At 43.5% G+C, this 72,089-nt stretch overlaps 1 protein-coding gene and 2 long non-coding RNA genes across 4 annotated transcripts; 1 reads left to right on the forward strand and 2 right to left on the reverse strand.

The window, feature by feature from the left end:
• Window positions 1–16,808: 16,808 nt before the first annotated feature.
• Window positions 16,809–19,381, reverse strand: LOC127300075 (cysteine-rich receptor-like protein kinase 25). The gene is made up of 4 exons (XM_051330153.1): window positions 18,902–19,381; window positions 18,335–18,730; window positions 17,652–18,147; window positions 16,809–17,556 (listed from the first exon to the last, which is right to left on the reverse strand). Exons 1-4 carry the CDS (start codon window positions 19,335–19,337, stop codon window positions 16,983–16,985), a joined length of 1,902 nt encoding a protein of 633 aa, XP_051186113.1. The 5' UTR covers window positions 19,338–19,381; the 3' UTR covers window positions 16,809–16,982.
• Window positions 19,382–41,763: 22,382 nt separating this feature from the next.
• On the forward strand, window positions 41,764–59,411 carry LOC127300077 (uncharacterized). Of its 2 annotated transcripts, none has more exons than XR_011745043.1 (3): window positions 41,764–41,988; window positions 42,523–43,396; window positions 58,893–59,411. It is a non-coding gene; the product is annotated as an uncharacterized lncRNA (long non-coding RNA). The 2 variants fall into 2 exon arrangements; XR_011745042.1 differs by lacking the exon at window positions 58,893–59,411 and adding an exon at window positions 52,339–52,404.
• An 8,506-nt stretch (window positions 59,412–67,917) lies between these two features.
• Window positions 67,918–69,259, reverse strand: LOC127304837 (uncharacterized). The gene is made up of 3 exons (XR_007853553.2): window positions 68,827–69,259; window positions 68,384–68,479; window positions 67,918–68,280 (listed from the first exon to the last, which is right to left on the reverse strand). It is a non-coding gene; the product is annotated as an uncharacterized lncRNA (long non-coding RNA).
• Between the last annotated feature and the right edge of the window lie 2,830 nt (window positions 69,260–72,089).

Raw genomic sequence — 72,089 nt, forward strand, 5'->3', positions numbered from 1 at the left:
ACTATGCCATTTGTGTCCACCATACCTACCTACTACATGGTATTTCTCCGCCATTCCAAAGTAAATTGCTTGAGTGCTACCTTTAAATTTCCATTCTTCACCTTTGCAATATATAGCTCATGGGGCAAATAGCTTAAAAACTATTGTGGTATTGAATATGTACTTATGCACTTTATCTCTTATTAAGTTGCTCGTTGTGCGATAACCATGTTCCTGGGGACGCCATCAACTACTCTTTGTTGAATATCATGTGAGTTGCTATGCATGTTCGTCTTGTCTGAAGTAAGGGAGATCTACCACCTTATGGTTAGAGCGTGCATATTGTTAGAGAAGAACATTGGGCCGCTAACTAAAGCCATGATCCATGGTGGAAGTTTCAGTTTTGGACATATATCCTCAATCTCAAATGAGAAAATTAATTGTTGCTACATGCTTATGCATAAAAGAGGAGTCCATTATCTGTTGTCTATGTTGTCCCGGTATGGATGTCTAAGTTGAGAATAATCAATAGCGAGAAATCCGATGCGAGCTTTCTCCTTAGACCTTTGTACAGGCGGCATAGAGGTACCCCTTTGTGACACTTGGTTAAAACATGTGCATTGCGATAATCCCGGTAAGCCGAGCTAATTAGGACAAGGTGCGGGCACTATTAGTATACTATGCATGAGGCTTGCAACTTGTAAGAAATAACTTACATGATACATATGCTTTATTACTACCGTTGACAAAATTGTTTCTTGTTTTCAAAATCAAGGCTCTAGCACAAATATAGCAATCGATGCTTTCCTCTTTGAAGGACCATTCTTTTACTTTTATTGTTGAGTCAGTTCACCTATTTCTCTCCATCTCAAGAAGCAAACACTTGTGTGAACTGTGCATTGATTCCTACATATTTGCATATTGCACTTATTATATTACTCTATGTTGACAATATCCATGAGATATACATGTTACAAGTTGAAAGCAACCGCTGAAACTTAAATCTTCCTTTGTGTTGCTTCAATGCTTTTGCTATGAATTATTGCTTTATGAGTTAACTCTTATGCAAGACTTATTGATGCTTGTCTTGAAGTACTATTCATGAAAAGTCTTTGCTATATGATTCAGTTGTTTACTCATGTCATTTACATTGTTTTGATTGCTGCATTCACTACATATGCTTTACAATAGTATGATCAAAGTTATGATGGCATGTCACTCCAGAAATTATCTTTGTTATCGTTTACCTGCTCGGGACGAGCAGGAACTAAGCTTGGGGATGCTGATACGTCTCCGACGTATCGATAATTTCTTATGTTCCATGCAACATTATTGATGATATCTACATGTTTTATGCACACTTTATGTCATATTCGTGCATTTTCTGGAACTAACCTATTAACAAGATGCCGAAGTGCCGATTCTTTGTTTTCTGCTGTTTTTGGTTTCAGAAATCCTAGTAAGGAAATATTCTCGGAATTGGACGAAATCAACGCCCAGGGTCCTATTTTGCCACAAAGCTTCCAGAAGACCGAAGAGGAGACGAAGTGGGGCCAAGAGGTGGCCAAACCACAGGGCGGCGCGGCCCAAGCCCTGGCCGCGCCGACCTATAGTGTGGGCCCCTCGTGACGCCCCTCGACCTGCCCTTCCGCCTACAAATAGCCTTCATCGCGAAACCCCCTGTACCGAGAGCCACGATACGGAAAACCTTCCAGAGACGCCGCCGCCGCCAATCCCATCTCGGGGGATTCAGGAGATCGCCTCCGGCACCCTGCCGGAGAGGGGAATCATCTCCCGGAGGACTCTACGCCGCCATGGTCGCCCCCGGAGTGATGTGTGAGTAGTCTACCCCTGGACTATGGGTCCATAGCAGTAGCTAGATGGTTGTATTCTCCTCATTGTGCTTAATTGTCGGGTCTTGTGAGCTGCCGAACATGATCAAGATCATCTATCTGTAATTCTATATGTTGTGTTTGTTGGGATCCGATGAATAGAGAATACTTGTTATGTTGATTATCAAATTTATATCTATGTGTTGTTTATGATCTTGCATGCTCTCCGTTACTAGTAGATGCTCTGGCCAAGTAGATGCTTGTAACTCCAAGAGGGAGTATTTATGCTCGATAGTGGGTTCATGTCTCCGTGAATCTGGGGGAGTGACAGAAACCTCTAAGATTATGGATGTGCTGTTGCCACTAGGGATAAAACATTGGTGCTATGTTCGAGGATGTAGTTACTGATTACATTACGCGCAATACTTAATGCAATTGTCTGTTGTTAGCAACTTAATACTGGAGGGGGTTCGGATGATAACTTTGAAGGTGGACTTTAGGCATAGATGCATCTTTGGATAGCGGTCTATGTACTTTGTCGTAATGCCCAATTAAATCTCACTATACTCATCATAATATGTATGTGCATGGTCATGCCCTCTTTATTTGTCAATTGCCCAACTGTAATTTGTTCACCCAACATGCTGTTTATCTTATGGGAGAGACACCTCTAGTGAACTGTGGACCCCGGTCCAATTCTCTTTACTGAAATACAATCTCTTGCAATCTTTGTTCTCTTGTTTTACGCAAACAATCATCATCCACACTATACATCTAATCCTTTGTTACATCAAGCCAGTGAGATTGACAACCTCGCTGTTTCGTTGGGGCAAAGTACTTGGTTTGTGTTGTGCAGGTTCCACGTTGGCGCCGGAATCCCTGGTGTTGCGCCGCACTACATCTCGCCGCCATCAACCTTCAACGTGCTTCTTGACTCCTACTGGTTCGATAAACCTTGGTTTCTACTGAGGGAAACTTGCCGTTGTGCGCATCACACCTTCCTCTTGGGGTTCCCAACGGACGCGTGTCGAACTAAAAGACAATACGTCAACCACGCGCATCAGATGTGCATGAAATTCAATTTCATATCTATATGCACATAGAATTGTGAAGTTTGTCCTATATGTTGTAGTGTCTAACTACTTTGGACCCAATTAGTTTGGGGACCATTTTGTACTTACCTTTGTGTTAGGTACAATGGATATGCATTGATTGCTTGTCTCACTCTTGGAAAGAAGTGGTGACTCAATGGTAACTTGAGGCAAGCTAGGATGGTCAACGAACACATATCTACAACATCCACACCAATGCTATCTTGGTAACAAGTATCTTCTCATGCATACTTTTCTTGTATCCAACCTTATGGTTGCATCTTGGCATGAATCTCTTGATTTGCAAATGTTGTGCTTCTTGCAAAAGTCTTAATGAAACCTCTTTATTGTGAATGTGAGTAATTTGAGATGAGTGCATTTGTTGGGAAGTATTTTAAATCATGCTCATGATTCATCCATCCCAACTATGCCTATCTAGCAATTTTATTGCATATCAATTCCTCAAGGCTCTCACATGTGCAATATAGATGAAAGTGCAAATTTAGTTACTTCTTTTGGTATCCTCGTTTGTGATACTTGTTGCCTTTCTCAAATGCATCCCAACTATCTTCTATCCCTTGTTGATTTTTGTGATGTATTTTAGTTGTTTGTGGTTGAAGTTCATGAATGTACAATAAGATAAAATTGAGCCTTTGGCCATGCTATTAAGCAAAAATTCTTATTGGTATATTGCATGACTTCGTCTTGGATATCATGCTATATTTGTTGCGTATCTATTTTGTGTGTGCATGTTTCTTTGTGGATAAATATCTTTGTGATATTGCCCACTTAGAGAAACTTATACACATAAGAAATGATACATCTCCTTTTGATATCTTATTTATTTATTGCATGTTGATTGGTCATGCTAAGCAATATAATTCATTGAAGACTATGATGATGCTTTTTGCTCATCCTTGTAATAATCTTATAATATGCTTTATCATGCCTTTCACATATCCTCCTGGTTGAGCCTTTTTATTATGGTGCCTCTTACTTGTTGCTCAACTATTTGTTTGTTGCAAGTGTTAAGCTTATTTTTCTATCTATGATCTATTGCAAATGTTTGTGTTTTAAATGGTAATGAGGAAGTGAGGATTCCATGTTATGCATATTATATTCAACTACAACATTTTAATTTATGCATGTACCTTGGGGAGCTTCCTCATTTGATTTAGAGCACTATCTTTTGGTGATCATTAGAGTTTGATTCACTTGGTATCTTTTATTTTTTTAATGATATTATGGGAGTGATGATTCCATGTTTGTGCACTTTATACTCCAATACAAGTTGTCCAGTTTTGTGCACAAACCTTGGGGAGCTTCCTCATATTATTTAGAGCAATCTTCTTGATCTTATCATAATATCTATCTTTCTTTTGGTATCTTCTTTGTGGTTCATTTGGTTGCTTGCTTCATTTGTTGAAGCTTCTAGACTTTGTTATCTTTTAGCAATCTTTGATCCTATCTATAGTGTGATTCCTTCCGAATATTCGTCATTGGATACGTGCATTTGATTCCACTCAAATTATGAGAAATGCACACGCAATGGAGGAACTCTCACTATATTGGCCTTCTAAATTTTTCACCCATTTCGGCAATTGGTGCCAATGGGGGAGAAGTTTGGAGGGTTTAAGGGAATTTGGTTATGTCTTTGCTTTGTGCTTAAGCATGTGCCTTTATTGCATTGCATCTTGTTGCTTTGCATAGTTGAATAGTTAGAGGAAACTCCACTAGGCTTTGAATGCCAATATATCCAATGAAAGTCAAGATCATTCACACACGCATATATTATGGCGGAGTTTGCTCTATATATTCAACTTGTTTGTTACTTTAATTCCTTATATAAACCCTCTCAAAGAGATTGTCATCAATTACCAAAATGGGGGAGATTGAAAGTGCATGGAACCCCCATGTGTGGTTTTGGTAATTAATGACAATCCCTATGGACTAATGTTTGCATTGAGTTATATTTGTAGGAGTTGTCCATAGGCAATTCTTGAACCATATGTTGGCTTCAAGGTTGCAAGAAGAAGAAATTGATGAAGGATATCAAGTGTCAAGTATGTCTTGAAGATGAAGATGAAGTGACCCCTCAAGTTACTTCAAGACATCAACATGATGAAGAATGAAGAAAAGAAGTGCAAGTTCAAGATGAGCCAACTCGAAGAGTTCATAAGCTTGAAGCTTGCCATGGAGAAATGAAGTGCAAGTTCAAGATGAGCCATCTCGAAGAGATCCTTTGCTTGAGTCTTGCCATCCATATGGTGATCATGGATATGTGAAGATGTGCTGAAGAAGAAGCTCTCCCATGGTGGATTATGGGGGAGCAATCCACATGGTGGTCATGGTTATGTGAAGATGCGCCGAAGAAGAAGCTCTCCCATGGTGGATTATGGGGGAGCAATCCACAAGACTTCGTCAAGCAAGCACAAGCAAGAAAGGCGTTCCATCTTGTTGAGGTCAAGATCGTCGTCATCGAGCTCAAGTGGAATGCGCAAGTATAAGGTTTGCTCTTGATAGGGTTTCTTTCTCACCGGTCTCATAGTGTAGTTGAAGACCGGTTTATAGTTTAGTTGCCGTACTATCAAGAGGGCTCTCGAGTGAGTAACTTGATCGTATCGTTCGGAGAGAGCTCAAACCTTTGCATCCTTGCATCATCTTTCTTGGTTGTTATTTGGACCTTATCCATGTGATGTTTTAGAGCTTGTGCTTATTCTCATGACAAGCTCTAGTTCATCGAAAACGGATTTCGCATAGATCATTTGTTGCGTTTTCGAGTTAGGTTCATCATCTTTCTTGGTTTTATTTGGATCTTATCCATGTTATGTTTTAGAGCTTGTTCTTATTCTCATGACAAGCTCTAGTTCATCAAGAATGGTTTTTGCACGGGCAACTTGTTGCATTTTCGAGATTGGAGGTTTTACCGGTGTGTCTTTTTTAGATAGGTCAAACCTTTCATCATTTGTTTCTATCCTCCCTGGTTGGACTATGATGGTTTCCTGCATGATCTTGTAGAGCTTGTTCCTAGCTTCAAAACAAGCCCAAGATCATCAAAATCGGAGTCCGGATGCTAAAGTTATGCCCGTTTTAGTTTTGGTGTTTCTGCAGTTTTCTGTGGGGGGGGGGGGGGGCGGATAATCCGGCCCGAATGACCAAAAATGGGCAAAAATCCGGCCAAATATCCGGCCCAGTCCAGGGGCGATTTTCGGGGGGCGGATAATCCGGCCCGGGGCCGGATTTTCCGGCCTGGGAGGTCCCAAACGGTCATATTTCGTTGGGAGGGGGTATATAAGACCCCCTTCTTACTCCTTGGGCTGGTTGGTTCACTTTCTCTCTCTCCCCTCCATTGTTGTACTTCAAAGCTTGCCCTAGTTCTTGATTCCTCCCATGATTCTTGCATATTCTTGAGGGAAAAGAGAGAGGAGATCTAGATCTACATTTCTACCAATCAAATCCATCTCTTTGTGAGTGGAACTCTCTAGATCTTGATCTTGGTGTTCTTTGTGAATTCCTTTGTTCTTCCTCTCTTATTCCCCCAATAGCTTTTGTAGCTTTGTTGGAATTTGAGAGAGAAGGACTTGAGCATCTTTGTGGTGTTCTTGCCATTGCATTTGGTGCATCGGTTTGAGTTCTCCACGGTGATTCCTGGAGGTGAAAGCAAGAAAGTTGTTACTCTTGGGTTCTTGGAACCCTAGACGGATTCTAGGCCTTTGTGGCATCTTTGTGGTGTTCTTGGGGACTCCAATTAAGTTGTGGAGAATCTTCAAGGGCAAGGCCTTTGTGGCATCTTAGTGGTGTTCTTGGGGACTCCAATTAAGTTGTGGAGATTCTTCAAGGGCAAGGCCTTTGTGGCAATTTGTTGGGAGCCTCCAATTAAGTTGTGGAGATAGCCCCAAGCTTTGTGCGGGTTCGGTAACCTCCCTAAGGTTACATAGTGGTTCGAGGACATCCCTCTTGGTGCGAATTCTCGAGGAGAATACGGTGGCCCTCGTGCTTTTGGAGTGACTTGTCCTCCACACCGCTCCAACGGAGAGTAGCACTCGCAAGAGTGTGAACTTCGGGCTACATCGTCGTCTCCCGCGTGCCTCGGTTATCTCTATACCCGAGCTCCTTACTTATGCACTTTACTTTGTGATAGCCATCGTGCTTGAAGTTATATATCTTGCTATCACATAAGTTGCTTGTATTGCTTAGCATAAGTTGTTGGTGCACATAGGTGAACCATAGTATATAGGCTTTGGGCTTGACAAAGTAAACGCTAGTTTTATTCCGCATTTGTTAAGCCCATCTCGTAAAAGTTTTAAACCGCCTATTCACCCCCCCTCTAGGCGACATCCGTGTCCTTTCAAAGGTGAGCTGGCCACTGATGCAGAACGATACTCCCTTACTGAGTTGCAGAAAGAAACAACAAGTTTAAACTGTAAGTATCTTCTTACTCCTTAGTTTCTTGAGCACGACCAGGTATATTCTGATGATGCCACCTCTCTCATTATTTCTTGTAGTCATAGCCTTGAACTTGTCGCAGGAAAACCAGCATGTTCATGAACGCGTAATTGCGTTGACTCATCTTTCATCTTTTGATGAAGTTTTTTTTTTGGAGAAACCAATCGAAAGCTGCTATTGTCGCAAAGTTTCAAGATCGGGTGTAACATGTGCACCGATTTTAAGTTCTATACTGGTTTGAGGGTGATATGGAAGATAATGTTTCCTTTGAATGAAGTCCCTCCTACGTTACTGACTTTGATGTCAAAGTTCAGTAATACCAAGAAGATCCGGGGCTTGATTCATGCACAACTTATTAATGGAGCTAAAGCTGCCTTTGCCCTTGTACTTTTGATACATCCTTCTGCAAACTTGATGGCCATTGCCAATGCCGATGGTGACGTACGACATCTTTTTCTCGAGGTAGAGATTCCTGCCACCATTGTAATTGACAGACTCAAAGATAGCTCAAAGGCAGTCGAAGAAGCGGAGATTCCAGAAGAAAAGTCCTGAGATTGTTTATGCTCCTGTGTAAGTACTTTGATGCTTGTGGCAGCCGATTGTTCAGATGCGTTTATTAAGTGAATTTGTCGGAAGGTGTTTATATGTACCTCCTCTTTATTCCTCAATTTTGTCGAATGTCGTTGGAAAGTTTCAGTATGAACGGAGCAAATCTTAATTGCTCGTTAGACATCTGTATTATGATGTTTATATATGTAAGTCTATCGGCAGAAAATTACTTGAGTGATCAGCTCATGTTGCAGGTTTGCGAAACCCGTTGTAAGTGCAACTTTCCTTTTTAACCGACGATGTATGTTTTGGCGGCATCCCCCGAACGAGTCGATGGAACTAAGCTTGGCGATGACTCCGTCGCTTTTTAGTACTTCTGTAGTTTAAAGTACCGGTCATGGGTCTTTTTTACCCTTGCTATCTGCAGCACTCGCGTAATCTTGAGGCTTTTAGCAAAGGATAAAAGTAAGGTACCCGTTGATTTTGCCTAATAGCACTCGTATTTTCAGATGCTTTAGATGGCAATCTCAGGTATTATTTCAAGTAATTACCAATGTTCGCTATAGTATACGAAAAAGGTTATAATGGACTTGCTTGGGTGCCCCAAATTACTGCGGCACTTCAAATAAAACGAAACTTCAGTCTTTATTAATAAAGTAAGCTAAAAACCGGAGTGGCTAAAAAAGCCTTATTGAAAGAGAGGAAAATAGATATGCATAATGCTGCCCATCTTCTTTAAACAAGAGGATGTTTTTTTCTTATCTTCAATCTTGTCTAGGGAGCTGGTGGCTTTGGAGGCGTCGATGATTTCATCAGAAGTACTTGCAGCAAACGCTAGAGTTTTACTGTCTTCGGCAGAGGCATTGCTATCGGCTGCCAAAGGCCCAGCTGCTGAAACTTTCAGAACAGGGTTATCCGGTTTCTTTTTCAATTTCTTGATGCTCTCATCCTATTTATCTTTAAGTGCCAATGATTTAGGAGGGAAGCCTACATTTTCTTGCTTAATTCCGAACTTGGCAGCAATCCTCTGAAACTCGCGGTCACAGTTATCTGAGCGTGGAAAACTTCCATAGACTGTGATGTTGGTTCCATTGTTGTCTGTCATCTTGAGCTTCTGATACGCATAATGTGGCACAACCATGAACTTGGCATAAGCTGGTCTCCCGAGTATAGCATGCTACTGAGATTCCCAATCTACTACCTCGAATTCTATCTTTTCCTTCCTGAAATTATCAGGTTTCCCAAAGACAACATTCAAGTAAACTTTTCCAAAAGAGTACGCTGATAAAGTGGGGAGGATGCCATGAAAACATGTATCAGATTCTTCCAACATCCTCATTGTAATTCCCATATTCTTGACTGTGTTCGTGAATATAAAATTTAATTCGCTTCCACCATCCATGAAGACCTTACTCATATTGTATCCTCCTATTTGCGCCTCAACTACCAAGGCAACATGTCCTGGCTTTGGGATTGTCATCGGGTGGTCCGCTCTGCTGAACAGGATACTCTGAGACGAACAATCGATATATTCTGGAATATTTGCCATGGTGATTTATTGAGTGAGCTTCTTCATCTCCCTTCTCGAAACACCGGTTTTGTGGATCATGCTCATCTATCCCCGTGGTGGAGGGAAAGACTCGTTAGAGTTACGCGGCTGCACTTGCTGAACTTGGTGCTGAGGTGGTGGTGGCGAAGGGTTCGGCTGCTACTGATGTTGAATAAACTTCTGCATCTCGATAAACTGTCGACAGTTCCTGAGCAGATGGCTCGACTTCTTCTTATCATCCTTAGAATCAATATATGCATGCAGGTAAATGTAGGGAGCGTTTAACTGCTCAACAAAAGGTAGTTCTGGGATCCTTGAGGGTGGTGGTTTGTAGTTGCCACGATTCCCTGAATTATTGCGATTGTTGTCCTGTTGATCATCTCGCCTATCATCGTACCGATCATCTCGGCGATCAGAATATCCTGCAGCTATCATGTTGGTATCATCGTATCCACGCTCTTTTCTTCTCTTACGACGATCTCTTCGACTGCCTGAGTCATATCTCGGCTGGTCGTCGTCTTCATCGTGACTGCGTGGTCGAGGCTTTCGTACGTTATCCTCGCCATCAGCCCAACTATTGGTGATTTCCATTATCTTGGTTATGGTCTTCGACTTCTTTCGTCCGAGTTCCTAACGGAGACATCTTCAGCAGCGTTCAAGAGTTTAGTGAACCTCTCGATGTACGTGCGCATCGACTCTTTTAACTTTTGTTGACAATGACGTAACTCCTCGATTCCAACAGGCCTTTTATACGTTGCCTGGAAACTTTTGACGAAGGCATCGACCAGATCCTCCCATGATTTGATGGAACCCTTCGACAGACCTCTCAACCAAGCTCTTGCCGAATCCTTTAAGTAAAGCTGCAAACCAGGACCTCGGCTCTTTCGGCTTCTGTAGGTAATCGTCTAACCAGGACCTCGGCTCTTACTGCCCGTCGTACTTTGCAGCATCATTGGGAGTAGGTTTGAACCTTTTAGGCGAAACCATCTCCCGGATTTTGTAGCTTAAACAATCGACTCCTCTTAATTCACCGTCGTATTCCTGACTTTCTTCAGAATCATCACTATCATATTCTTCCCTCGCTGCTCGCCGTCGCCGAGCTTTGTCGATCCTGTTCTGGGTAATATCATCTCGAGCGTCTCTCGAACGATGCCTGGAGCCACTAGCTTGGTGTGTAGATTTCTCCTTCCGTGGAACAAGTTTGTCTCCGAGGATCGCGAGGCTTTCCAGAGCATCTCGATGAGCTTGTGCCATAGGACCTTCAGGTGCTGGTTGTTGATTGATCAAGTAAACCGCGAGGTTAGCGGTTGCCCCTTCAACTGTCTTTGGTCTCAACATACCCGCAGTGTTCGTAGTCATAAAAGATTTGGACACGTTTGATATTATTTCTCTTGCATCATCCTCTGAGAGTCTAGATAACCTTCAACGATGCCTCCCTGCACCTTGACTGCTTCGAGATGCGCTTGCATGTGAAGCCCTCCGACGCTTGCCAGATTGTTCTGCTGCCAGTAAACGTTGATTGAGATGGGCCTGCTCGTTTAACAACCGTTCTCGATTCCTATCCAAGATAGAACGATACGCATTAAGCGTCCCAACCGAAGTTCCGGCGGGGAGTGGTGTATTGTCGGTTATGGTGGCCTGAGCTGCTTCCAACTCTTCCTCCGTGATAGTGTAATCACTATCGTCATTACTGCCGCTGTTTTCTGAACCACGTCGTCTGCTAGCGCGCGAAGTGTGATCTCCTTCTTCTCTTCCTCCGTTCGCTGCGTTCCCTGCGTTGAGGATAGCATAGATCTGGTGGTGCGCCATCCTCCAGGTGGCTGTCCTGGCAGCGCTATCGATGCTTTCTTCTCCTGGCGAATATCCAGCACTGCAGACGAATGGAGTATCGTTTGATCCCAATCCATGCCTGGTATCACAGTTTAAGAAGTAGTACGAGGTCAAAATCGGATGACTCAGAGTCATCGGATCCGACCGACATAGACGATATCGACCGATGAACAGAGGGCGGATAAGAGTTCGTCGATGCTATCAATCCAACCGACAGATCGATTGACGACGACGCGGTCGATCTTGCAGTTGGTGAAGATGACTTCCTTGCTGATTTGGAGACGAACGGTTCATGCAGCCGAAGGATTCCTTCCATGTTGATATTGTAGTGGAAACTTCCAAACGTCATGCCCAAACCTCCTTGTAGATCCGAAAAGGCCGAGCGAGACGATTCGTTATGCGGGGTAAATTCGAAAGACCCGAATCGAATCGAATTCCCCGAGCTTGGTGACGAAGAAGCCGGCGGAGACGTCGGCGGTGTTGACGAAGCTGCCGATGCTGGGTCTTGTGCCAACAGGTTTCCGACAGACGGCGCCAATTGTCGAGGGTACTCCATGGAAATGCCCTCCGTTTGGGGCTTAGGGTAGATGGAATCCTGTAGGCTAACACGAGACATCAGTTATCAAACAAGCGGGGAGAGCGATTTACCCAGGTTTGGGACCCCCGATGAGGTACAACCTTTACGTCCTGCTTGTCTGATCTTGATTAATGAAAATATCGGGTTACAATGGGGTGCCGAAATGGTCTCGTCGAGAGGCTAAGTTCTACGATGACCTAGCTCACGACTTGCGGTGGCTATGATTACTATGATTGTGTCCCTCGAGAGGCCCTCTCCTGGCCCTTATATTGGGAGCCAGGTCTCGAGAGGCTTGTTCGAGTACGACTAGGTTACAAAGAGTCCTATGTCTAATCTTTCCTTGATTTCTTCATCTTCTTACCATGCTTTCCAAGACTCCTCTTTTGAAATCAACGTGTCGGCCCACCATGGTCGATGGATATCCTTCATGGGCCCCTGGTTGGGCAGTAAGCGGTAGTATAAGACTAGTTACCCGAAGGGTAATGCCCACATCACCGCCTCCATGAGCGACTCGTAGTCCTTGAAATTGAGCTGCTGGCGGGGGCCCCCAAGGCGCCATGCCGCCTCGTCATAGGCGCACGCCGCCTGCTTCATGGTGTCGAACGTGCCGAGGGTGAGGCGAGCGCCGCCGACTCATATCTCCGCGTAGAAGGTGTCGCTCGGGCGGGTGCGCACGCCGATGAAACCGGACGAGTTGCTGTGGGGGGCATGGCGGCGGCGCGGTGTCGGTGTCGGTGGTGCGCGCGGCAGGCGTGAGGCCGCGTGGGCGCGGCATGCGAGATTTCAGCGGTGTTTGACGACGCGTCGCGCGTGCCATTTCATACCGCGCACAGCAAAAAATATAGCGCATGCAATATTTTGACGCGTTTGTTGGAGCAAATTATTTCGGCACCATCACGCTAAACTTGCGGGTTTTCTACCGCGCGGATGGTCTTTTGGCGCGGCTGATGGAGATGCTTTTAGAGGGGGTGCTGGTCAATGTGAAAAGAAGCCATGCCACTTACCAAAACCAGTGGTTACAAGGCGTCGCTGTGATATCCGACGCAGCGAGCGCCAAATAGCAATCATCTAGTAGAACGTGCTACTAGTTAACTTCTACCAATATGCTTATTCTGGTAGTGAGCATATGGCCCAGGTTTTTGGGGCCCTAAAATTTCAAGTTGCAGCAACATTCCATCAGGAAAAAAAATGAAGAGCTGGGCTAGTCTAATCTAGGACATGGAGGTTCAAGCAGCGACTTGAGACCCTCCAAACTGGGCGCTAGAGCGTTTCCTATTTGATTTTTTTTTTTTTTGAGAAAAAAGCGTTTCCTATTTGATGGTCAGCAGAGAGTGCCTACGCTTACCCCTCCCATTGCTGATCGTCCGAAGCGGGCCGGCCTAGCAGGATTTTGGTGTAAAAAATTACTTCCGGTATTAGGGAAGTTCTAGAAACTTTTGGCCCAGTTATTTTATGCTTATTCCGGTTTCGGTTCTATCTCGCCGGGTCGATTTTTTCAGGTTTTATTGTGATTGCGGAACGTTTTTTCTGTTTCTTATAGATTGTTGAGTGTATGTTTTTGGTTTCTTTTTTTTTTTAACAATCAATACCACATATATTCATAGCAACAAATAGTACCTGGTAGAGATACATGAACTGACTCCAACGATTACACAATAAAGTCTATAAGATAGTAACAAAAATTCGAGGTTTTCAATTTTTTTCTTCTTCCATAACACAATCTTGTACTCTTCTGAAGACAACCAAAGATAGATAACGAAACACAGATACCGACGGAAGTTCTCCCATAATTTTTTGAGCCGCAATGCCAAGGCTGCGTGCACGCACGCAACCACTAAAGCAGTCATACAACATCGGCAAGAGTACCAACACCAGTATGTCAGGGAATAATAATCGACTAGCTTTGTCGTCGTCGATGGAGAGCCGAGAGTACGAATCACCATTGTCGAGGACGTAGCAACCGGGACAAAAACTGCGAGGATAATCCTCCTCGCGGCAACAACGACAAAAGATCCAAAATCGATCCGGCGAAGCAAGATCCGAAGACCCATACCTAGAAAATTGTGATAGTTGAACACCACCATTGACACCGGGAAGAAGATCTCGTCGACGAACGAAAGACCGAAGATCACTTATTGCAGACGATGCCATCTCCATTGAGAGGAAACCAACAAGAAGGCGGCTACCAAAATCCTAACATAATCCAATAAAAACAATACTTTTATTCAAAACTACATCGACAACGCCGCCATCGACTCCGATCTGCGCGTCGTCCACGCCATGGCACATGTAGCGCCGCCGTTGGTCTGATCAACCGACCCCGCGCACATCTACGCCAAGCAAGTCCCCGAGCATGCGCCTACCACCGATCGAGCAATGGGTTGCCGCTGCGTCGCCCCTTCGGGCCGCAGCGTCGCCGCCTTTGGTCCACGCCGCTAGCCGCTGCCGCGCCGGCTGCACCGGCTGCCGCGCCGGCCTCCTCGGTCGCTAGGCCGGCTGCACCGCCTGCCGCGCCGGCTGCCTCGATCGCTCGGTCGGCTGCACCGCGACCCGGTCGCTAGGGCCGGCTGCTCGGCTGCCGCGCCGGCTGACCCGGTCGCTAGGCCGGCTGCTCCGGCTGCCGCACCGGCTGCCCCTCCACGACCTCGTCCTCGACCCCTGCCGCACCCTCTGCTGCGGCCACAGCTACGCCGCCCCCTCGGGCCGTGCCATTGCTGCACGCGGTCGCCTTCGCCGTCCCCTGCGCGTCGATGTCCGAGGCCACCACAGCGCCGCCCCTTCGGCGCGGGTCGCCTCCGTCCGTGCATGGTCTTCGTCACGCCGCTGGGTCTTCCTCGCCTACTTCGTGTACCGCCGCCGCGCCCCCACCCCAGGTCGCCGCTGGGCTCGCCAACCATTTCAGGTCGCGCTGGGCTCGCCGACCACCGCAACGCCCGTCTAGGCGTCCAGCATGACCACTCCTGGTCACCACTGGGTTAGCCGCCTTCTACGTCTCCAACCGTCTCGACTTCGTCGCCCGTTCCATCGCCTCATCCCCGTCTACACCACCTGCTACTCTACTCTGAGAATCGCGGGCAGCGTCGGCATCTCTCCGTCGATCTGCGACCGCGACGCTTCCGGAGGCCTCCTCTGCTAGTCCCTCTGACACGGCGATAATTTCATGATGGTCCCTGCCCCTCGCATGCCCGGTACTGGCAACACCGGAAGTGCCTTCGTCCCCGACACGTTCCCGAGTCTGGCAAACTCGCGCCGGACGTCTCGTCTTCATCGGCTTCGACAACGTCTTCTTCGGCATCGCCTCTACGACTGCCTCGACCGCGTCACCGACTTCTTCTATGTGTACTCGGTTCTGGCAAAACCGAAGTATGCCTTCGTCCCCGACGTGCGCCTGGTTTTGGCAAAACTAGGGCAGCACCTCGTCCTCGACGGCTCGGACTGCATCGACTTCGGCATCGACAAACTCCACGACTGCCTCGATGCGTCTCCGTCACTCTCCTCGCGCACTACGCGCTTGCGGCTACATTGACACCGGCACCCGCCCACGACATCGACCACGGCAATCCCTCGCGCGGCTCCCTCGACCAAGGTTGCAGCACCCACGCTCTCGGCTACCTCGACATCGGCATACAGGGCTACCACCTCGCCTGCGCCTGACCAGCATCCGCGACGCAACTCCGTCCACAACGCTCCCGCTGTGACTGCGGGGGAGTGTCAGCCTTCTGGGGTCCACTTCGGTTTATCTCCAGTCTGACCATCCGCGACGCTACTGTTGTTCACGTCACTACCGCTACGACTGCAGGGGAGTGTTAGAGATATATTTGGTATACGTACGGTTAGGGATAGATTAGGTAGGGACAGATTTGTTTTCTTGTCCTCTACTCCAAGTCGGTCCCTTGTACTCCTATATATACTCGCCCATGAGGCTCAATACAACATCCAACATATTCCGCATATCCCTCTCTATCCTTCTACATCCTCTACCGGCACTCCAACGATCGAAGTCCCATACCATCTAGCTCATCTTTTTCAAACATTCAAATTAAAGGTATCACATTGTTAGTTAGTTTAAGGTCTAGGTTTTACCTATATGGAGCCTGAGGGTACGTTAGTGGATCCAAGCGACCAGATCTTCCATGCCATGGATCTCCTAAGCTTCACTGCGTCTCACTGGTGGCAGGTGTAGGTGCAAGTGGGAACAAGGAGGTCATGCATTCTTCCAAGTAAGGTTTGCAAGTGAAGTTTGGAGCTAGGTTTCTTGGGCCAGGCCCGGTGCTGTCGGTTCTTCTTTGCCTACCGGCGGTTCTCCCATGGAGGGAGAAGAAGGCGGCAATGGCGAAGGCTCCGAGTAACTCCTTCAGTAAGGTCACGATTCGTTCGCCATGCGGGCTCATCTTCGCTGGCCAAGGCTCCAAGCTCCTCCACTCTCGTCATGGTGATGTTGAGGTTAGGAAGTTTCTCATCTTTGGCTACTTGACGGTGGGTCAGTGCCAGGGGAGCTATGAAGTTTCGTTTGGGAGGGCATCCGCGGAAGCCTTATCTTGACCGCGTCCTTTGATGGTCGAAGGGCGACCCCCTGCATTGCCTGTCACTGTTGAAGCACCCACGTGCATAATGGCCGGATCAGAGAGTACCTATAGCATGGTGATGCTCCCATTTCGAAAAAAAACCTATAGCATGGTGACCACAAAATAAGTAGCAATACATCTCCTGTGAAGCGGATTACCTCCGATTCAGTTTTGGATTGTAGTAAAGTGTCTTTTTTCCGGAGAGACATAGGTTTTATTGAACGAGGAAATGAATTTTCTTGGAAAGGTGATTTCTTCATGTTCTTGTTATTTTTATCTTGTAGAGTTTTTGTTCCCCAGACTAGCACGCGATTGTGTTTTATGGCTGAGTTAAAAAAATGGAGAGAAAGATGGAAGTTGGAGGTTTTACATGTAGTTGTGCACACACAATTGGATACAAAAATTATTCATAAGCTCGATTAAGTTACATGTATAACACATACATGCAGTTGTGTAAACAGAATTTGATATAGCAGCCATAGGGAAGGGAGAAGGTTTCACATGTGCTTAATACAGCGTAGACCCCTCCAGCGAGGGCCGAAACAAATAGAGCAAATTAAAGACTCATGATAAAGTAACTAGGTGAGCGGTATCGTGGCGTTCATCAGGTGTGGCAGGGCGCAACTCTCCGCCGTTCTCTAGGAATTTCATTGCACCAATGAGTGAAGGTCGTTTGTCCTCCTCATGTTGAGAGCACTGGAGGCCCAGGAGAAAGATACGCTCCATCTGCGTCTCGTCAAATTTTCCAGCTAGCTTCTTGTCAGAGGCCTCCATCACAAATGTTTTTACTGGTTTATCCTTTTGCAGCTGTCGAACATGGTCCGGGTTGTTTTCTCCATGTGCTATCTCTAGAAGCACGATCCCAAAGCTGTAGACGTCGGAGCTAGTGCGGAAATTAACCTGTCCATTTTTCATGCACTGTGGATCCATGTAGCCCATGGTCCCAACAGCCATTGTCTGCACTGATGTTGCGACATTGTTATGGGCGACCCTGGATAACCCGAAGTCACCAAGCTTGGCGTTGAATTCATCATCTAGGAGTATGTTGGCTGGTTTGATATCTCTATGCAAGATGTATGACTTGCACTCGTGGTGGAGATAACGAAGAGCAGACCCTATGCCTAACACTATCTTGTACCTGCAATTAATAATATTTTATCCATACATACATATGAGAAACATAATACGTTCTTGCGTTCCACTGTTAATTACGAAGAGAAAAATGATATATACCTTGTTGCCCATGGTAGAACTTCCGTCTTCTCGTGCAGGTGCTCCTGGAGGCTGCCGTTACTCACTAGTTCATAAACAAGGAAGAGCTTGAGGTTCTGCCTATGCAACCACCAGAACATAAAGTTGTTTATGCTGCAACACCAACCCTCGAGACGAACCACGTTCAAGTGGCCCGTCCCGTCGATAGCACCCAACTCCGCGAGGAAGTCCTTGAACTCTCCATTTGAGTCCTTAAGGATTCTCTTCACGGCCACTGGCTTCTCCTTGAGAATCCCCCTGTACACCACACCGAAGCCACCCTGTCCGATCTTGTTCTCTTTGGAGAACCCGTTTGTCGCGATAGATAGGTCGCGGTACTCGACCGGCTTGAGCCTAGTTTCGGACCCAAATGAGTCGCGTGTTCGTGTCAACATGCACCATGACAGGACGGACCAGATTAGCACCAACACCAGCAGTGCAAGAAGAGCCGCTCCTCCGATAATCAAACCTCGACTACCTGTTAAAACAAAACTAGTCAATCGATTACTTGGGAATATATTTCTAGCATATATCATGTTTGGGATTGTGGTTGTGTAGACAAATACTATAAAGCAGCCTCTCAAAACGTCTAATATTTAAGAACGAAGGTAGTAGTCGATAGTCGACATGGGTAAATAAGGAGCCGACGGATGTAAATTACTCACGGCTGCTGGAGCTGGACGAAGCAGGAGGAGGAAGATCCGTTGGGACGTCGATGGATCGCGGAGGAGGGGCAGAAGCAGGAGCGGCCAAGGGCACGACCATGAAGCTCGTGTTGCTGTACCTGACGGTGCAGCTGTAACTCTTCCTCTGGCCGTCTGTTTTGATGACAGTAATGTCAGTCGCGATTTTTGTTAGCTCGTTGAGGCACTCCTTGCACTTGTCTGGTGGCAGGTCCCACGTGCACTGCACGAGCACGAAGGGGGCTCTGGAGTTTGAGGCGAATCGCTGTGGCACGAGTATCGCATCATCGGTCCGGTCATTCAAATTCTGCTCCACCGTGGGGGCGAACATCCCCGCCGCCGTGTTTAGCAGTTTACCGTCCATGGCATAGGCTACACCTGCACGGCCGTCGGTGTCAAATTTTGCTCTCATACTTGCTCTTATTAGCTAGGCTTACATCATGTAGTTTAAATAAAAAAATTGGCCATAATTTTTTTTATCAAAAATGTTTTCGGTAGTAAAAGCTCTTTCTTTCTTTCTGCATGAAAGAAACGAATATATTTAGTTACCTATTTCAGGCGTGCCAAGGAAGCTGACGTTGGAGTAGCGGATGAGGCATCGTTCAAACATGGCGATCACGGTGGTACTCCCGGGGCAGCGACTAGGCAGGCCATCGGCGTCGCTGCCGGCAGCGGCGGCGAGGCAGTCGCTGCAGTCAGCACGCGAGTAGTCGGCGGGGCACATGGCGAGGCCGTAGACGGTGTCCAGCCCCTCGCCAACGGTGCCGTTGAAGAAGCCTCCGTTCTTCGACACGGCATTCTCCGGGAGCGCGGACAGGAACTGGTTGACATTGGCGGCGTAGGCGCTGGTCGCGCTGTAGTTACCAGAGGTGGAGCAGTTGAGGTCCTGAAGGACCCATGATCCGGCCGCATCGGAGGTCCACGTGTGTAACAACACATGGAAACAAAGGAACATGAGGCTGAAGACCTGGCGGCTGAGTGCCATGGCTAGCTCTTCGCAAGCTGCAGCGTAATTAAGCTTTTCCTCTTGGTTTGTTACCTGTTCTGGAGGGAGATAGCAAGCACAAGCATGGGCTTATATAGGCGATTCTACCAGTAGACTTTTTCAAACAATCCAGTGAACTACAATGCATCCTCATGAAATTAACTATGTTGTCAAGTGGTGTTGAGCCGACATAACTATCTAGTTTTTTTAAACAAGGGTAAAAGATCTTCCATTTTTATTAATTAAATAGTTTTTGAAGTTTTACAACCCAAGCCTTGACTACTAAAAGGTCAATGTAGGCATCTTGTCCATCATGCCAAGACACAAAATACAAGCCTATTCTCGCGGTAAAAAATTACACAATGCTTTAGCTCAGACGAGGCTCCACATCTCCACCTCCTCTTTGATCTCCGCCACAAGTATAACCGTAGTAACGGATTTGTTTCGGAAAACCCCACTATTCTTTTCCTTCCAAATCACCCAAGATACTAACTTAGCAAGCGGTGCCAAAACTTTTCTTGATTGTCTTCTCTTGTGGATCGCCTCAGTCCACCAATCTTTGACCGTGTTAATGGTATGCCTACCCCTCAGGTCGATGTCATAGAGGCCAAGCCATGTCTTCAAGGAGGACCAAACCTTGACGGTGAACTGCCACTTGAATAAGAGATGAGTGGTCGACTCTTTTTGTCGGTTACAAAGCTTTCAAGGCTCACAATTTTGCCTTCCTCTTTGTTCTAGTTTATCCACCATCCAAACACGGTTCTCGATAATAAACCAAGCAACAGTCTTGCACTTGGGAGGTTCCCATAGTTTCCAAACCAATGAAGGCATCGGAGAGCGGAGAGCTTGTGAGTCCCACAAATTGCATTTTGCATGCCAATCTTGTAGAGTAGGAACCATGATTGGTTGACTTGTACATGATGTTATCCGAGGTTTCCTCGTCCAAATGCATATTGACAAGCAACTCCCAAAGCTTGTAGAATTGAGATATGTGATCAACGGAGAGTCTATTCTGGCTATTGATTCGGGAAACCCAAAATCATCTTCCAAACCTTGTGAGCCGTGCATTTTTTCTTCTTGGAGAGCCCAAATATTAGTGGGGCAATGTTTTTAGGTCGCATACCCTCAAGCCAAGTCGCCTCCCAAAAAATGCTTTCCTCCCAATTACAATTGTGAATTTCATGGGCGCCTCAAAGAGGTTGTGATCATGAGGGGTGCAAAGGATCCCAAGACCAACCCTATTCTTAGATTCATCCTTCCATTCATGTCAAAGCCACCTCTAACGAAGCACCGAACCAAACCTTTCGAGGTTGAGGATTCTGATGCCTCAATATTCCTTTAGTCTTTAAACTCTCTCCCAATTTACTTTGCACTTGACTCCGATGACCTTGAAACATGCCGCCCAAAGGAAAGCTCTCCGAATGCTATCGATTTACATAAGCCTCCTGGAAATCTCAACGACGGTGATGATGAAGTAGATGACCACGCAAGTGAGCACCGCCTTAACAAGGGTCGGACGTGTAGGATAACGTTGCATAGAAAACAAAAAAATTCCTACCGCGAACACGCAATCCAAGCCAAGATGCAATCTAGAAGACGGTAGCAACGAGGGGTTTATCGAGTCTCACCCTTGAAGAGATTCCAAAGCCTACAAGAGGAGGCTCTTGTTGCTGCGGTAGACGTTCACTTGCCGCTTGCAAAAGCGCGTAGAAGATCTTGATCACGATCCCTCCGGCGCCACGAACGGGCAGCACCTCCGTACTTGGTCACACGTTCGGTTGTTGATGAAGACGACGTCCACCTCCCGTTCCAGCGGGCAGCGGAAGTAGTAGCTCCTCTTGAATCCGACAGCACGACGGCGTGGTGTCGGTGGTGGTGGAGAACTCCGGCGGAGCTTTGCTAAAGCACGCGGGAGCTATGGAGGAGAGGGGGGCGGCTAGGGTTTGGGAGGGGGTGGCCGGCCACTTGAGGGGTGCGGCCAGCTTGTGGTCTTGAGGCGGCCGGCCCCCTCCCCTTGTCCCTCATTATATAGGTGGAAGCCCCAAGGGTTGGACTACAAGTCTCCGAATAAGACCCGAACCCAAAACCTTCCATAAGATAGGGAAACCTACCCAAGCTAGGACTCCCACTAGAGGTGGGAGTTCCACCTTCCATGGAGGGGGTGGCCGGCCCCCCTTGGGGGAGTCCACTTGGGACTCCTCCCCCACTAGGGTTGGCCGGCCATGGAGGTGGAGTCCCTCCGGGACTCCACCTTCCTTGGTGGTTTCTTCCGGAATTTTCTAGAACCTTCTAGAACCTTCCATAGAACCTTCCGCATCATTTTAATTCACATAAAATGACATCCTATATATGAATCTTATTCTCCGGACCATTCCGGAACTCCTCGCGATGTCCGGGATCTCATCCGGGACTCCGAAAAAATATTCGAACTCCATTCCATATTCAAGTTCTACCATTTCAACATCCAACTTTAAGTGTGTCACCCTACGGTTCGTGAACTATGCGGACATGGTTGAGTACTCACTCCGACCAATAACCAATAGCGGGATCTGGAGATCCATAATGGCTCCCGCATATTCAACGATGACTTTAGTGATCGAATGAACCATTCACATACAATACCAATTCCCTTTGTCACGCGATATTTTACTTGTCCGAGGTTTGATCTTCGGTATCACTCTATACCTTGTTCAACCTCGTCTCCTGACAAGTACTCTTTACTCGTACCGTGGTATGTGGTCTCTTATGAACTTATTCATATGCTTGCAAGACATTAGACGACATTCCACCGAGAGGGCCCAGAGTATATCTATCCGTCATCGGGATGGACAAATCCCACTGTTGATCCATATGCCTCAACTCATACTTTCCGGATACTTAATCCCACCTTTATAACCACCCATTTACGCAGTGACGTTTGGTGTAATCAAAGTACCTTTCCAGTATAAGTGATTTACATGATCTCATGGTCATAAGGACTAGGTAACTATGTATCGAAAGCTTATAGCAAATAACTTAATGACGAGATCTTATGCTACGCTTAATTGGGTGTGTCCATTACATCATTCATATAATGATATAATCTTGTTATTAATAACATCCAATGTTCATGATTATGAAACTAATCATCCATTAATAAACAAGCTAGTTTAAAAGGCATACTAGGGACTTCTTGTTGTCTACATATCACACATGTACTAATGTTTCGGTTAATACAATTATAGCATGATATATAAACATTTATCATAAACATAAAGATATAAATAATAACCACTTTATTATTGCCTCTAGGGCATATCTCCTATAGTCTTCCACTTGCACTAGAGTCAATAATCTAGATTACATTGTAATATACCTAACACCCATGGCATTCTGGTGTTGGTCATGCTTTGCCCTAGGGAGAGCTTTAGTCAACGGATCTGCTACATTCAGATCAGTGTGTACTTTGCAAATCTTTACTTCTCCATCTTCGATGTACTCGAGAATCGAGTGGTAACGCAGCTTGATATGCTTCAGCCTCTTGTGTGATCTTGGCTCTTGTGCATTGGCGATGGCACCCATGTTATCACAGTAAATGATTAATGGGTCCAATGCACTAGGAACCACACTGAGCTCTACAATGAACCTCTTCATCCATACCGCTTCTGATGAAGCCTCTGAAGCCGCTATGTACTCTGATTCTGTTGAAGACTTCGCCACCGTGCACTGCTTCGAGCTTGCCCAGCTATCGCAGCACCATTCAATATAAACACGTACCCAGACTGTGACTTAGAGTCATCAGGATCAGTGTTCCAACTTGCATCGGTGTAACCACTTACAACGAGCTCTTGGTCACCTCCATAACAAAGAAACATATCCTTAGTTCTTTTCAAGTACTTCAGGATATTCTTGACCGCTGTCCAGTGTTCCATTCCTGGATCACTTTGATATCTGCTAGTCAAACTAACAGCATGTGCTATATCCGGTCTAGTACATAGCATGACATACATAATAGATCCTACTGCCGAGGCATAGGGGATATTACTCATCCTTTCTCTTTCTTCTGCCGTAGCCGGTCCTTGAGTCTTACTCAAGACCTTGCCTGGTAACATAGGTAAGAACCCTTTCTTACTTTCGTCCATTCTAAACTTCTTTAGAATCTTGTCCAGATATGTACTCTGTGATAGCCCTATTAGGCGTTGATACGTCTCCAACGTATCGATAATTTCTTATGTTCCATGCCACATTATTGATGTTATCTACATGTTTTATGCACACTTTATGTCATATTCGTGCATTTTCTGGAACTAACCTATTAACAAGATGCCGAAGTGCCGATTCTGTTTTTCGCTGTTTTTGGTTTCAGAAATCCTAGTAACGAAATATTCTCGGAATTGGACGAAATCAACGCCAGTGGTCCTATTTTGCCACGAACCTTCCAGAAGTCCGAAGAAGAGACGAAGAGGGGCCACGAGGGGGCCACACCCTAGGGCGGCGCGGCCCCCCCCTTGGCCGCGCGGCCCTGTGGTGTGGGGCCCCCGTGCCACCTCTTGACCTGCCCTTCCGCCTACAAATAGCCTCCGTTGCGAAACCCCCAGTACCGAGAGCCACGATACGGAAAACCTTCCAGAGACGCCGCCGCCGCCGATCCCATCTCGGGGGATCCAGGAGATCGCCTCCGGCACCCTGCCGGAAAGGGGAATCATCTCCCGGAGGACTCTACGCCGCCATGGTCGCCTCCGGAGTGATGTGTGAGTAGTCTACCCCTGGACTATGGGTCCATAGCAGTAGCTAGATGGTTGTCTTCTCCCCATTATGCTATCATTGTCGGATCTTGTGAGCTGCCTAACATGATCAAGATCATCTATCTGTAATTCTATATGTTGCGTTTGTTGGGATCCGATGAATAGAGAATACTTGTTATGTTGATTATCAAAGTTATATCTATGTGTTGTTTATGATCTTGCATGCTCTCCGTTACTAGTAGATGCTCTGGCCAAGTAGATGCTTGTAACTCCAAGAGGGAGTATTTATGCTCGATAGTGGGTTCATGCCTGCATTGACACCTGGGACAGTGACAGAAAGTTCTAAGGTTGTGTTGTGCTGTTGCCACTAGGGATAAAACATTGATGCTATGTCTAAGGATGTAGTTGTTGATTACATTACGCACCATACTTAATGCAATTGTCTGTTGCTTTGCAACTTAATACTGGAGGGGTTCGGATGATAACTCGAAGGTGGACTTTTTAGGCATAGATGCAGTTGGATGGCGGTCTATGTACTTTGTCGTAATGCCCAATTAAATCTCACTATACTCATCATGATATGTATGTGCATGGTCATGCCCTCTTTATTTGTCAATTGCCCAACTGTAATTTGTTCACCCAACATGATGTTTATCTTATGGGAGAGACACCTCTAGTGAACTGTGGACCCGGTCCAATTCTCTTTACTGAAATACAATCTACAGCAATATTGTTCTACTGTTTTCTGCAAACAATCATCTTCCACACAATACGGTTAATCCTTTGTTACAGCAAGCCGGTGAGATTGACAACCTCACTGTTTCGTTGGGGCAAAGTACTTTGGTTGTGTTGTGCAGGTTCCACGTTGGCGCCGGAATCCCTGGTGTTGCGCCGCACTACATCCCGCCGCCATCAACCTTCAACGTGCTTCTTGGCTTCTACTGGTTCGATAACCTTGGTTTCATACTGAGGGAAACTTGCCGCTGTACGCATCACACCTTCCTCTTGGGGTTCCCAACGGACGCGTGTTGAACGCGTATCAAGCAGCTTTTTCTGGCGCCGTTGCCGGGGAGATCAAGACACGCTGCAAGGGGAGTCTCCACTTCTCAATCTCTTTACTTTGTTTTTGTCTTGCTTAGTTTTATTTACTACTTTGTTTGCTGCACTAAATCAAAATACAAAAAAAATTAGTTGCTAGTTTTACTTTACTTGCTATCTTGTTTGCTATATCAAAAACACAAAAAATTAGTTTACTTGCATTTACTTTATCTAGTTTGCTTTATTTACTGTTGCTAAAATGGCCAACCCTGAAAATACTAAGTTGTGTGACTTCACAACCACAAATAATAATGATTTCTTATGCACACCTATTGCTCCACCTGCTACTACAGCAGAATTCTTTGAAATTAAACCTGCTTTACTGAATCTTGTTATGCGAGAGCAATTTTCTGGTGTTAGTTCTGATGATGCTGCTGCCCATCTCAATAATTTTGTTGAATTATGTGAAATGCAAAAGTATAAAGATATAGATGGTGACATTATAAAATTAAAATTGTTCCCTTTCTCATTAAGAGGAAGAGCTAAAGATTGGTTGCTATCTCTGCCTAAGAATAGTATTGATTCATGGACTAAATGCAAGGATGCTTTTATTGGTAGATATTATCCCCCTGCTAAAATTATATATTTGAGGAGTAGCATAATGAATTTTAAACAATTAGATACTGAACATGTTGCTCAAGCTTGGGAAAGAATGAAATCTCTGGTTAAAAATTGCCCAACCCATGGACTGACTACTTGGATGATCATCCAAACCTTCTATGCAGGACTAAATTTTTCTTCGCGGAATTTATTGGATTCAGCTGCTGGAGGTACCTTTATGTCCATCACTCTTGGTGAAGCAACAAAGCTTCTTGATAATATGATGATCAACTACTCTGAATGGCACACGGAAAGAGCTCCACAAGGTAAGAAGGTAAATTCTGTCAAAGAAACCTCTTCTTTGAGTGATAAGATTGATGCTATTATGTCTATGCTTGTGAATGATAGGACTAATATTGATCCTAATAATGTTCCATTAGCTTCATTGGTTGCACAAGAAGAACATGTTGATGTAAACTTCATTAAAAATAATAATTTCAACAACAATGCTTACCGGAACAATTCTAGTAACAACTATAGGCCATATCCTTATAATAATGGCAACGGCTATGCTAATTCTTATGGGAATTCTTACAACAATAATAGGAATTCACCCCCTGGACTTGAAGCCATGTTTAAAGAATTTATTAGTACGCAAACTGCTTTTAACAAATCTGTTGAAGAAAAGCTTGGGAAAATTGATATACTTGCTTCTAAAGTCGATAGTCTTGCTGCTGATGTTGATCTTTTGAAATCGAAAGTTATGCCTAATGAAAATCATCATAATAAAATTGTTACTACAGCAAATGCCATCCAAGTTAGAATTAATGAGAATATAAGATTAATGGCTGAACTGCGTGCTAGGTGGGATAGAGAAGAAAATGAAAAACTAGCTAAAGAGAAGAATATAGCTAAAGTTTGGACTATTACCACCACTAGTAATGCTAATGCTACACATGTTGCTGCACCTCTTACTAATAATAATAAAAGAATTGGTGTTAGCAATGTTTCCACTTCTAATGCAAAGCGCGAGAAACTGCCTGAAACTGCTAAAATCGCTTTGAAATCACTGTGATAAAGCTGCTGAAATTTTTTCCAACATTGGGGATGATGATCCCATTGCCTTAGATTATAATGGTTTGAATTTTGATGATTGCCACATCTCTGAAGTTATAAAGTTCTTGCAAAAACTTGCTAAAAGTCCTAATGCTAGTGCTATAAATTTGGCTTTCACACATCATATTACAAATGCTCTCATAAAAGCTAGACAAGAGAAACTAGAGCGCGAAGCCTCTATTCCTAGAAAGCTAGAGGATGGTTGGGAGCCCATCATTAAGATGAAGGTTAAAGATTTTGATTGTAATGCTTTATGTGATCTTGGTGCAAGTATTTCTGTTATGCCTAAGAAAATTTATAATATGCTTGACTTGCCACCGCTGAAAAATTGTTATTTGGATGTTAATCTTGCTGATCATTCTACAAAGAAACCTTTGGGTAAAGTTGATAATGTTCGCATTACCGTTAACAATAACCTTGTCCCCGTTGATTTTGTTGTCTTGGATATTGAATGCAATGCATCTTGTCCCATTATATTGGGAAGACCTTTTCTTCGAACTGTTGGTGCTACCATTGATATGAAGGAAGGTAATATAAAATATCAATTTCCTCTCAAGAAAGGTATGGAACACTTCCCTAGAAAGAGAATGAAGTTACCTTTTGATTCTATTATGAGAACAAATTATGATGTTGACACTTCGTCTCTTGATAATACTTGATACACACTTTCTGCGCCTAGCTGAAAGGCGTTAAAGAAAAGCGCTTATGGGAGACAACCCATGTTTTTACCTACAGTACTTTGTTTTTATTTTGTGTCTTGGAAGTTGTTTACTACTGTAGCAACCTCTCCTTATCTTAGTTTAGTGTTTTGTTGTGCCAAGTAAAGTCGCTGATAGAAAAGTTCATACTAGATTTGGATTACTGCGCAGAAACAGATTTCTTTGCTGTCACGAATCTGGGCTGTTTTCCCCTGTAGGTAACTCAGAAAATTATGCCAATTTATGTGAGTGATCCACAGATATGTACGCAACTTTCATTAAATTTGGGCATTTTCATTTGAGCAAGTCTGGTGCCATTTTAAAATTCGTCAATACGAACTGTTCTGTTTTGACAGATTCTGCCTTTTATTTCACATTGCCTCTTTTGCTATGTTGGATGAATTTCTTTGATCCATTAATGTCCAGTAGCTTTATGCAATGTCCAGAAGTGTTAAGAATGATTGTGTCACCTCTGAATATGTTAATTTTTATTGTGCACTAACCCTCTAATGAGTTGTTTCGAGTTTGGTGTGGAGGAAGTTTTCAAGGATCAAGAGAGGAGTATGATGCAACATGATCAAGGAGAGTGAAAGCTCTAAGCTTGGGGATGCCCCGGTGGTTCACCCCTGCATATATCAAGAAGACTCAAGCGTCTAAGCTTGGGGATGCCCAAGGCATCCCCTTCTTCATCGACAACATTATCAGGTTCCTCCCCTGAAACTATATTTTTATTCCATCACATCTTATGTGCTTTGCTTGGAGCGTCGGTTTGTTCTTGTTTTTTGTTTTGTTTGAATAAAATGGATCCTAGCATTCACTTTATGGGAGAGAGACACGCTCCGCTGTAGCATATGGACAAGTATGTCCTTGGTTTCTACTCATAGTATTCATGGCGAAGTTTCTCCTTCGTTAAATTGTTATATGGTTGGAATTGGAAAATAATACATGTAGTAATTGCTATTAATGTCTTGGGTAATGTGATACTTGGCAATTGTTGTGCTCATGTTTAAGCTCTTGCATCATATGCTTTGCACCCATTAATGAAGAAATACATAGAGCATGCTAAAATTTGGTTTGCATATTTGGTTTCTCTAAGGTCTAGATAATTTCTAGTATTGAGTTTGAACAACAAGGAAGACGGTGTAGAGTCTTATAATGTTTACAATATGTCTTTTATGTGAGTTTTGCTGCACCGGTTCATCCTTGTGTTTGTTTCAAATAAGCCTTGCTAGCCTAAACCTTGTATCAAGAGGGAACACTTCTCATGCATCCAAAATACTTGAGCCAACCACTATGCCATTTGTGTCCACCATACCTACCTACTACATGGTATTTTCCGCCATTCCGAAGTAAATTGCTTGAGTGCTACCTTTAAAATTCCATCATTCACCTTTGCAATATATAGCTCATGGGACAAATAGCTTAAAAACTATTGTGGTATTGAATATGTAATTATGCACTTTATCTCTTATTAAGTTGCTTGTTGTGCAATAACCATGTTCACTGGGGACGCCATCAACTACTCTTTGTTGAATTTCATGTGAGTTGCTATGCATGTCCGTCTTGTCTGAAGTAAGAGAGATCTACCACCCTATGGTTAAGCATGCATACTGTTAGAGAAGAACATTGGGCCGCTAACTAAAGCCATGATCCATGGTGGAAGTTTCAGTTTTGGACAAATATCCTCAATCTCAAATGAGAAAATTATTAATTGTTGTTACATGCTTATGCATAAAAGAGGAGTCCATTATCTGTTGTCTATGTTGTCCCGGTATGGATGTCTAAGTTGAAGAATAATCAATAGCGAGAAATCCAATGCGAGCTTTCTCCTTAGACCTTTGTACATGCGGCATAGAGGTACCCCTTTGTGACACTTGGTTAAAACATGTGCATTGTGATGATCCGGTAGTCCAAGTTAATTAGGACAAGGTGCGGGCACTATTAGTACACTATGCATGAGGCTTGCAACTTATAAGATATAATTTACATGATACATATGCTTTATTACTACCGTTGACAAAATTGTTTCATGTTTTCAAAATCAAAGCTCTAGCACAAATATAGCAATCGATGCTTTTCCTCTATGGAGGACCAATCTTTTACCTTTATGTTGAGTCAGTTCACCTATTTCTCTCCACCTCAAGAAGCAAACACTTGTGTGAACTGTGCATTGATTCCTACATATTTGCTTATTGCACTTATTATATTACTCTATGTTGACAATATCAATGAGATATACATGTTATAAGTTGAAAGCAACCGCTGAAACTTAATCTTCCTTTGTGTTGCTTCAATGCCTTTACTTTGAATTATTGCTTTATGAGTTAACTCTTATGCAAGACTTATTGATGCTTGTCTTGAAGTGCTATTCATGAAAAGTCTTTGCTTTATGATTCACTTGTTTACTCATGTCATATACATTGTTTTGATCGCTGCATTCACTACATATGCTTTACAAATAGTATGATCAAGATTATGATGGCATGTCACTCCAGAAATTATCTGTGTTATCGTTTTACCTGCTCGGGACGAGCAGAACTAAGCTTGGGGATGCTGATACGTCTCCAACGTATCGATAATTTCTTATGTTCCATGCCACATTATTGATGTTATCTACATGTTTTATGCACACTTTATGTCATATTCGTGCATTTTCTGGAACTAACCTATTAACAAGATGCCGAAGTGCCAGTTGCTGTTTTCTGCTGTTTTTGGTTTCAGAAATCCTAGTAACGAAATATTCTCGGAATTGGACGAAATCAACGCCCAGGGTCCTATTTTGCCACGAAGCTTCCAGAAGTCCGAAGAAGAGACAAAGAGGGGCCACGAGGGGGCCACACCCTAGGGCGGCGCGGCCCCCCCCTTGGCCGCGCGGCCCTGTGGTGTGGGGCCCCTGTGCCGCCTCTTGACCTGCCCTTCCGCCTACAAATAGCCTCCGTTGCGAAACCCCCAGTACCGAGAGCCACGATACGGAAAACCTTCCAGAGACGCCGCCGCCGCCGATCCCATCTCGGGGGATCCAGGAGATCGCCTCCGGCACCCTGCCGGAAAGGGGAATCATCTCCCGGAGGACTCTACGCCGCCATGGTCGCCTCCGGAGTGATGTGTGAGTAGTCTACCCCTGGACTATGGGTCCATAGCAGTAGCTAGATGGTTGTCTTCTCCCCATTATGCTATCATTGTCGGATCTTGTGAGCTGCCTAACATGATCAAGATCATCTATCTGTAATTCTATATGTTGCGTTTGTTGGGATCCGATGAATAGAGAATACTTGTTATGTTGATTATCAAAGTTATATCTATGTGTTGTTTATGATCTTGCATGCTCTCCGTTACTAGTAGATGCTCTGGCCAAGTAGATGCTTGTAACTCCAAGAGGGAGTATTTATGCTCGATAGTGGGTTCATGCCTCGCATTGACACCTGGGACAAAGGATGTAAAAGATCTAAGGTTGTGTTGTGCTGTTGCCACTAGGGATAAAACATTGATGCTATGTCTAAGGATGTAGTTGTTGATTACATTACGCACCATACTTAATGCAATTGTCTGTTGCTTTGCAACTTAATACTGGAGGGGGTTCGGATGATAACCTGAAGGTGGACTTTTTAGGCATAGATGCAGTTGGATGGCGGTCTATGTACTTTGTCGTAATGCCCAATTAAATCTCACTATACTCATCATGATATGTATGTGCATGGTCATGCCCTCTTTATTTGTCAATTGCCCAACTGTAATTTGTTCACCCAACATGCTGTTTATCTTATGGGAGAGACACCTCTAGTGAACTGTGGACCCCGGTCCAATTCTCTTTACTGAAATACAATCTACTGCAATATTGTTCTACTGTTTTCTGCAAACAATCATCTTCCACACAATATGGTTAATCCTTTGTTACAGCAAGCCGGTGAGATTGACAACCTCACTGTTTCGTTGGGGCAAAGTACTTTGGTTGTGTTGTGCAGGTTCCACGTTGGCGCCGGAATCCCTGGTGTTGCGCCGCACTACATCCCGCCGCCATCAACCTTCAACGTGCTTCTTGGCTTCTACTGGTTCGATAACCTTGGTTTCATACTGAGGGAAACTTGCCGCTGTACGCATCACACCTTCCTCTTGGGGTTCCCAACGGACGCGTGTTGAATGCGTATCAGGCGTCTTGATCTATCTCTATAAATCTTGATGCCTAATATATACGATGCTTCACCAAGGTCTTTCATTGAAAAACTATTATTCAAATAACCCTTTACACTGCTTAATAGTTCTATATCATTCCCGATCAATAATATGTCATCTACATATAATATCAGGAATGCTACAGAGCTCCCACTCACTTTCTTGTAAATACAGGCCTCTCCATAACACTGTATAAACCCGAAGTCTTTGATCACCTTATCAAAGCGTCGGTTCCAACTTCTTGATGCTTGCTTCAGTCCATAGATTGAACGCTGAAGTTTGCATACTTTGTCAGCATTTTTAGGATCGACAAAACCTTTGGTTTGTACCATATACAACTCTTCCTCAATGTCTCCATTAAGGAACACCATTTTGACATCCATCTGCCAAATCTCATAATCGAAAAATGCAGCTATTGCTAACAAAATCCTCACAGATTTTAGCTTCGCTACAGGTGAGAAAGTCTCATCGTAGTCAACTCCTTGAATTTGTCGGAAACCCTTTGCGACAAGTCGAGCTTTATAGACAGTAATATTACCATCAGCATCTGTTTTTCTCTTGAAGATCCATTTATTCTCGACAGCCTTTCGGCTATCAGGTAAGTCTACCAAAGTCCATACTTTGTTATCATACATGGATCCCATTTCAGATTTCATGGCTTCTTGCCATTTGTTGGAATCTGGGCTCATCATCGCTTCTTCATACGTCGCAGGGTCCTCATCATTGTTCTCCACAATCATGACATTTAGACAAGGATCATACCAATCAGGAGTGGCACGTTCCCTTGTCGATCTGCGAGGTTCAGTAGTTTCCTCGTTCGAAGTTTCATGATCATTGTCATTAGCTTCTTCTGTTGCCGGTGTAGGCGGTACAGGTACAACTTCCGGTACTACGCTACTCTGATCAACGAGTATAGATTCATCAATCTCATCGAGTTCTACTTTTCTTCCAGTCACTTCTTTAGTGAGAAATTCTTTCTCAAGAAAGGTTCCGTTCTTAGCAACAAAGATTTTGCCTTCGGATCTGTGATAGAAGGTGTACCCTATAGTTTCCTTAGGGTATCCTATGAAGACGCATTTCTCCGCTTTGGGTTCTAGCTTGTCCGGTTGTAACTTCTTTACATAGGCTTCGCAACCCCAAACTTTCAGGAATGACAGCTTAGGTTTCTTATTAAACCATAATTCATACAGTGTCGTTTCTACGGATTTTGATGGTGCTCTATTTAAAGTGAATGCGGCTGTCTCTATTGCATAACTCCAAAATGATAACGGCAAATCAGTAAGAGACATCATAGAACGAACCATATCTAAGAGAGTTCGATTACGACGTTCGGACACACCGTTTCGTTGTGGTGTTCCCGACGGTGTCAATTGTGAAAGTATTCCGCATTTCTTTAAATGCATGCCAAACTCATAACTCAGATATTCACCTCCACGATCAGATTGTAGAAATTTAATCTTCTTGTTACGTTGATTTTCTACTTCACTTTGAAATTCCTTAAACTTCTCGAAAGTTTCGGATTTATGTTTCATGAAATAGATATACCCATATCTACTCAGATCATCTGTGAAGGTTAGAACATAACGATAACCACCGCGCGATGCTACGCTCATTGGTCCGCACACATCGGTATGTATGATTTCCAATAAGTCAGTAGCTCGCTCCATCATACCAGAAAATGGAGTCTTAGTCATTTTACCCATTAGACATGCTTCGCATCTATCAAGTGACTCAAAGTCAAGTGATTCAAGTAATCCATCAGTATGGAGTTTCTTCATGCGTTTCACTCCAATATGACCAAGACGACAGTGCCACATATAAGTAGAATTATCATTCAATTTAATTCGCTTAGCATCGACGTTATGTATATGCGTATCGCTACTATCGAGATCTAACAGAAATAAGCCATTCTTTTGTGGTGCTCGACCATAAAAGATATTATTCATAAAAATAGAACAACCATTATTCTCAGACTTGAATGAATAACCGTCTTGCATTAAACAAGATCCAGATATAATGTTCATGCTCAACGCAGGTACATAATAACAATTATTTAGGCTTAAAACTAATCCCGAAGGTAGATGTAGAGGAAGTGTGCCGACAGCGATCACATTGACCTTGGATCCGTTTCCAACGCGCATCGTCACTTCATCTTTCAGTAGTTGTCGTTTATTCTTTAGTTAGTGTTTCGAGTTACAAATATGAGCAACCGAACCAGTATCAAATACCCAGGTACTAGAACGAGAACCAGTGAGATAAACATCTATAACATGTATATCAGATATACCTTTTTTCTTCTTCTTGACAAGGCCGCTCTTCAGATCAGCCAGATACTTGGAGCAATTATGCTTCCAGTGTCTCTTCTCCTTGCAGTAATAGCACTCAGCATCAGGCTTAGGGCCGTTCTTAGGTTTCACAGGAGGCGTGGCAGCTTTCTTGCCACCCTTCTTGAATTTTCCCTTAGACTTGCCCTGTTTCTTGAAACTGGTGGTCTTGTTGACCATCAACACTTGGTGCTCTTTCTTGATCTCAATCTCAGCAGCTTTTAGCATGCCAAAGAGTTCAGGTAACTCCTTGTTCATGTTCTGCATATTGTAGTTCATCACAAAGTTCTTGTAACTTGGTGGCAGTGATTGAAGGACACGATTAATCCCCGGTCTGTTAGGAATCACTATTCCCAAGTCACTGAGTTTCTTCGCATGCCCGGTCATGGCGAGCATGTGCTCACTAACGGAGCTGCCTTCTTCCATCATGCAGCTGAAGAATTGTTTCGATGCTTCATAGCATTCCACGGCCGCATGAGTCTCAAAAATAGCTTTCAGCTCTTTCATCAACTCATGAGGATCGTGGTGCTCAAAACGTTTTTGAAGATCGGATTCCAGACTGCACAGGATGGCACACTGAACTTGAGAGTACCGAATTTTCCGAGTCTCGTAAACAGCTTTTACTTCATCGGTTTCAGTTTCTGCAGGAGGGTCAACTAGCGGTGCATCAAGCACATATTGCAGATTTCCGCCAGAGAGGAAGATCCTCACATGACGGAACCAGTCGGTGAAGTTTCTACCGTTGCTCTTAAGTTTTTCTTTCTCTAGGAACTGGTTAAAATTGATTGGGGACGCCATCTCTACAACATATATTTGCAAAAGTTTAGACTAAGTTTATGACAAATTGAGTTCAAATTTTAATTCAACATAATTAAAAATCTAGGTGAACTCCCACTCAAAACAATATCCCTCGCATTGTCGTAGTGATCACACGAACCAAATCCACCGCACCTAAGTCCGATCATCACGAGACAAGGTGTGATTTCAATGGCGAACACCCAAAGTGTTCATCATATCAACCATATGATTCATGCTCTACCTTTCGGTATCACGTGTTCCGAGACCATGTCTGTACATGCTAGGCTCGTCAAGGCCACCTTAGTATGCGCATGTGCAAAACTGTCTTGCACCCGTTGTATGTACTTGTTGATTCTATCACACCCGATCATCACGAGATGCTTCGAACCGACAAGACTTGGTAACGGTGCTACTAAGGATGAACACTTTATTATCTTGAGATTTTAGTGAGGGACCATCTTATAATGCTACCGTCGCGATCTAAGCAAAATAAGATGCATAAAAGGATTAACATCACATACAGTTCATATGTGATATGATATGGCCCTTTTGTCTTTGCGCCTTTGATCTTCATCTCCAAAGCACGGACATGATCTCCATCATCTTCGGGCATGATCTCCATCATCGTCGGCGTAGCGTCAAGGTCAATGGCGCCGTCTTCATGATTGTCCTCCATGTAGCAACTATTACAACTACTTTGAAATACTACTCAACATGAAATTTAAAGACAACCATAAGGCTCCTGCCGGTTGCCACAATACAATAATGATCATCTCATACATATTCATCATCACATTATGGCCATATCACATCACCAAACCCTGCAAAAACAAGTTAGACGTCTCTAATTTGGTTTGCATATTTTACGTGGTTTAGGGTTTTCGAGAAAGATCTAATCTACCTACGAACATGAACCACAACGTTGATACTAATGTTTTCAATAGAAGAGTAAATTGAATCTTCACTATAGTAGGAGAGACAGACACCCGCAAAGCCTCTTATGCAATACAAGTTGCATGTCGAACGAGGAACAAGTCTCATGAACGCGGTCATGTAAAGTTAGTCCGAGCCGCTTCATCCCACTATGCCACAAAGATGCAAAGTACTCAAGCTAAAGATAACAAGAGCATCAACGCCCACAAAACCATTGTGTTCTACTCGTGCAATCATCTATGCATAGACACGGCTCTGATACCACTGTAGGATAACGTTGCATAGAAAACAAAAAAATTTCCTACCGCGAACACGCAATCCAAGCCAAGATGCAATCTAGAATACGGTAGCAACGAGGGGTTTATCGAGTCTCACCCTTGAAGAGATTCCAAAGCCTACAAGAGGAGGCTCTTGTTGCTGCGGTAGACGTTCACTTGCCGCTTGCAAAAGCGCGTAGAAGATCTTGATCACGATCCCTCCGGCGCCCCGAACGGGCAGCACCTCCGTACTTGGTCACACGTTCGGTTGTTGATGAAGACGACGTCCACCTCCCGTTCCAGCGGGCAGCGGAAGTAGTAGCTCCTCTTGAATCCGACAGCACGACGGCGTGGTGTCGGTGGTGGTGGAGAACTCCGGTGGAGCTTTGCTAAAGCACGCGGGAGCTATGGAGGAGAGGGGGGCGGCTAGGGTTTGGGAGGGGGTGGCCGGCCACTTGAGGGGTGCGGCCAGCTTGTGGTCTTGAGGCGGCCGGCCCCCTCCCCTTGTCCCTCATTATATAGGTGGAAGCCCCAAGGGTTGGACTACAAGTCTCCGAATAAGACCCGAACCCAAAACCTTCCATAAGATAGGGAAACCTACCCAAGCTAGGACTCCCACTAGAGGTGGGAGTTCCACCTTCCATGGAGGGGGTGGCCGGCCCCCCTTGGGGGAGTCCACTTGGGACTCCTCCCCCACTAGGGTTGGCCGGCCATGGAGGTGGAGTCCCTCCGGGACTCCACCTTCCTTGGTGGTTTCTTCCGGACTTTTCTAGAACCTTCTAGTACCTTCCATAGAACCTTTCGCATCATTTTAATTTACATAAAATGACATCCTATATATGAATCTTATTCTCCGGACCATTCCGGAACTCCTCGTGATGTCCGGGATCTCATCCGCGACTCCGAACAAATATTCGAACTCCATTCCATATTCAAGTTCTACCATTTCAACATCCAACTTTAAGTGTGTCACCCTACGGTTCGTGAACTATGCGGACATGGTTGAGTACTCACTCCGACCAATAACCAATAGCGGGATCTGGAGATCCATAATGGCTCCCACATATTCAACGATGACTTTAGTGATCGAATGAACCATTCACATACAATACCAATACCCTTTGTCACGCGATATTTTACTTGTCCGAGGTTTGATCTTCGGTATCACTCTATACCTTGTTCAACCTCGTCTCCTAACAAGTACTCTTTACTCGTACCGCGGTATGTGGTCTCTTATGAACTTATTCATATGCTTGCAAGACATTAGACGACATTCCACCGAGAGGGCCCAGAGTATATCTATCCGTCATCGGGATGGACAAATCCCACTGTTGATCCATATGCCTCAACTCATACTTTCCGGATACTTAATCCCTCCTTTATAACCACCCATTTACGCAGTGGCGTTTGGTGTAATCAAAGTACCTTTCCGGTATAAGTGATTTACATGATCTCATGGTCATAAGGACTAGGTAACTATGTATCGAAAGATTATAGCAAATTACTTAATGACGAGATCTTATACTACGCTTAATTGGGTGTGTCCATTACATCATTCATATAATGATATAACCTTGTTATTAATAACATCCAATGTTCATGATTATGAAACTAATCATCCATTAATCAACAAGCTAGTTTAAGAGGCATACTAGGGACTTCTTGTTGTCTACATATCACACATGTACTAATGTTTCGGTTAATACAATTATAGCATGATATATAAACATTTATCATAAACATAAAGATATAAATAATAACCACTTTATTATTGCCTCTAGGGCATATCTCCTTCAGGACGGCCCACCATATAGACATGATTCCCAAGCCACGATATGAGCTTTATGGCAACCTTATCCTCCAAGTGTTGGAAGTGAGTCCTTCTAAGGTGTGTCACTGAGAGGGGAAGACCAAGATATCTCCGTCACGTGCATGTTAGTACCTCCGTCCCGGTTTACAGATCCTACGTGTATCCTTAGGTCGCTAATTTAACCAACGTAACACAAAATATATACTATAAAATGTATATCATTAGAAAGTTGAGATGTTGTACTTTTTAATGGTATAATTTTTATAGTGTGAATTTATATTATATTCGTCAAATTGACGATCTTGGGACACGTGTACGAAGGGAGTACTATATGTTAGTTCTTCCATTGTTGTTGATTATAAGATCTCTCTCACTTATTATATTCTTATTTGCATGAGTAATTAAGGTGATTTGCTCAATTTCCTCTCTTTCCTCATGTGCATATGATTTATTATCTCTCGTAATTTTTATTAAACAATAGTTAATTCTTGTTATTTATTATGGATAAAAATAATAAATAATGCATTGTACAACTTACATATATTTCTTTCTCCAGATTTGAACTGACAATAGAAGGCATGCCTTTTCAACTATTGTATCTGCCTTAGCCATCATCGACATGAGTACTAGGCGATGGCTCTTAACCTAGCTAGCTAAATAAATATCTGACCGGTCAAATGAAATAATTATATTCAAGGGTTATACTCGTTCAACAACCCTTGGTTAGTAAAACATACCACAGCTGTGTGATTGCATTATTGTGCATTGACCACCACTTAATTGGTCTCCTTAAGATAATGGTCCACTATTAGGTGTTTCACGGTCAGCATGTAGATGAATCTAATTCACCAGAAAAGGAAAAAAAAAAAAACAGGTCGCCTCTTAGCTGGGAGCATGTACAATGGAATGACGTAGCCTTTTTAAGGGTTGCGATGTACTAGTAGGATTTTTGTTTAGTTAGAGGAGACAAAAACAAGAAAGAGAAGTTTTCTTCTCTTATTTAAGAGATAATCATCTAGAAAATAAGAGAATGCTATTTATGTGTTGTATCACATGTACGTCTTGTCTTACCAATTTAATTTCGTAAAACAAAATTTAGTTATCAACATTTTCTAGGAATGACAATAAAGAATAATGCATTGTAAAACTTATATCTATTATTTTCTCTAGATGTGGAGTGCAAAAAGTAGGTATGCTATCTTTATCATTGTACATGCCTTAGACGACATGATAGACATGAGTAGGTGTTGGATGTTAACATAGCTAGCTAAATATATATCCGGCCAGATGAAATAATTATATCCAAGGGTTATACTCGATCAACAACTCTCGGTTAGTAAACATGCATACCACTACTGTGCGCTGACATTATTGTGCATTGACCACCACTTAAGATGTCGATCCACCACTAGGTGTTGCGTGGTCAGCGTGGAGATGAATCTGATTCGTAAGAATATAGAGAAAAGAGAGAGAAAACAGGTCGGCGTTGCCGGGAGTTGTTGATCGAGTATGACCCTTGCAAACGCGGGAAAAACTGGGGGGCAAACGATTGGATGCACAGTTAGTTGGGCACGAAGCAATGACGTGAACTTGGGAATGCAGTAGACGTGCAGTAGAGTCAGTGGAAGGCCGGCTGGGCTTACAAGTCAGAATGACAGCTGGGAACTACTATCTCCGTTTTAAAATATAACCCTTATAGTTTAGCTTTCTAAAATACTAGTACAAGTGCCCGTGCGTTGCCACGGGTCATTAAATTTTATTTTTCAATGCATATATATAATTCACAATTTATACATATGAAAATTCAAAAGAGTGATAGTAGATTTGAATATTGTTAATCTAGCATTTTTAAAAAATTAACTTTTTCAGTTTTGAACAATCTTCAAATTTGAATAGCCTTTTTAGAATTATCGGACAAAATGTATTCCGACATGTATTTCATAAACTTTAACCTCCACAAACCAAAGGATACTTAACTCATTACGATAATCTGAATGATGCACTTTTTAAGAAAATTATGATTTTCAAGAAAATCAAATAAAACCAATTATCAAAAAGATATCATAAGATTTATTTTTAAAACAAGAAGGATGCTTAAAATATTTTTATAGTCCTAATGCTAGCTGGACCAAAACAAGTCTAAGAGCATCTCCAGTTGCGTCCCCTAAACCGTCCCCTAAACGGCGCCAGATCGAGCGTTTGGGGGATGTGTTTTGTTCGTGCCGCGTTTGGGGGACGTCGCTCCCTAGTCGCGTCCCCCAAACAAAATTTCGGGAATTTTAAACTTGAGCGAGATTACATTAAATTCATCCAAACTTGGCATACATTACATAGATTCGAACGAGATTCGACTAAATTTAAACTAAACATAATCTAGAAGTACTTGCGACGGCCAGAGGCGTCGTAGTACTGGTGGAAGCTGTACACGTCGTCGGTGAAGACCTTCTACTTGACGCGCTCGCAGTCCTGGGTAGTCCTCGGGGTCGTCGCTGCTGGCGATGATCCGCTGCTGCCGCTCGTACTCCGCCAGCAGCGCCGCCTTCAACGCTTCCTCCGGCTCCTCCTTCACCTCCGGCTTCAGGATGAGGAGGCGCCGCCACGCCTCTCTTGCTGTCGCCGGCTGCCGTTGCCGCTGCCGCCGCGCCTCGGATTGACGGGCGTCGCCAGCTCCTCCTTCACCACGCGATTGGGGGCGGTGTAGGACGCCGAGCGGTACGACGAGGACGGCGTCAATCGGGCCGGTCCTGAGGAGGAAGAGTTGGAGGAGGACGAGCACGTCCTCCTCGGCTGCCATTGCGCTGCGGGAGACGGTGGCGGTGAGGACGGCGCCTCCAACCTTGGAGCGTCGTTGCGGATGCCGTGGATGACGCTCTGCAGGGTGCGCCCCGGAAAGCCCCAGAACAGGCTCATCACTGTTCCAGCTGTTCGGCCAGCCGATGAGGCCGGTGGTGCTGCGCATCTCCATGTCGTACTTGGCCTGGAGTAGGTGCCCCACCAGGCATCGTTGTTTTTGGCTGCCCAGGTCGGATCGGCCCGTTCCTCGGCGTCGAGTTCAGCCCGCCGGGCCCTGATGGCATCCTTTCAGCGCTACGTGCCTGGCGTGGACGGCGGCGGGACGCCTATGCCGTTCACGGCCATCTTCCAACCGCCGCTGCTTGGCAGGCACATGTCCGGCGGGACGGGTGATCCCACGTGGTACAGCGCCCACGCCTTCTTCACGGTGAGGCTGCCGCGGCCGAAGCCGTTCGCCGCGGCGATCTTGCGGGAGGACGACGACATTGCTTGGAACGACGAGGACAAGATCTGGGGGCGGCGACGAGAAGATTTGGGAGCGGCGAGAGATTGGGATGAACTTCAGAGCCTCTTAATGTACAACGGTGGCAGCGGGTGGTTGCACGCAATAAAACCGGTGCGGACGGCCACGCGGCCATGCACGGCGAGACGCGTCCTTGCGTTGCTTGGGAAAACTGAGACGCCATTAACGTCGCTTGAACAAAGGTAGGCGACGGGGTTTTAGGCTTCCGAGCCGCTGACGCGTCGGGCCTGCGTCTCTTCACCTCGCTTTTCGTTGTGTCCGGCGTGCCCGGAGCGTCCCCTGTGGGGCGGGGACGGACTCGGAGCGCCGGACAAAAAAAAAGGGTTTGGGGGACGCGGCTGGGAAGATTTTTTTTGTCCGGCGTGCCCCAAATCGTTTTGGGGGACGGTTTGGGGAACGCGACCGGAGATATTCTCTTGGTCTATTTCTGAAAGCCTGAAATTGTATTAATCGGGGCACTATTTAAGGTGAAAATTGTGCATACTTTTTTATATGAAAATCATGCTCACTTACACAAAAACGACCATGTCAATTCGCAAAAAAAAGACCATGTCATGAAGTGGACAAATCCCCATTCACATGCTCCCACTCTCTCTTGCCTCATCCACAAGCCGCACTCCCCACTTCTTCCTCTGTTGCCGGTGCCAGGGATGCCCCCTCCCGTGCCTCCCCTCCGCCGGCGAGACGACTTCCTCCTCCTCTACGCCCCTGCCCTGCTCCCTTCCATGCCTCCTTACCGCTGCTGTGACGACCAGCCCCCTCCCCTGCCTCCCGGCCGCTGCCCTCGCTCCGGCCGCACTCCCCCATCGTAGATCCCGGTCACCAGAGAGCCGGCACCATCATCTGCACCTGCATCTAGTTCTCCAGGTATGCAACCTCTTTTGACCTTGTTTTCCTTGCTGTCGACCATTTGATTTTTCCCTTGTTTAATTACTTCCTTCTTAATCTAGACCTCCATTCTGTTGCCGAATTGGTGTTATGTAATTTTGACACCCATTAGGGCATATGAATTAGTGTAGCGGAATTAACATAGGTGTTATATATACATAAATGTGCAATGAGATAACATAGGTCTTATATTCATCTTACCCAAGTTACCATGATACCAAATGCATACGTCCAGATGGTCCTCCCTTGTAGACATCATGACCTTCCATCCCCTTTATATAGACCTTTCTGTTTGATTCAGTTGAGATTGAAATTCCTGTAGTTGGAGAAGTACATAAATCGTCCTGATAAATTCCTGTAGTTGCAGCAGTTCATTAACCTCCTGGTACTTGGCTTAACTATTTTCTGCCGTGCTAGTGTCATGATCTTTTTATTCAATGTAATTGAGTATGTAGAAACAATGGTCATAAAATTTCTTGATAGCTTACTTCTCTGTTGCATGTTTAACTGCAGTAGCCCGTGAAGATAAATCATGTGAACTCACAGCAAATATGGCCGCAATGTCCAATAAAGATATCCCTGGGGCTGAAGCCCAGGCTTACAATGATGAAATCCCTGTCAAGTTATGTCAGCTTGATGGTGATCCCATTGGTTCTCTTGCAAATGTCCTTGCTGAACTACTGTAGCATGAAGATTCTTGTTCTGGGGATTCTAGAAGACTGACCAACTCCAGTAAGTTATTGCTACTGAAAGAAAACATTGCCAAGGAGCTCGAAAAGACTGAACTTGAGATTGATTCATTGGAATGTGATCTTAAATTAGTGACCACTGAACCTGAAAATAGGCCTCTTGAAAATGCACAAAACCCTTTACCTTCTAGTGGGACGCCAAAGGTTCCGGTCAAGCCTGAGACATGTGAAACATCATCTCCTCTGAAAGAACAAGGGGAGCTCTCTCCCTGCAAGATCTCCATGGAAGTTGAGACTGCTCCTGTTCACAATGTAATGGCAGTCTCTCCAGAAGGGAGTGTTGCACGTCCTGAACAATGAAATAGCCGGAGAATTCAATGAATTGGCGTTCAAACCTTTGCCTGCTGATCAACCTTGTCTTGATTTGTCGGCATTGGCTCATTTTTCAAGCCAAAGGAAGAATGACCTGAGTATCAGAAAGAAGCTTGCCATACGCAAAACTGAACTAAGATTCAAAGAGCAAACGCTCACCTTTAAATTCAAGGTGTTGCGGCACCTGTGGAAAGAGGATGTGCGTCTCCTTACAGTAAGAAAGCAGCGTACAAAGTCTAGCAAGCCCACTGATCAGAGCAACCGTGCATCACACAGTGGATCTCAGAGGCAGCGCTCCTCTAATCGCTCTCGATTGGGCATGCCTGGTCAGTATTTCTTTCTACTTATTCAAAGTACAATAATCCTCCATTCAACTTTTGAAACTACTATCCATCGATGCCTTTCTCGAGCTTCATAAATTCCTCATAATGATAAATTATCAACTCCTATGAATGTTTAGTACATGTTTCATACAGATAAATAAATTATCAGGACATCCTTAGCAACACCTGTTACTCTTATTGATTTCTTAGCAGAGCATATATAGCCAGTCTTTCCTAAATTACATACTGCGGTTCTAGTGTTACTCATATTGTTTCTTAGCAGAGTATATATTGCCAGATTTTCCTAAATTACATCCTGCTGTTCTAGTGTTGAAGATGTTTTGCGTCACTTCTTTTGTGTCACAATATATAGCAGACCTTGGCTGAAAAACGTAAAAAATGATATGTGATCTCAAAAACGTGATGGAGAACTCTACTGGACCTTTTCTGTTTGCATCAATTATTCTTTTGAATGCAAGGTCTCTTTGTTGTTTGCATTGCCTTCCTGGTGGAAGTGCTTTTCCATGATGGAGAACTCTATGTGACTCTAGTTGTTAATTTTAAACACGTAGTACAGCCTTGTAGAGCTGCAAACAGCAAAAATGAATGACAATTACCCAAGATCAGATCAAAAGTGCCTGTGCTGAAATAATATGCTTCTCATAAACTCGTGACTTGCAAGTTGCACCATATTTAAAAATTTCTACTGCTTTTCTATGGATCATCTTGAAGAAGCTCTTGTTAGTAGTCATTTTAGAATAAAGAAATATATACATGGTTAGAAAAAAACGCATGTAACCTTTTTCCCTTTCTTGCTATTATGGACATATACTATTAACCAGAAAACTCCATACATTTCTGAAAAACACAGTTTTTGAATAACGTTTCTAACCCTGGCCCCAAAATAGAGAAATTAAAAAGCATTGTACTTGGCTACAATTTCTTCCTACATGTTAATCAGGGATATTATAATGTTTGGTACCATAATGAACTTTGTTACTGAGATATAAGATGAGAGATTCAGCCAAACATGAATTTTTTCAAGTTTTCGGTACCAGCTTGTGAAGATAGCCGGAGAGCCTCACACTATTTTTAGCTTGGTAGAAATGACAAATAACAATCACACATGCTTTATGTTTATCACCAGCGACCAAAACTGTTTATTACCATGCACTATAAATAAATGTTAAAAATGAAAAAAAAACTTCCTGAACATGTCCTTTGTTGTGCATAAAATACAAAAGCAGTGTATAATCACTGATGAATAGCAAATTGTCCCATGCTTTATTACAGAGTGGGGATATTGTAAGAAGGAGTTTATATCCAGCATTGACATCCGTCCTCTTTCATGCAAATTGTCCCATGATTTATTACAGAGTGGGGATATTGTAAGAAGGCGTTTATATCCAGCATCGACATCCGTCCTCTTTCTCGAAAACATCCCTCCTCTTTCATGCTTATATTATATATAGTTTGATCTAAACAAAACCTGCAAATGAACAAAAATATGGTTAGCATCAAAAGTAGTTATCTAGATAGAACAACATAGATGCAAATATGGTTAGCATCAAAAGTAGTTATCTAGATAGAACAACATAGATGCAAATAAACTATGGAATTTGGACTCTAAGATGATCACCACAATGGAGCTGATTACTATATAAATATAAGTACAAGTGCGAAGTATCTGACCTACGATGTAAATATCTCCTTCCAGACGATGTTCTTCGTGTAGGTATTGACAGGACGCCGCTTCTTTTTGCTTTCAGCAGAGTTTTTTTCCTTGTTATGAGCATCTGGGATGACAAGAATCTTTACGTTCTTTCTAGCGGTAGATCTAGATAGCGCGACATATAACTGCCCGTGAGAGAACACAGACTCGGGCAAGTAAATACCGGCATTAGGTATAGTTTGCCCCTGTGCCTTATTAACCGTCATGGCGAAGCTGAGCCTAACAGGAAACTGTTTCCTCTTGAAGTGAAAAGGGAACATCTCATCATCGGAGGGGCAAAGTGGGATCCTTGGCAGGAAGATCCGCTTTCCAGCATGTTGACCCAAAACAATTTCTGCATCGATGACATTCCTTTGGAATCCTCGAACCACCAACCTCGTGCCATTACAAAGTCCGTTTGCAGGGTCAATGTTTCGGAGCAATATGATAGGGCAGTTGATCTTCAACTTCAGCAAATGTGGGGGCAGACCAGTAGGGGTCAGTGTGTTAAGAAAGTCAGGAGGGTAGTAGTTATGAGGGTCGTCAACCGCACAATCAAAGCTACGGTACACCATCTCTTGTCCCTGGAATCGATTAATCATCTTCAAATTAACCCTATCAACACAATCATTTCGTGTAGACAAGATTGCTCTGGATGTGATGTAGTTTGGGTCTGACATGTTAGCACCAAGGTTGGGAAAAACATTGTCTATTAGTTTATCAAGGTCGGGGCCCTTCTTCCCAGTATATGGCACACATATCTCGTCAGGAAGACATATGTCACCATCACCATTGGCCTCCTCCTCACCATCACCGATGCGCAGTAGGTACTCCGCAAACCAAGGATCACTATGTGCCCTCATATTGCGTTTGAGCTTTAGGTGAGTCATGCAATCCCAAAGGTAAGACCTACGTAGCGACGCATCAATTATCTGAGCCCTCGACCCCTTACGGACAACAGGTAGGACCTGCCTGAAATCTCCACCAAACACGACCGTCTTTCCACCAAACGGTAGATCTGGACGGCTCATTATATCGCGCATACTGTTGTCCAACGCCTCGACTGCTTGTCTCTTTGTCATGGAAGCCTCATCCCAGATAATGAGAGAAGCCGACTGTAGGAGCTTGGCAGTACCGCTCTGTTTAGTGAAGGTGCAATACCCGCCATCGTCAATGCTTAGTGGTATCTTGAATCGGGAATGAGCTGTTCTCCCTCCAGGCATTATGGAAGCTGCAACACCAGATGTAGCTGTTGCTACATCAATCTTTTTCTGCCCGCGAACCGTTGCGAGCAATGATCTGTACAGGAAAGTCTTTCCGGTACCTCCAGGTCCATCCACAAAGAACACACCACCCTCATCGCCACGAACAGCAGACATAATTTTTTCATACGCAGCCTTCTGATCCGTATTCAATGAGTCTGATAGATTTATGTCCTCCTCGTTGGGCTCAATCACAGACTCCTCGAAGATCTCCCTTTCCACACCAGTGGCGCTGTCAAATTTCTCATCGATATCAGGAAGAGGAAATGACTTTATGTCCTTGCCCATTGACTGTAGCATATTCTTGATATCTATCAAAACCTTCTGCTCAACTACAACATTGGATGGATCGGTGCGGCGATAGTCTTCCGACATTGCGTCCAAGTGCTTATCCCAGAGCCCGCGCACATCGCTAGGCTCGCAGAATACCAATATTGTTGCAAAGAGCCTTCGTAGAGATGACGGCATCTCGAATAGTGTAGATTCTGTAAGGGAGTCATCCAATGTGTTGTCCCCTTCGATCAACCCCCTTCTCTCTGCAGCTTCACGAAAGGATCCCAAAAGCTGGCCATTCACCGTCTTTAGGTCATTGTAGCAGGTGGCCCCAGTGACATGGTTTAGAAGGACTCGCAGGTAATAGCGATCCCCTTCCGCTGGGTGAGCCGACACAATCCTTCCAACCTGTATCTTTTTCGAAGGTGTACCATCTTTTTTTACATACCTTCTCTTCCAGCATTTACCCTGACCTTTCTTACCTTTCTGCCAAGTGTACCATTCGGGGAAATCCCTGTACAAGATACCACGGGCCTCCTCGTGTAATCTGTTTGCCTCAAAGTACTCAGTAAGCATTGACTTCTCAACACCTTCACGATTTACTACCTGCTGGATATCTTGGCTCTGTTTGAATGAAACCATGTGACAGTTTTCTAGATGGAGCTGCAGCTGCATCACAGGTGGCGAATTTTTACTCAACTCAAAGCCGTATATCCTCCACAAGGCTTCAGGAGGAGTCACCCACCTCGCATCTCTATATTGTTTGATCTCATCTATGTCCCCGTTGCTATCTGCCTTGTCAGCCTCGCTAACTGTGATAGAAGCCCGATCATGTCCCTTGTATATGTACTTGAATAGGTACTTAACGGCCTTTATGCTCGAGCATGCCTCAACATTGATGTGACAATTCAAGTGACGCAAAAGGTGAGGGTTGTATGGGACAACCCACCTATTATCTAGCAACTCCTTTCGAACCATTACTTTACAACCATCGTCACGTCGTCTGTATAGAGGGTACGAGTCCTTTCCCTGTAAGGTAGCCATATTGAAAGGTCGAGGGTACTGATTTTTGCAAGCAGCACGACCCTTCGTGCATGGACAATCAGGGTTCAAAACACCACATGGGCCATGCATCATATGTTTCACTACCATCTTGTACAGGTCCGGGTATTTTATCTTATTAGGGAGCTCGGCTGAGATAAGCTTGTCATATTGCTCGGGGCATGTGAGCTTGAATCGCCCCTCCATGATGAGCAAGAAGTGGGCATGTGGAAGGCCCCTCTTTTGGAACTCAACCACGTACACATATGCTTTCACCTTGCCAAGGATGTCCTTCTGAAGCAACTTGTCCTTGAGTTCCTCTAGTTTCGCCCTAAAGACACGGACAACAAGGTCTGGGCGATCTTGAGGTGTCTGCCCAGGGTAGAGCTCGCGCTTGATCTCATCCCAGTTAGGATTGCATGTCATCGTGAGAAAAATGTCCGGCTTGCCGTACTTGCGTACCAAGGCCATCGCATCCATGTAGCGACGCCTCTTGTCACGTGGACCACCAATAAATGACGTAGATAACACTGTACGCTTTCCAATAGCATCGGCTGATCCCTCACCGGCATGCAAGCTGTCCATCAGACCTTGGTACAGGTCCGCCCTTATGGTATCTTGATGATTCCATATATAGTCCAACCGTGAGTTCTCGATCTTGATATATGTGTCGACCGCGAACTGCTGAAACAATCGCTTTCCATGGAGGATCGGGTTAAATATCCCTGGACGCATCTGGAATTTGTAGCAGTAGTAGTCCCGCACAGACACACATTTATTTCCTCCGGAAACTGCATAGAGAATTTGGAATGAGTGGTGTTAGAAACGGGAGATCATTTTTGTTATCATGTAGTGCGCATGTAAGAAACAATCAAAACACAAACCTGGATCATTATCTTCATCACCATTATCATTGTTATCATCGAGGAATTGGGAGGACTCGTCGTTATTACGACGAGCTAGACGAGCTTCACGAGCTGCCATCACAGTATCATACGACACATTTTTCTTTGGGATATCGGTATGCCACCCAAGCTCACCTCTAGGGAAGAATAGTGGGTACGAGAGCGCGTCATAGCATCCGTGATAGGACTTGATACCATAAATATCTCTGTTTTTGCCTTGCAAGATCACGCTGTGGTCGAACTGTCTTCGTCGTTCGCTCCCCTCCACCCACACTGCGGCTACTTCGGAAGTGGTAGGTGCATTGTATCTTCTCTGGTCCATCCTTTGGTCAAGGTTTAGTGTGATACGATAATCATCAACATCCTCAACCTGTCCCATACTCCGTAGATGTTCAGAGTATGGATTATCACGAAGTATGTTGACCATCTGTGTGATTACTTCTTTGTCTTTTGCGCATTGCTCCTTGCGACAGCAACGATACCTGTGCTCTAAATTGGGGTCGTCATCAAAGAAGTAAAGCTCCAGGTGACTGCCTTGCAGACCATCTAGTCTGCCAAATGACCTTATGTTGTGGTACATTTGGCCATGAGCACGAAAAGTGTAGATAGGATGCTTTGATGTGTTAGTGGTATCACCATCAAGGTTGCAGTATAGTGAGGTGAATGAGAAATGTCCATTGAAAAACCTAATGTTATCACGGAAATGCCTAGCATCAGGATCTTCGCTTGTCCAAAGCCGCTCGAGACCGGGTGGTGTAACCGTGTTGGCTAGCTTGATCTGCCCATTACGACAGCAAAATCCTGGTGGCTCATGCTCGAACCTCTTTGCACCACAATGTTTATGTGTGCAGTCGGGAACAGGCTTGAGCATGTGCGTGTCAGTTGGTATTTTGTTGTACACCATGTCATATGGATCTGGGGCGTTTGGAACCGAAGCAGAGCCATCATTGACCTCATCTGTTTCAACATCCTCGTCGAGATCCTCTTCTGAAAAGGTGGATAACAACATTACTCCTAATATTATGTGGAATATGTGCACGATAGGTCTAGAACATGACCAAATTACCTTGTCCAGCAAACATGTAACCTTCCTCGTCTTCTGAGTCTTCTTCTAATATGACACCCTCCTCGCCTGTAGTATAATTATATTTTTATATGAGAACATGTTTGAAATAGGCATGGAATGAATGCGCGTTTAATAATTACCGTCGTCATTGGCTGCTGATTGTGTTTGATGTTTCTGAACAATCTCGGGGATTCGAGGTGTCGGAGGCGTAGTTTCTGCGTATAAAGCATGAAAGTATGGTCATTACAACCTTCAGAAGAAAAATGAAGATATGAAAATTACCAAATTTAAAGATGACTGATTGCGTTGGCGTCTCGGTACCATTTTCCATGGCTGATTGCGTTGGCATCTCAGTATCATTGGCTGGTGACTGAGTTTGAGTTTGGCGTCTCGGTATCTCGGGCGTTGGAGAAGTAGTTCCTGCGTACACAGTATGTAAGTATAGTCTTTAAAACCGTTAACGACTTACTTCGAGCAATCGAAAATTGAAGAGATGAAAATTACCAAAGTTAAGAATGGTTGATTGCGGTGGCGTATCAGTAACATTTTCCATGGTTATACATGGATTTTCATCTGCTGATGCAACCACATGCTTCTTACAATTTTCATAGAATGATTCATTTCGGAGAGCTAGCAACGTATGCCTTTCTCCAGGTGTTACATGTTTTCTCCGTGATATATTACCAACATCCATGTTAGGGGTCACTTCCCCTGACATTTGTTCTGTAGTAGGTTGGATATAAATAGGGGTTCCGCTGAAATCGGGGATATGCCAATCACATGTGGGTATGGAACCTTGAGGACCAGGAGTATGAATAGGCTCAGGTGTCCAACATGGGTTCTCCATGGCTATGGATTCTTTGCTCAGACTATTGCGTCGCGAGTCTTTGAGAGCTTGCTTAGAACGCTTTTGATTAGGAGTCATATCGGCATAACGGAGCCTTTCCCTAGCACGTTTTGCTTCAATTTGATCTGAAAACACGACATGATATAAAAATGTGTGCATGTAGCCGTCAAAACATGATTAATAAGAAATCCAATGTGCTAGAAGCAACGGGGAAACCTGAAAGTAATTCTTTACCTGCTAATGTTTTTTTTTGTTGATAGGCAGCATGTTTTTTTGCTAGCACTTCACTTTTCTCGTCGGTATTCATTTGTGCATATCGTTGCCTTTTCCGCTCACGTTCTCTTTTGAGTGATTCTTCTCTTTTCGTGCTGTCCATAAGTGCATTTCGTTCCCTACTTCGTTGCCTCCTCAGCTCATTTGGACATATGGGTGTTGTTTGAATGTTGATTGATGTGGGTCCATCAACAGATTCTACACAAGAAAAAATATAAGGAATGTAGCTACAAAATATAGATGAATTAGTACATAGTTGCATTAATTTTATTTGAAAAATAGCTGACTTCATACCAATGATGATGCTTTCTTCCTCTTGAGATGACATATGAGCTGTATGCATTTGGTATGCTTGATTTTCACCAGGGGCCAAATTTTCCTTGTTGGTAGCAGTGTCTCCTGGTTAAAACCCAAAAGATCATGTGTATTAGGTAGTAGACGGTAATTGGTAGATAGTTTCATTCATTTTATTTGAAAATTAGCTGCATTCATACCAGTGACGATGATTTGTTGCCCTTGAGATGACATATGATCTGTATGCATTTGGTATGCCTGGTTTTCACCAGGGGCCACATTTTCCTTGTTCGTAGCAGTGTCTCCTGGTTAAAACCCAATGATCACCCGGATTAGCTACAAATAGACATGAATTAGTACATAGTTGTGGTCATTTTGTTAGAAAATTAGCTGCCATCATACCATTGACCATGCTTTCTTTCCCTTGAGATGAAATATGTGTTGTATACATTTGGTATGCTTGATTTTCACCAGGTGCCACATTTTCGTTGTTCGTAGCAGTGTCTACTTGTTAAAACCCAAAGGTGGATTAGTTGCATTATAGAGATGAACTGTATAATGATGAGATTAAACACTGTAGTACTGAAAATACAATAACTTGTGTGGACATGTCATCAAAAAAACAAAGGAAGATTTGCAGACGATGTTAAATTACACCTGTAACAACAGTCATGAGTTGTAGTTGAGAGAGTGCAGATGGACCTCCATGTGACTCTGATGTGCATATAGCAGAAGACATGCATTGTAGTTTAGCTTTCTTTTGTTGATACGATTCACGACGCTTCCTAAGCATCTCATCTTTCTTTTCTCTATCCATTTCTGCATATCTTCGTCGAGCACGTTGTCTATTGCGTTCTTTGGCATCTGTAGGTTTCCCTCCATTACTGCTGTCGGCAACACCTAATAAAACACAAGACACCATCAGTTGTTGAGCATCAGTTGATTCACTTACATAGAATATATCATAGTTTTTACTTGTTTTGATGGTGTTGGACAAGTCTTTGAAAGGAGTACGGTCACTTGATCGTGTCGATGGATCCATCTGCAATGTATAAATTATTGCATTCAGTACTAATTGTTTTGACATGCTCTTCATATAAGAGAGGTGCCTGGTGATGCAACATAATCTAGTTTCACTGGAATGTTTCTCAAGTTAGTTTTGCAAAGTGTTACATCTTGTAAGAAATGAGAAGACAAATAAGGTGCACCAGATAAAGAGTAGTAAATCTGCATATTATCATTTACCAGTAATCTGCATTTGCAAAATTTATAGATATGGAGATTATCATATAAAACTGGATGTACATTCACCGAGTCGATCCTCCGATCTCGCGGTTTCCCCACTGGCCTCTTCACCGCACCGCAATTGATGGATGCCCGAGAGAGGTTCCGCCTGGATGGGTATTTCCCTTGACCATTGTTCTTGTTTTAATGTTTTCTTCTGGTGTCGATGAGTTATAGGCTCCTTGCAATTATAATTAAAAATAAAATTTTGCATGCAAATATGCATTTTAGCTTATCTGTATACTTAGGAACTATACACATACTAACAAATTGTGATGGAACCAGGGTGGATATTTCTGAAGATATTTTTTTAAGTACTTCAGGTGGTGCTCGAATCAACTTCAGGTACATGTCCAATTTTTTTCTTTTTCATATGGTGATGCAACTCTTTGCTGGATTGAACCATAGAAGAAATTTTCTTCAACATTTTTTGCTTTCATAACGTTCTCACTAATACCTATGACTTGGACAGACTAAGATTTTCTGTCATTAACTACTGTACTCAAGGAGTGTGCTCTAAAATAGAGTTAGATTGTCTCTAATTCTGTAGCCAAAAATCTTTCTACGTTTTGTTTCCTTGTGGTATATGTTATAAACAGAAAGGGGTTTCAGCATATAGTGCTCCACACCCATTAGAGGCAATGGTTTCTCACCAAAAAATACTTCAGAGCTGGGTTGCACTTAGCTATTACATATTCAAATCACAATAAGATGTTTGAAAATCATTGCATTCACTTGAAGTTTCAGAAAAATTCTTGTGTGCGAACATACATATTTTTCTTCCCTAGAAATTATGAATTGGTATTCAGAGATAGTTTCTCCTTTTTCATCTAAACACTTGGCACCTAATGGGTATCATATTGAACCAAAATACATATTTTGAAAATGGAGACCATGTAAGATGACATTCAAAACATTTTGAATGCTAATATGGACTAATAAATTACCAAGATAATATGCTTACCTTCAATGGAACCCTGATATAAAATTGATACGTCGACGGCCTCTAACAATTTGCACCGCCGTAGATGTTTGCATACGTCGGGTTTTGCTCGCCGTGATTATTTGCTCGATGGAGTGGAGCGAAATCTGGGGCAGGGGGGTTGGTTATTTTGCTGTCGGTGGAGTATAGCGAATTATGTGTGAGGTTTCTCCACATTTGGAAGGTGATTTTTGTATACTTAATTACCACCAATCAGGCGACGTAATCTGACTGAGTAATTATGGAATGAATAATGTGCCGTAAAATCAACTTCCTTATATAATTATATGTACAAGGAAGGTTATCTCCAATATTTGATACAGATCATAATGAGAGATCAATGAAATGCATGAAACTTGGCCTAGAATAATTCTATACGTAAAATCAACTTCCTTATATAAGTTTATGTAGAAGTAAGGTTATCTCCAATATTTGATACAGTTCATAATGAGAGATCAATAAAATGCACGAAACTTGGCCTAAACGAAGTCTATACCGAGATATTATATTGGGCTGCTAACTTACATGGTGGTTGGTGCCTGTAGTTTTCAATCACGTAATATACTATTACTGTACTGTAGAAACTTGGCTAATTCATAAATTTATCAAGAAGCATAAATATTCTCCAAGTGTTTGCTAATCAGAACTACATATAGGTTATAAACACCAAGTCAATGCCATTTTTTTCTGACGTATAATTTGGTTTGAGAAAATGATACTCACTCTCCGAGTAACATTTAAAATGCAGTTAGATTTTATCACAGCTGCATAACCAAATTTTCTAGTTAAATACATTGCAAGATGTTTCGTGCGATCGGTTCAATCTAATTTTGTTGACTCTCTATTCCTAATAAGTTGCTGTTAAAATGTAATATATTCATATTAAGAAGTGTTCGCTTATTTATTACGTGTTTTGTACACTTTTGCAGCCACTCTTCATGTGCTTCATCAATCATAAATTATTTCCCTGTTGTTGTGATAAATTCATAAGTGAAAGCCTCTGGTGGTTCTACATCAATTGCGTCAGTATATGGAGGTAGAGTTCTTTAACTTCTGAATTCACAATTAATTTATACTTATAAAGGACGATGTGCACTTGTATTTTGATAGTACAAGCACAACAGGTCATTCTTTTTTTCTTAAAATGTAATTTGGTTTGAGAAAATGATACTCAAACTCTGGGCAGCAGTTAAAATGCAGTTAGATGCTTTCTGGTTAATACATTACAAGATGTTTCATGCGATCGGTTTTGTCAAATTTTTTGACTCCCCATGCCTGATATGTTGTTTTTGAAATGCAATATATCCACAGTAAGAAGTGTTTGCTAATAAGCTAAGTGACTTGTACACTTTTGCAACCACTCTTGATGTGGTTTGTCAATGATCACTTATTTCCATATGATGTTGAAAAATTCAAAAGTCAAAAGCCCCTGATTTATCTACATCATGTGCGTCAGTATTTATAAAATCGACGTGCACTTGTATTTTGACAGTACAAGCGCATTCACTGGCACAAGGCTGATTTGGCTTGAACATGCCATGCACTTCCATGTATCATTTTGAATAAATCAGGAAAAACTCATTCCCACCAAAATCAGCCTGTATTGAGCATATATATAACAATCAGAGGCATAAGCTGATACACAATTTAACAATTGATGACATTATATCAATAATGTAATAAAATATCATTCAGCCAACATCCAGCATTCAAATCAGATCCTCTAGTTTCTTTTATAGGAGTACACAATAAAAAACAATAAACTGGAATTGTTCAAAATAGCCAAACCGGCAACCTTTCAAACAAAAAAATCTGATCCTAGCAGGTTGACCAAATCTCTAACAAATTGTGGGATGTTGGCTCCACTTTCGTTATCTTTGTACGAAAGCATGTGTACCACCGCTCTGTTCCGTAGGGCATAACCAACCTGCAAATGCATTATACATCAATACTGCCGAAGAGACATAATAGTAAGTATTGTAGATTTTAATTCAATACAGACCGTGTCATTTGCTCGGACAACTTCTTGACCATCCCACCACCGCATAAACTTGAGCACCAAGAATCCTGACATGTGGCTATATAAAAAGTACACATTTGTTGTTAGCGAGACTTAGACAAGATATGGTCAATACAATCTTATGCCATGGATTATCACCTGTCATGGGTTGTAGGCAGTCCAGATAGTGTGATGCGGCGCCATAGGAAAATGTCATCTTTCCATCCTTCTATTGCGTCTTGAAGAGCAATGTTCAGGTAGAATGATATTTCTTTGAGCTTGAATATATATTTCTGATGGAGTCTTGTTGGACACATGTCTGTGCTAGGAATGGGATCAAGTAGAGTAACGGTTCGTTGATCCAGGTTGAACACAAATAGAATATAGTATCGGCCACAGGTACGATACGGTATCAAAATCTGCATAAGATTGTATTATTAATTATTACCATGTATGTGTGATGCAAACTGTATGTATCTTCCATATAGCAGACTTACCGAGTTGCAGGCTGAAACATGGAACTCCATTCCTGGCCAGCAGTCACACATTGTTGCCATGATCTGGCGCTTAGCGTCAAAGGGTAAACGCTGCTTTGGGTCTCTTGTGGAGTCAGTCACCAACGTCTGAAATGAGAGTTTAAATAGTAGAAATTATTTTAGATAACATATGGTATAGCATGTAAGATGAAGCTAAACATTAGTACTCACGCAAAATCTGAGATCCATAATGTGATAATTACTGTCCATAAGCAATCGGGCTTCGTCTTTAGCGGTTACTCGTACAGCCATGTTGAAACATTCAGTGTCTATACCATTTGTCTCCTTCAACAAGTCTTTCAGTTGTTTAAGACTTATACTAATTGGGTAGGGCTTAGAGCTCTGAATCCATATTTCTCTACCAAACAAAGCACGAAGTTAACCCACAGATAAACATAACACTCCAAATTGGGCAAAATCGTATATAAATTGCACTTACTTAATGCTCTCTTCATCGTTAACATCCAAAATATATTTCCTAAGTTTGGACAATAACTCATATTTGTTAATCGGTTTGGCCATCCTAGAAGGAAGTGAAGTGTCACTGAGCAACTCAGATCGTTTAGGGGGAGGGCAATTCTTGTCCCACATAATGACATCGCCTGTATCTGCATCATTGTCTGGATGCTCATATTCTGGGGTTCCTTTTAAATCATTCAGAACAGTATCATGCAGAAGTAAAGGTAATTGCTTCCTAAAATTTTTGATAACATCCTGCAAAATAAGTAGTGCAAATTATTAATGGCATCAATGTTATTGCATCAGCTATAATATTTAATTTTTGAATCATTCTGAAAGTACCTGTGTTACATCATGTGCTAGTTTGTGGCCTGTCCATTCTTCCATGAGTTTGATCACAAACAAACCGCATGATGAGCTGCACCATTATAACAATTCATTGATGCAAGTCCAACCACTTTTTAAATAGCAAAAGATAATACCTTGGTACATACCCATCTGTCTGTAGTGGGTCCTGAATAGACTCCTCCCATGGCCAGGTAGTTATTTCAAGGTCTTGCCACTTCTCACCTAGATTAAAATCACCCATCTGAGCAGCATGTGCAAGCTGATTCTGGAGACCCTGTAGCTGTTAAATAGAAAAGGAAATGACAAGGTTATAAAAAATATAGAACATTTTTTCCGCAAACAATTAAACATGAATATGAGGGTGTCCAGTGATTACCGTAACTTGTAGGTCTGGACGCTCCATGCTTGGACCAAAAGAATCAAATATTTGTATGCAGCGGCTGGGCCCATTGACGTTAAATAGAATCCAATGATTTCTATTCGCGTTAACGGGCACAAAGAGCTGACAAGAAAGAAAGTAAGTGGTAGCAATAGCTTTGTATTTAATTATGTGTGTAATCAGAAAATATTGTGATGTTACCATGTCATGCTTAAGATATTTAAGCACACGTTCTATAACCTTGTCAGCTTCACTCGCACTAATAGGATTTGTGGCATCTCGACGCATCAAGTTTGAAATATGAGTGCTTTCAAGCCAAACCTGACCACCTGCCCTTGTAGATAGATGCTCTTGAGCCCTTAAGTAGTAAATATAAGCATTCATGACCTGTAGTTTGGAGCAAATGTAGTGTGAAAAATGAAAATCAGATTTACAATAGAATGCACATATTTTAAAATATAGAAAATGTTACTTACGTCTCCACATAACCATCCGTTTTGATCAAACAAGCACTCTATATCAGTGCGCGTCAAGCATGCGTCAAGTATCCGCACCAGTTTAGTCTTAGGCGGGAAAGACATGATGTATTCTTTAATCTTCTCATGGCTCATCGCTTCCATCTTCTCATGGGTCATCGCTTCCATGGGTAAAAGGGTTGTGCTCATCTACAATAGAAAATAAAAAGATAATCAAGCGGATCATATGAGGGTTATTGAAAGGACAAGTATGAGAACTTTGAGCGAGATTACTATTTAACTTAGCTGGATTTTTAAAGGGTAATTGAAGGGATCGACAGCGCCGGGCACAAAATAAAAAGTATACTTTGGTCTTTTGGTAGGAAAAAGTATACTGTTAAATTAGTTTGATCTCGTACTCTCTATGTTAACTACAGTCTTCTATCTGTGATTTATCACATATGCTTATAATTGGTTTGTTCTTCCTAGATAGGTTCCAATATAATTGGTTTGTTCTCTGATAATTGCATTTAATCACTGAAATAACTTTGGCATTAGGAAACTACAAATTACTGCATATACTATGATCTCAAGAAGAAAATAAGCCCATGGTTTCAACTGTTCAGCAGTGGAAAGGGACACCCCCAGATTTTTAATATGGGCAACATATTAGTTGCATCCAGAGTATTATGAAAGATTTTACAGGGAAATAATCAGCTTTAGGATAGGACTGCTTTCTAGGGAGATTTCACTATGTTATAATCAGCCTTAGTATAAAATCCACCCTAACATGGAATTCACCTACATGCTACACTATTTATACAGCAGTGGCAACTAACATGGAATTTATCTCATTTGAGGCAAAAGTCAACAATCTACTTTGGGTGTCGGGAGATGCAGGAGCTATAAAAGATTTTGCAATTCCATGAAAGGTATATCTTTATTTTCAATACACATGCATCTAATTTCAAATCAATTTACAGGGGAGACAACCATTATAGGATCCACCCTAATATTCAGTTATCTGAATTCACCTACACGCTACACTATCTATATGGCAGTGGGAACTAACATGGAATTCCCTTTGATGGCAGTACCACAAATTTAGCACATGTATGGCAAATGAAAGAAGCCAGTGAGTCAGCACATTTGAGGAAAACGTCAACATCATCTACTTTGGGTCAAGAGAGATGCAGGAGCTGCAAAAGATTAGGCTAGACGCATTATGACCGGACACACAAGGCCTCCTAGGGAATCTGATATGAGGCAAGGTAAATAGATCTCAAAGCATGAAATCTCAAGTATCCTATCAGATTGGTATTAGTGAACTATTAAAACATTATGATCTGACAGATTGGCATTTGTTCAAACCATGATTACTGCAGATTCTCACATGATGGGGAAGTTCTTCAAACAAATTGCATACAACTGGTGATCCGCATGAGAGTAAAATACATACAATTTGTTACCTTTACTGGTGATCCGCTATTTCCCTGATGGGGAAGTTCTTCAAACAAAGTGCACCTCAAGTTGACAAACTCATTACTCTCCCTGATGACTGGTACCCTTTATATGCACGCACCAGAAAGCATGGCTGGGCGATTAGGATTCTAACGATATTGTTGATCCGCAATGATGGAGTTTCCTTTAAAATGTGAGAGATCCCTAAAATGGTGGAGTTTCCTTTGAAATGGCTGGGCGTTTCAAATTAGTGTGTACTTTCCTTTCATGTAGCCATGACGTAATGGTGTGTTGTTAAATTAGTGTGTACTTTCCTTTCATGAGATCCCTAAAATGCTGGAGTTTCCTTTGAAATGTTGCAGTTTCCTTTGAAATGGCTGGGCGGTTCAAATTAGTGTGTACTTTCCTTTCATGTAGCCATGACGTAATGGTGTGTTGTTAAATTAGTGTGTACTTTCCTTTCTGGTAGCCATGAATTATAATGCTGCGATTTGGTTGTCTGTAGAGATGTTGTGCCACGCTGATTATGCGCTGGAATGATGTTGCCGTGGTGAATTGTTTGAGGCAAGGTGGGAGGGCAAATTGGTCAAATTGAAAATATGTGTGACGAAACCTCCCGACCGGAGGAAACAGAGGAAGTTCTTCCTTTTTAGATGGTAGAGATAGAGATAGAGATAGAGATAGAGATAGAGATAGAGATAGAGACTCTTATTTTTTTTTAGCTTTTTAAAAAAGCTTATATTTTAGAATGGTGTTAGTAAATATTAAGGGTTACTCAAACAACTCTTAGTAAAACATGAGGACATTAACTCTGGAAAAAGTTGATGTGAAATGCTCCCTTTCTCTCTTCAGGCACTAGCCGGTGTTGTGCAGCATGTGTTCGCCATGTCATCCTCCTTCAACCAGGGAGGTGACACAACAAAACGAAGAAGTGGGCGGGCTCGGATGTACCTCGTATTGCCATAAGAGATGGGTGTGGTGGGGCACAAGCTGGCGCGTATAAGCTATGGCCTACTGATATCATAGTTTTAAAAACCAGACGGGATCGGCGGTCCGACCGGAAAAAATAGGAACCGACGTTTCCACTAGTTTGTTAGGCGCACTAGATCGGACAAGAAAGCGAACCGGAATTTTTGCAGTTTTCACCTGAACCGGAGGAAACCGGAGACAGATCAAACCGGTCACACGAAATTCCTATGCTCGCAAACGGAAAAGTATGCGTAGGCACAGGGATTCGAACACAGGTCGTGTAGGTAGCATGCATGCGCTTCTCCTGTACGCGGAGACCATCTAATCAATGCTTCTTTTATGATTATAATACTGAAGTCAACCTATTTGACACAGTATTTCTCTATTATATAATTAATAATAATAATATTTTTTCAATTACCGGTTCAGCTATTGAACCGAGCAGACCAGCGGTTGGACCAGTGAACCGTAAACCGAGAGCCTCACCGGTTCGATCACCGGTCCGGTTTTAAAACTATGACTGAGATATTCGGCGTGCCACCGGAGGCTCGGGAGGGCGTCCCCAAAATGTACTCACCTGGCATGGCATAAAAAAGAATTGAACTATCACTTAGGCCATGTTCGTTTAATCCCGAATAACCAGGGATAGGTCTGGACTGAGGCCCAATCACCGGATGCATTTTTTTCAGACTAATTAAGCAAATGCGGTCTTCGTTTACACCCAAGAGGGATTGGAGGCCAGTTCATCCCACCAACTTCTTTGGGCTACGTTTGGAATTATTTTCTCCCCACTTACCCGTGAAAAATTATTCACGATGTGACACACCGGGACAAAACGTTGGGTGTGAAATGTAGGCTGATCCAAGTGACTTAAACGGACATGTATATTTCAATAAAGCTGGACTTACGGACTGCTTTGGTTACGGAAATCCTACGGACAAACGTGGAGAAAATCGGTTGGATGAATTGCTGCCACCTTCCATTATTTTCGGGATGCAATCCCTTGTCTTTCCTACACATCAGCGCGTAAGTCATATTCCGTAGGAAATCCTCCGTAAGTGTAGCGTTACTCTGTATATTATGGAGGGGCTAACAAGTAATCGTTCTGACATGGATTGGGTGATGGCACGGAATCAACCCAATCCAAACCTAGACTAGTTCCATGCTTGGATTGAATCCCGACAAAACAAACAAGCCCTTATGGATGGCTGGGTTATTTCCGCCAACTTCATTGGATAAAACTTAAATGACTAATTTCTAACGTGCAACGGACCTTCTAGGAGCAAAATCACTGTGTTTCGGTGCGTTTTAAACTACTTTTAGTATGTTTTCTACTACATCTGTCCACAAATAGGTGTCTAAGATCTATCTAAATCTAGACGCTATTTGGTGTCCAGATTTAGATAAATCCTAGACATCTATTTATGGACGGAGGGAGTAATATTTTTGAGGACCCAAAACATGAAGAAATAGAATAATCACGAAGCAAAAAAAAAATGCAGGGTGAATCCGATGGCAACAACATGCATAGGACCACCCGTGTATAGGAGAATCGCTGCGTTCATGGAAACAAGGCTTTGGCTGTTGTAAAAGTTTTATCACGTGAATCATCTGCGTTGGAGAATTTGCGGCGGTAAAACTTCTCTCTGTTAGTGTTCATCTTTTTTCTCTGGAAATAGCTTAGAAAAGCATAACGAACACACCATTAGTACCTTTTTTTTTAGAAGAGAGCCATACCATTAGTATCTGCTCCATCTCTAACACGTCAACACCTATTTTTATATGAGTGATTGTTTGGTTGTGACTTTTTTTTCAACCTTCACAGGTCATCTACAATGTAGTACGTATACAATTAAACTATATTTACACCTATCAACTACTCTAAAATATATACTACCTCGGTACCTCCATCCCGGTTTATAGTCTGGCGTGTATCCCTACCTCATCAATATAACCAATATAATGTAAATTGTGTAACATAAAAATTATACCGTTATAAAGTATATACCATCTTAGGTTTTCAATAATATATATTCTAATATATAGATCATATTATGCTTGCCAGATTTTGATAATCTAGGAATAGGCGCTGGACCAATAAACCAAAATAGAGGTACCCGAATAGTCAAAGACTTCAATAGCAGATACATGAAGTCAGCACTTTTGAATAGGTTATGTAACTAACAAGGCAACCACCCATCCATACTAATTCTGGCCTTTTCTGTAGGTTTATTTAACAAAAGTATATGATTCCTCTGCTTTTCAATAGATGGAGTTTTAGAGACCTGAGAGGGGAGAATGGATTTACGTAGCTCAGACTACATGGAGGTCCTTTTTAAACCTCTGAAAATTAGAATTCAAACATTTCAAACAAAATAAAAATTAGGATCTAGATAGTATCGTAATCTGACAGTGTGTAAATTTTCAGATCAAATATGTTGTATTTAGGGCTCAGAAAAATGAGAAATCTGGATTTTGTCCTGATTGAACAGTAATGAATAGTACACTAGTATCTCGATTTTGTCATTTTTATTGAGGGTCAAATACAACGTATTTCATTCCTCAAAATTTACACACTGATAGAATACAACATTGTATATGTTCTCTTATTTGTTTCAGAATTTTTTGAAACTTTGAAATCAAATTTTATAGTTTCAAAAAGAAAAAAAGTCTACACTTGGGGTTTTTGAGTGAGAGGATGAATAGGTAGTTTGTCGTTGAATAGGTAGGCTGAATATAAATGTGAGAGTGCAAACTTTGTGTTTTTATTAGGGAAATATATATGCTGATTTTGAATGAAAAAATGCACAAACACAAACCATGGTAACAAAATTGAGTACACCAAATTTAAGACTTTTCTAATTTTATTTTCAATTTTTCAAAATTACTAATCATCCGGGTTTATGCTCCGAGAAGTCAAAACTCCATGTCCGTTTCTTCCATCTTACTAATGTAAACATTTTTAATTAGTAGTTAAAGTTAACTTATTTTGACTATGCACTGTTGAAGTAACCTAGTAAGCGGCGCCTAAATGTTTAGATGTTTAAATCTTAGGTTGGTAAATGTAGGCGGGTAGCATTTCATAACAAATCGATCTCTATGTGTTGGTCAGTTATGTGACGTCGCCCACAATAATCGGTTCACACAGGATGAATTGTAATCATTGTGCATATGTATTCTAGTCCTTCTATGTAAGAAATAAGAAAAGACAATAGACTTTGAACTAAAAAACAAATGATACAAGGGAAAACGAACATAAAAGAAATGACAGTGTTTCAACTTGCTGCAAGGGGTAGTGGACCACAAGGGACTTTGAACTACTAATGCAAGGTAAATATACAAAGGATCTCGCCATTTGATAATTTTTTTCATAAAGATCTGGCCATTTGACTTAATAAAAAATATATTTCCTTTGTCCTATAATATAAGATATTATTATAAAAAATATACCCACGGAATGATTGCAATAATATGAGACGGATGGAGTACATATGTGATATGTCAACAACTGATGCGTACGATCGGTGAAGAACTATGTCTTTGGGCAACATGCACAACCAGCCTTCAGTAGCTTTGCTAAGTTGGGCTTCTCAATGATCAATCTACCTAAGCTCAGGGATTTGGTTATAACATGGGGCTTTTTTACATGGTCAAATAACCATAAGACCCCACTCTTGAAAAGTCAGATAGAGTGCCGGTTTAAAGGGGTTAGGAGGAAATTTTCCCACTGGCAATGGTACAAAAAGCAGTGAGAGATTGTTCTGATGCGAAACCTCCCGCAAACTTTTGATATGAGCATTTTAGGAAAAGGAGGTAGACTTTTTGTATAGAGTAAAAAGGATGTCTTATTACTGTCAAGGAAAAAGACTCTCTTAGTTTTTCTATTTTAAATTTAGAAAATGAGCTCTTTTACGGTGATTGGCACGGAACCGGAGTTCCGTCCGGGTTCCATCTATTTCAATTTTTTTTAACCGTTGATTAAATCAGTGATAATCTTGGTGTAATCTTTATAATACTTTAACAATTCTGAGCGTATGTTGGAGCGGTCAAAAATTATCGTGGCCATCATCAGTTCATCAAAATAGAAAAAAGAGACGCTGGTAACAATAGGTCATCGACGAACTCTCTCGGTGAACGACGGTCCAAAACTCCAAATCAGCAGCAACAATTGCAGGTCTGAGAACACATCCCCGACGCTCCCGAGAGAAAACCCTAGCCCCGCGACCTCTCCCTCCCCCCGCCCCGCCGCCGCCGGTGGTCGCCGCCGGGCCTTGCCCGTGCGGTAGACGGCGGCGGTGAGGCCCCCCTCCTTGCGGCTGGCTGGCGGAGGCTCAGGCCCTCGCGGCGGTTGGCGCTCCTCGCGTCCTTGAAGACGGATTCGCCGGGCGGCGGCGCGGGCGGGCAGCGCCGGGCGCAGCGGGTGGCGGCGCTCGGGTCGGCTGCGTGCTGGGGCAAGGGAGACTCCGGGAGGAGCCAGGGTTGCGCGGCCACCGGCCTCGGCGCCCCGGTCGCCGCGAGATTGGGTCAGGGGCAGGGGCCTCTGCCCATTTCCAGTGCCCTGTGACAATCCTCCGCCGGATCTGTCGATTCCGGCTGCCGGGGTGGCTGCTGGCCGACGATCTGGCCGCTGGAGTTCCCCTTTGCCTGTCCTCCAGATCTGGTGGCGGCACCAACCGTGGTGGTTGTGGTTCGCCCGGAGATGGTGGAGGAGCTTCCTCCCTGGGATCTGCGCGGGGTAGATCCCAGTGAGGCCGGTGGTTGTCTGATGGTGTGCGGGAGCCTGGTGTCAGCGAAGTCCTCGGTGCTCTGTTGCGGTCCGGCGGCGCAAGGAGATCGGTTTCTGAGGTGGCGGCCTCAGTTGGTGGGAACCTCTTGGCTGACGGGCGAGCCAGAGGTTCAGGTGCTGGTCGGTGGCCATGGTCGTGTGGGCGATGTGACCTCGGCGAGCGGCGCTCCGTGGCAGTGGTGTGGTCGCCGTTTTGGCGGTGCCCCTACCCTGTGTTGGTGGTGGAGATGTGTTGCCGAGGGGAAACCCTTGCTCAGGTCTTCCCGAGACGCGACGGCGACGTCTACGGACGCCGTCCCCTTCTTGAAGGCGTCGATGCGGCTTTTCTCGGCTCACCTAGGTGCTCCGGGCGAAAGCCCAAGATTTTCGGATCGGGTGGTGGCGGCGCTCTTGGGTCGTTCTCTTCTTGAAGACACCACCTTGGAGCTCACGGTGTGTGGCTCCCCGTCGGTTGGTCAGCGGAGGTGCGAGGCTTCTTCATGGCGCCGACTCTTCGTTTGGCAATCTTCGGCAAGGCTTGCTTCGTGCCCTTCCCTTGTCGAGCTTCCTTGGCGCTGCTTTTCGGTGTGTGAGCAACGTGGGTCGGCCCCTGGTGGTGGTCGGCTTCCGGTGGCGTCTCTGCGACGGAGGAGTTCTGTTGAGGCGCGCGTGAAAATGGCTCACTCTCGAGTGAGCTCCGGCCAGACACTGTAGACTCCAGTTCTTCTCCGAGTCCTCGTAGGCGCTTTGGCTGAGCTTGTTGGTTGCGCTTCCGACTGTAGCTTCTTTGGTAGTTCGTGTGGGTGTGTGGTGTCGTTCTGTAAGCTGGGTTCAGCACTTTGTATCTTTTTCGCCGTTGGTGGCTTTGTTAATTCAAAGTCGGGCACTTGAGTGCCTTTGATCTAAAAAAAAACAATAGGTCATCGACCATCCTTGTATCCTCTCGCCGTGGCCTTCCTCCTATGAGCGCCAGCGCCGCCACCGCCGCCGCCCAGTCCATCCTTGTATCCCAGGTCAGCCCCTACCTGACGAGCGTCGCCCCCTTCTCATCAGCGAGATCCCGTCTGCCGCACAGCTAGGTCTAACAATGTCCCCTCCTCATCAGCGTGATCCCCGGCGAAGCTCGCCCGGATGGCCACGCCTCCCAGGACGTCACTCCACGACCTCCGCTCAGTCCTCTCCATCTTTGTTCGCCGTGCGTCAAGTCTCCTGATTCCCCACCGCGATTGCTCCCCAGCGCCCTCTTCCCCGTCTGCACTGCTCCGCCACCGCGGGGCCGCGGGGGACGTCCGCTCGTCTTCCAGCTCGTCCCAGAGTTGTACGCCGCCTCAGGGGCCTGCTTCCTCGACCTCTAGGCCCCTGCACCTCAGCGTCTATGAACCTCCTCTATCGTCACCAATCGGAAGCAGCTCCGCCCGTGTTGGTCTTGCCGCACGTGGTCAACCGAGCCGCTGCAGCCAAGCCACAATTTCAGTTCTCTGAATCAATCTAACAACAAATTATTTTAGTATCAGCTGCAGCAATATACAGGTGGTGTACCCAACTTTGTTTCAGGAGATTTCCCTGTTTTACATTACATTGTTTTTTTAGAATGACATTACAATGCTGCTATCGATATCATTCAGTCTTAGGCACTGTAAAAATTATATTTCGGTGGTTATGCTTTTGTGGGATCTCACTGTCAAAATTCTTTCAGTATTAAGGGAAAATTATATGGAAAAGTGAAGAGCTTATGCTAATTGTTGTTGCTGGTAATGTAGATAAGTTTGGTGGTTTTGACTGTAGAGACAAGGAAATGGTTTCAACTTTTATTATTCCGGAAATATGCTACTACATCCTATAGGGCTACCGAGGGAGAAGGGACTACAAAACCTGGAAGGCTGAAAACATGATAATGAGGTCTATCAAAAGAGATGCATAAATGCGTGAAAGTATCTTTCTTGTCCAGTTTGTTTATACTACTTGACTAAAATAATACCATGGGATGCTACAATGTAAGCTGCTCTAATATTTTGTGCTCTCTGTGTCTACTTTCCATTGGTGTGGCTGGCCACAGTTGCATACCTAATGGCGATGCAACAGGGTAAATGGTCATAGTGCATAATATTATGCTAAATTTAAGATTTTGAACCAGATTGCCAAGAGTTGGCTTTTATTTGATTTGGTGGCCATCTATATCTCATACAGCTTGATTCTCAGTTTGTGATCCAGCTTAGTGAATAACAGATAGCTTAGTGAGCTACTTCACGTGCTTTAGCAAGTAGAATCTCTCCAGGTTTTGGTAAGGCAGGAGGTTCAGACTTCAGAATAAGGAATTTAATCTATCCATAAGTAAGCTTCACCAGAAGTGTTGTCTATTCAATCTCTGAAGCCTCTCTACACAGTGATGTATACTATTTAGTAGTTTCCACATTAAATTTGCATCTTACTCTGTACTAAATGGTAGTGGCCAGGGTTAACTACTACTAGTATTGTTCCTCGCTAATGCGAAGGTGAGGCTTTCTACCATCATAAATTTCATTATGGTTTTGTTCATGTTGGCTCAGAGATCCCCTTTTCAAGATGAAGGTTAATGTTCCATGGATGGATGGATACCCTGCGGTCTCAGTGGTGGTCAACGTTTGATGGTGCCTTGGACGCGCCCCTCCGACTCCAACCGGCAGTTGCAGCTCCTCTTCAGCACAGCAGGGGCGCTCCCGCGCTATCATGATCAAAACTAATACAGGAAAAGAGAAGCGTGCGCAGCGTCAAACTTGTGTAGGGACAGAAGAAGTATTTCTCTTTCACATCTAGTATTGCAATCCTGGCTTGTGAATTATAATGCAACATTTAGAAATGGAGCCATGTCCCTGATTCTACAGTATGCAAATTCAGAGAAGATAAATGTGGTCCATAATTGTTGCTTCTTGTTCTCCTAGAAAGCATTCATCTCGATGTCTGCTTTCTAAAACATCAGAGGTAGTTAGACCCTGGACGTTTTTTGGTGGTTGCTTTTATCGAACCAAAAGATCAAATCGGAAAATTAGATGCTCCTGAGCTACTCCCTGGACGAGTCTCCATATATCTACATTTTGACAACAACAGTACCACAGAATGCCAAGTAAAGGTCCGTATGGTAGTTAGCTCGTTGGCACGACAACATGAATCAATCACTTTTATAATTCTTGCTAGCTGCAGGAACCCTTCCCCTCAGACAGGACACTGAAATTTGGGTATAAATTTGAACTGAACTAAAGGAACCTGTGCAATACAGTTTTGCCGAGGCTTATCTGCAACCTGCACTACCAATGAACAAATAGTAGACAAAGGAGTAGGATATGAGCATAAAAGGTTCCAAGATATATCATAAATTTAAAAAAATATAATCTTCGTTCACGGCAAAGCACACTAGAAAACACATAATCATCCCAAGTAAATTTCACTAAGCAAATATTTTTTTCCTGACTCGAGCAACGACACGTGCGGGCTCGATCATGACGATGAACTATCTTCCTCCTATCCACTCTGGGCAACATCGAGGTAGCCAAAGGGGCAACATCAGCATTCCACGCATCATCTTTGTATGGTTCGGGCGTATCCTGGCCAAAAGAATAGAAAGGTATTAAAGGGTTCAATTGACTCTGCAACTAATAAGGGTGAGCTGCTTCCAAGCTGCGAATGAAAGAACAAGGTCAAAATTACCTGTATGGGATTCAGTAGCAAGGTCAACTAAAAAGCTTGCTTGTAGGAGGCCAGAACATTCAGTGTTCCTTTCACTGTTGGGTCAATCAACTCCACCTTAAATTTAAGACATTGATCAGAGTTACTATTTTTACTAAGCAGCAACTTTCACCAATTGGATAGAGAGAACCAGGTACAAAGGAACACAGAATGCAAATGAAACCACCCAATCTGATTCAGTATACTATTATCTATGCGCGTTGAGTCCCAGTAAAAATCTAGTTTTATTTCCTATTTGCATTAAGAATTGTAGTCTTGCAATGAGAAATATCTGCATAAATAGCTTCCAGAGTTTAACCATATGAAAAAATAACTGGCTGGAAGCTTTCTGGTGCTATCGCCTGATGCAAACAATGCCTAACTAAACTGACAAGTGCACACTGAAAAAAATTCTCTGAACTTACTGAAAACACTCTCTGAACTTGCTGAGCATCAAGACGACGGAGGAGGCCATCAGGATCTTCACCGAGGGCCTCAAACCTGTGAGGGTCGTGCGGAAGATGGGCTCGTCCACCACCGACTGGGTCGAACGATGACGTAGAGCTCGACTCCTCCGAGGATTCCACCGCGCGCGTCGGCAGTGGCACCGGCTGCCACCGACACGGGCTCTCCATCAAGAGATACGTTGCCACCGCACCCATCGAGATTCGAGAGAGACATCACTTGATTTCCGCTCCTTCCTCTCCTAGCTCTGGCGGCCGACAGCCACCCAGGTCCCCGCCGCCGCCGCTCCTCCCCTCGCCGTCCACGTCCGAACGACGCCGCCGCTTCCCTATGTCGCTGCCCCTCCCCTCCGTCGCGGACTCCGTCTACCACAGCCAACTGAGTGGTGCAGCCCCAAAAAGCAACCCGGGGATCGCCGGGGAGAGACCACAATCTGAGAGAGTGAGAGAGAGAGGATAATCTAAGAGGGAGAGACATGATGAATGGTGAAGGACAAGAAAGATGAGATATTTTCGGTGAGAGATATGATTAAGATTCGTGAATTCTTATCGGATGATTCGGCCGCTATAAAGGTTGCTCGTTTTGTATAATATTCATAAAATATATTAGAGGTTCCGGTCCCACTTTTTTGGTTCCGTTAGTTTGGTTCCGTCTTTTTTCTACCGTTAGATCGGAGTGGTTGAACGGTTATTAAAAATGCCAATCACTCTAAAACTTGTATTAGAAAATATGAAGGATGCTCTTAAAGGATGGGGAATAAATTTAAGGCGTAATCAGTTAAAAGGAAAAAAAGAGATTCTTGTGCATTTACAAGGTTTGGAGATCTTAGAGGTACTTCATCATTTATCCTCTCAGGAATTGGGTTTTAGATCAAATTTTTAAAAAGAGTTGTGGTGTATCTATGAAGCTGATGAATTATTTTGGTATCTAATAGGTCTAATGAAAATTGGTTGTTAAAGGGAGGAAATAATACTGAATACTTTCATAGGGTAACTAATGGCAGGAAAGGAAACAAATTACCAATTTTAGACTTCACTCATAGGACAAGGAAATAGTTAGTGATGTGGAGATTTTAGAGCATGCAAAAATTTATTATAAGTACTTGTTTAGACATGCTAGCAATTCCTATTTAAATTCAGATCCAGACCTATGCTGGAAGAAGAAAAACCTACACTTTTTGAAAGCTTGGAGCCGTGTAGACCATTTGAAGAAGAAGAAATTAGATCAGCCATTTTTCAAATGGAAAAAAAACAAAGCAGCATGACCTGATGGTCTTCCTTCAGATTTTTTTTTCAATTTTGTTGGAGCGTTATTCAAAATGATTTGGTACATATGTTTGAGGAGTTCCACTATCGTAGGTTGGACTTGACTAGATTTATTTCTAGAGTGATTACTCTGATTTCTAAAAAGAAAGGAGCTGATATGACACACTTGTTTAGGCCTATTTGTTTATTGAATGTGTTTTTAAAGATTTTGTCTAAGGTGCCTTCAATTTTTTCTGACTCTGCGAATGATAAAATTGTGGTCTCTTGTCAAGTTGCCTTTATTAATGGTAGAAAAATTATGGATGGGGTTATATCTCTGCATGAAATTTTACATGAATCTAGAATTAGAAAGTATGGGGTGGTGTTCAACTTTACTTTGAGAAATCTTACGATAAAATAAATTGGGTTTTACTGTTTAAAAGTTTGACACTTGGTGTGGATGGATGAAAAAAGTGGTTGTTGGAGGTATATTATGTATTAGAATCAGTAACTCTTTAGGGAGAGACTTTGGCACTTCCAAAGGTGTGAGACAGGGGATCCAATATCCTGTCTTATGTTCAATGCAGTTGGAGATGTTATAGCTAGAATGTTTAGGAAGGCAAAAAATAATGGTTCGATTAAGGGGTTGGTCCCACCTATTTTTAAGATTGGAATCTGTATTGTACACTATGCTGATGAAAATGTAGACATGTTTCAAGGCAGTTTAGACATGGCTATAAATGTCAAAATTCTTTTATATATGTTTGTAGATATGGCTAGTTTTAAAATTAACTGATACGGGGTGGCCCGATCTTCTCAGTAAGGAACGGCGGTGATGATGATCACGGGGTGATGGCAGCGGAGAAACACGATGATGTAGTGGAAGATAACTTGTATGACGCAACGAGATCTCTTGATTGGTCCCTGTCGCCAATGCAACAACTCTCAACCCTGCAAGATATTCGCAACTCCACACACTTGCGCACGTAGCCGCCGACCACGAAGCGGTAAGTTGCAACCGTCTAATTCCCAATGGAACAGCAGATCACACAAGACTTTTTCAGGATCTACACAATATCAAGCAATATGGTGTAGGGATTCAATAGTTTTGCTAGAGCAAACAACTAAAAACTAGGGTTTATCTTAAACGTGGTCTAAAGCAGCTAGGGGGGCATCCTGGGCACTTATATAGGCGTCAGGGACGAGTTCTGGTCGAAAAGATACAAAAATAACCGACCCAGAATAGATCTGGTCGAGACAGACTCGGACGAATCCGGTCAACCGGACCGGGGACCGGGTCGGCCAGTCTGACGTCCAGTCAACCGGGCGGCAACCGGAAAGTTGCGAGGTTTTCCGGTTTTGATCCGGTACGATGCATTGCATCCGGTTGGCGCCCGGTCAACCGGGCCAGGGACCGGGCTGGCCGGTCTGGAGGCCGGTCTAACCGGGTGCTGGACCGGCCTGGACGTCTTCTTCTCCTCTCGCGCATGCCTCCCGCTCCTCCCTCGCGCGTCCATGAGATATCTTCATGTCCAGCTCCATGTCCAGCTTCACGTCCATCTTGACGTCCGTCTTCATGTCCAGTTGCTCCTCTCCTCCTCGTGCGATGCTCGTCTCCTCTTGATACCTGATGATACATAAGTAATAGGACTTAGGCAGTATAAAGTTCTCATCAATCAAAGTACCGTTTAGAAACAAGTTCACCTGTTGTTTAAGTAGCTTCGCACGAGCCCTTGTAATTGGTCCAATCCGAACTTCATTGGACTTGAGCTTCACAGCAGGTTCATCTTCATTTATCAGTGACGGAGGTAATGGTGTAATAGGGATGCCCTCATCATCTCCCCCCCTTCAAAAGGCTTCGACCCCGACGCTCCAAGGTCTTCTCCGTCATATGGTGTCAAATCAGCAACATTGAAAGAATTACTGACACCAAACTCATCAACTGGAAGATCTATCGAGTATGCATTATCATTGATCTT

The sequence above is a fragment of the Lolium perenne genome, chromosome 5 (genome assembly GCF_019359855.2).
Source record: "Lolium perenne isolate Kyuss_39 chromosome 5, Kyuss_2.0, whole genome shotgun sequence".
Classification (NCBI taxonomy): domain Eukaryota; kingdom Viridiplantae; phylum Streptophyta; class Magnoliopsida; order Poales; family Poaceae; genus Lolium; species Lolium perenne.

Bases quoted from the DNA above. Each gene is read 5' to 3' on its own strand.
- LOC127300075 (XM_051330153.1), bottom strand. From the start codon at position 19,337: ATGGCACTCAGCCGCCAGGTCTTCAGCCTCATGTTCCTTTGTTTCCAT. The intron at 18,148-18,334 runs GTGAGTAATTTA...TTGTTTTAACAG, and splicing joins TTCGTCCAGCTCCAGCAGCC to GTAGTCGAGGTTTGATTATC. The intron at 17,557-17,651 runs GTATATATCATT...TATTAATTGCAG, and splicing joins GTTCTACCATGGGCAACAAG to GTACAAGATAGTGTTAGGCA.